The following is a 70,503-nucleotide window of genomic DNA, read 5'->3' on the forward strand; positions in this document are numbered from 1 at the left end:
GAACGGCCATTCCAGGACACATTCATTAATGAACCATAAAAATAAACACTGCAAATGGAAACTGGAAGTGCAAATTCAGTTGCCTATCAGGAATGTAATCAGTGACCATCACACTTTGCTCTATTGTCCATAGAAATGAGCAGAGGGAGGGCTGGACGGGTCTGGGGGCCTGGGTCCCAGGCAGGTAAGGATTATTTCTGCCCGAGGGCTGGACTGGAGCCGAGCCAGAGAGTGTGCCTTTGAACTGTTCCATTTGTTCACCCGGCTCTCGGAGAGACGTCACTGCCTTCGTTATGGGTCGCTCTGGGCTAGTAATGGGGGAGTTAGCAGCGTGGCCTGGAGTGGCTCTCAGCAGGCTGGTGCCAGCTGACACACGCCACTTAGGTTTCCAAGGAGCCAAGCTGTCCCCACTCACGCATGGCTGATGCACTTGTGGCTAAATGTGGTGCAGCCAGGGCCCCAGGCCAGATTCAGGGCAGGAAATAGAATGCCACCTCCATCACCAGGGAAACAATGGCCTGTGTGCATGATTTAAACCGAGGCCGAGAAAGCTCAAAGGCACGGTCAGCAGAGGAAGGGAGGAAGGGAGACCAGAGAGTGGTTTGCATGGATTTTGTCTTGGGTTATAACCGTTGACAAGCCACTTAGCTGCCCCTGTGTTTAAGTTTATCTGCGAATAAGATGGAGGTAACAATATTTACGCATCTCACTGGGGACTTATGAAAACAGCATTTCTGACAGACCACTCAGGATCCATGGATGAAAGGTGGTATGTAAGTGCAGATGGTAAACTTACTGCGTGTGGCTGTTTTCAGCACGTGCATTAGGGACGTGTAGACCTTCTGGAAAACACATTTATTTAGCGTCTGATTAAAAAAAAATGGTAATAAATAACTAACAATTTTAAGTGCATGGATTTGTCTTTGGTTTTGCACAGGTTTAGGGGAACTGCATGTATAATTCAGACTTCAGAACTGTTTTCAAACATTGCTGTGATTAGTAATCCTTATGAGTGCTTAAAATCATTTGAGAATGCCATAGGTGCTGATTGTTCCCAAATATTTGCCAACTTTGCTCTAAAATACTCCCAAATTAATTCTACCTCGTAGTTTATGAGTTGCACATGGAGTCTTGAAATTTGTTCCCAAGTTGAAAGGGGCAAAAATCTATTTAAAAAGCAAAGTGCAAAAAGGAATTGTTGCTCTGTCCCCCGGGGGTTTACTATCTGAGGAGTCCTCTGAGTTACATATACGTGTGTTCTGTTCACTTAAGGCTAAGCAGTTGGCCTCATACCTCCCTATAAGGTTGTTAAATGTTGTTTTCTGTCAGCTGGGTGCCTGAGGGAGTCTCTCTCTGTTCTTGGTTAATTAAACCTCTCTCTGGTGTATATTGTCTGTCTAGAATAATTCCTGTGGCTCCAGGTGAATTGTGACTATTATAGAAAAACAAACTTGTTTAATAACACAAATAACACACTTAAAATTAGAATAATTATATAAATGAAATACAGAAAATATAGATCATTTGCAATTCTCTCATGCAGAATTAGCCGTTACTAGTATATATGTATATTAGACGAAGGTGGGATTCTAATGTATGCACCTGCTGGTTTGCGACTTGCTCTGGGGTAGGTCTTCACCTCTTGGATCTGGGAGGAACATCACAGATACTCAGAGCCTGGCCCACAGAGGGAAGGGGTCCTGCTTCTGTGGCAGGCTTGCAGGGTGGTGGAATGAGGGCCTTGGAACCTCAGTCGCACTTGCAAAGGAACTTTCAAAGGCTTCTCTCGAATGTCACTCCACTTCCTTAGTGCTCCTGTGTTTTGACAACAGCATACATCCCAGAACTGGTAAACACTTGCTGATTTGAGCTTCTGTGGGGATGATGATCCCCTTCCCTCCCAATCCATTTGCACCCTGCTGTCAAGTCCATCCATTCCCCTTCGCCCTTTTTTCATACTAACAGAACTTGATTAAGGCATGGTTTACATGCAGCGCAATGCACAAATCTTCCAGCCTATTGAATTCAATGCTGCCAACCTGGATTATGAGTGTACCAATGTAACCACCAACCAGGGTACAAAATATCTCCAACATTCCAAAAGTGGCTTTGTGTTCCCTCTGCGTCAATCCCCTACCCCTAGGTAATCATTCCATCCATTCTTAGGTACTAATTTTATCATGTTATTTCCCACATTCCATAGGATTATTGTCTCTGTATCTTGCTGCTTCGAGTCTAAATGTCTCTTCCTGATTTTCCAGGTCCACTTTCTTAAGGGTCCTGCCGGCTGAATGATTTGGGCCTCCATTGACGCCTCCTGGCTGGAGGCCAGTCCTGCCAGCTCCACCTGGAGCTTTGTTCATGAGGGCACCCTCACTCAAACTCCTCACTCAAACTGCCCTTTCCTTGGCCTCCCGAATCTCACCATCCTTTAAGGCTCAGTTCAAGTCCTGTTCCCTCCAAGAAGTCCTCTCACTTTGGCAAAATTTTTTCCAGTTTCTTTACTTCCCTCTTACACCCTTAACATGTGTTAGCTGACATCATGTGACTGACCTGCTGCAAAGATGTGGAGCTGTGGAAGTGGAAGGCAGGCCACCACGCCATTCCTGCTTCTCATTTTGCTGATCGTTCACATACTGCATCCACAGTTTCCAAACCCTCCTTGCTTTTCTCACCTGTTCTTTTGCATCATGGGGCAGGTCTCCTGCTCCCCAACCCCAGACCCTGCTCCCTATCTCTTCCCCTCTTTCCTTCCCCACTCTTGGTGCTTTGCTACCCAGCTCACCAAATTCTCTCCTCCAGACCACAGGTTCTACCCATTCTACAGATTTGACACCCAAAATCCTGAGACCAGCCTCTCCTCAGAGGGTAGGGATTGAGGGGGAGAATTTGGGCAGATGAAGCTGGAATTCTTTCTATCAGATACAGGATGGCTGGAAACACTGCTGCATCATATAATTTTGCCCCATCCCGCCCACATCCTTCGTGCCCAGGAGTTAGTGACTGTCCCACTTTGTCTGATGTTCCAGTGTGTTAACCTTGCTCCCATCCAGACTTTCTGAGTCCCCCTGCCACAAACAGAGCTCTGAGCTCATAAGACTCAGCACAATCAAGGGGCTTAAATAAGACACTGCAACTAAAGCGCTTAGCGCAGGTCTGCCTGTGGTCAGGCTCAGAAAAGTGAGCTAATATCAAAAGCCCCTTCTCTGATTCCTGTCAGTCAGGCCAGGTGAGTGGAGGTCCCAGAGTGATTGTGATTGTGCACGCGCATGTGTGTGTGTGTGTCTGTGGTCAGAAACCCTACCTACTGCAGCGAACACAGGTCCTGGAGCCAAGGCCCAGCTCTGTGCTGACTCTCCTGGGGAGACCCAATCTCTTCATGAGTAAAATAGGAGTCAATCCATCCACCTCAGGTGACCGTACACGTGAGCACGTGTCAAAGCACTTTGCAGGCAGGGACGCAGTACCTGTGTGGGCTGGGACAAGGGCAGGCAACACAGGGTGTTGGCATGAAACTGGCTGGCCTAGTTCCAACCTGCAAATGTAATTGTGTTTCTGAATTGGCAGTTGGCAAATGCAGCCCCCCAGAGACAAAGTCGGGTTCTAGACAAGATGTTTCAGTTAGACTCCTTCCAGCTGTAAGCAGACTCAGGAGTCTGGCTGCTTACATTTTCATACGGTCTTGCACTGACTTTGGAAAATGGCTTCAGCATTCCAAGCCTCAGCTTACTGGTTTGTGAAATGGGGATGATGGTCTCTTCCTCTTAGAATTCTTGTGAGGGGCAAAGGTAATTTATGTAAAGATATAGCACACTGCCTGACACATAGAAGTGCTCGATAAATACTAGTGCTATAATTATTACCTAATAAGCGTTACTCTGAAATGTTGAATGACTGAATAGCTGCAGGGCTGGCTTTGGCTCCTGGAGGTGCTGTATGTTCCTCTCTGGTATTTTCAGGCTGATTCCATCTGACCTTGCTTGGCAGGGGACAATTTGGACTAGGTGTGCGGGAAAGGAATTGACAAATTAAAAAGACTTCAACCAGGGGTAGGAATGCTGACTGCAGAAGACGTGACGTCCTGGGAGCAAACCTGCCAGCCACCTGAGAGCTAGCAGGGGACTTCCCCAAGCCCAGGCCAGGTTTCCATGCAGCTGTCATTTCCCTCTGCTTCTTCAGAGAGGCCAACTTGACTTTGGTTATATTCCCAAGCACAGTTCCTGGATTCATCCTGGCAGGACTATGGCTATCTTTCTGGGTAGCCAGAGGAGACAAGCTGTCGATATTTTTCTATGAAAGAATAAGCAGCCAATGCAGTATCTGGGGGGGGTCCCTGATCTGTGGCCCCCTCCTCATCTCAGACAACTGTCAGAGCTGAGCCTGTGGGCAGAGGCCAGTTTCACTGTGCATATACTCATGCACACACACATACACACACACACACACACCCTTCTCAAGCCCACAGGGCAGGGTGGAGAGTTCCATGGCCACTCTGAAGGCAACCATTTTGCTATCTGGTCCTGTCTTTGTCTCTGACTTCCTATGTGACCTTCAGAAGGTCCCTTCCTCTCTCTGGGTCTCAGATTCTCCATCTACAAAATGAGGGAGTTGATCCTTATAGCCTCTGAGGTCCTTCCTGTCTCTAAAAGTAGCAGAATGGCCTGAGTGATCAACCTGGGTTAGAATTCTGGCTGTGTGGCCTTGGGTAAGCCATTTAAGTTCTCTAGATTAATTCCCTCTATAAAACAGGGATGATAAAGAGTCATCTACCCTAGAGGTTTATAGCAAGGTTTAAATAAGACATTTGCACCTAAAGTGCTTAGCACAGGGTCCGCCCATGGTCAAGTTCAGAAAAATAAGCTAATATCAAAAGTCTGCAGCTCCTTCTCTGGTTCCTGTCAGCCAGGCCAGGTGAGTTGGGGTCCTGGAGAGATAGGTGTGTGTATCTGTCTGTCTGTGGACAAGTGCCAGTGTGTGTGGAGGGCTTGGCCTCCTTCCTTGGGAAGACCTGTCCAGGGAGCCTCCCTGAGGGCAAGAGCTGAGTTGGAGCTGGCATCTCACTCGTTTGAAGCCGCAGGTCACCGTTGTTTCCCTCTTTGCAGCATGCCCCAGTCTTTAGTTGTTGCTTCCTGAGTGGTTTTACTTGAAGAGGCAATAGCTGGTCCCTTCCACCTGGAGATCAGTAACCAGGTTCCCAGCCAGGATGCCAGCAGCCCCAGTGAATAAGAATTCTGGGGCTGCTCAGGGCTTTGCTCTGTCCCGGAGGACTTCCTGAGGGCAAGGAGTCCCAGCTCATCTCCTGGGCCCCTGCTCCAGGATGCTGGGTTTGAGAATCTGTCAGCTCTGTCCTGGGACTCCCTCCCTTCTTTCCTCTCCCCTTGGACCACACGGTGTTTGTTTCACACTGGACACTCCGCTAAGTGATGCAGGAAGTAGGCCCCTGGGGAGGCAGATATGGCCCAGCAAAGCAGATAACCAAGCGAAGCCTCTGGATGCCTCTGGGGCCCAGGGAAGGCTCAGAGATAAGCGGAAATGCCAGGCTTATCGCTGAGGCCTGAGTTCTAGAGAAGCCATCCTGGCCGGCCAGCTCACCTCGTTCCCAGTGCTCCGGGCGGTCGGGCATCTCCAGGCAGAGCAAACACTGGGTTGGCACGGCCACAGCAGTGGGATGGGGACTCTGGGCCCCACTCCGGCACTTCACAGTCCCAGCGCCAGAGGCCAGCCGCGGGCGTCGGATTACACCCAGATATTTGCGGTAAGCAGGCCGGTCTGCTTTGAAGTAGGAGCCTGAGGAGCAATTGTTAGCATCACGGGACTAAGGGAGTCTTGGTGATAATTGTTCCCCAGACCTGGGTCCCCTGGCCCAAGAAACTCCGTCAGCAGGAAGCTTCGGTGGGTGGGCATAGCTGGGGACGGTCAGCGCAGGCCTTTCCTGACTAATGCAGGCAAGGCCGGGATGCAGATAACCCCAAAGTTGCCCGTGTTGAACCCTGCGAGACTTTCTGTGGTTCTGTTTCATCTCTAGTTCCCTTTTGGGAGTGAGCTCAGCTTAGTGGAAGACATGCTTGTACCTTCTGAGTGCACATCAGCTCAGGGTGCATGCAGAGGAGGTGGTCTGGGCTGGGCTCTGTGGCTGGGGGAGCTGATTTAGGATGGGGAAGACACCCGCTCTTCCTCCTGCCCCCACCCAACCATGAGGTGACTGAGTACATTGCAGTCCTTGTTGACTGACCGTCTAGGGTGTGATGCGCATGGGTGAGGAGTGGTGGCTTCCAGTCTCTGCTGTTTTCATGTACTTACCAGGTACCAGGGGCTGTGTTTCACTTACACGAATATGCAAACAGCCCTGCGGTTATTGCACCATTATGAGTCCCCTTTACAGATGAGGAAATCTATGTGCAGAGAGGTTAAGTTCCAGGCGTGCAGCTGGCCCATCGGAGCACTTAGGTGTGAAAGTAGGAAAGTACACCTTTCCTCTGTACATGGTCTCCATCTCAGAAAATGGTCATATTTGATTTTATGAGAACAAGACCCTTCATGGCCACGTGCTGTCACACCTGCTATAAGTCTACAAATCTACGAAGTCTCCCACACATTGGCCTCCCCCCAAATGTTGAGCCCTTGAGCTCTGCAAAATCTGCTTCTCATCCTGCTCCCCAGCTGCAAACACTCTGAAGTCTCTGGGCTGTTCCTCCTGGTACTTGCCTCCAGTTCTCTCCCCGTCAATTGTGTGTATTATCTATGGAATTCCTCTTATGAGAAATGAAGACTTAGCTCTCCCCATTTTCCTCCCCAATTCTTGCAATTTGAATATCACAGTTTTAACTTTAAAAAGTATTTACTTTATTAGGGCATAATATTATATACTGTATATAATAATATATAAATATTATTCACTGAAAATTCAATCATGTACTTTAATTTCATTCTTTCCTGTAAGAATTCAGATTTTCTTGGCGTCTCTGATTCCTTTTGTTCCCCTTCTGCACTATCTCTAACATCATACTGACGGCTAACGTTTTGAGCGCTCACTGTGTGCCAAACTCTGGTCCAGGTGCCTTGCAAGCATTCTCTTGTGACCCTCCTGACAAGTCCATGAAAATGTACGCATTGCTACTGTTACAGTCCAGGAAGTACAGACTCAGAGAGGTTAAATAAACTGGCCCACAATCCTGCCTATTAAGTGGCAAAGGCAGGTGTTAAATCCAGATAGTTTGACACCAGGCCCCCAGCTCTTAACATTTTACTGCATGTCTTTAATTACATTATGCTGTATACTGTTTTTTTCCCCTCTGAAGTCCTCCTTTTTGGGGACTTTCCATCCTCCTGCTTCAACTTTGGGTCTAGGCTGAAGCGTTGTTTCCTGGAGCTCTGTTTTTTTCATCTGTTTAGTCACTGGTTTTGCTGGGTTTTATCCTCAAAGCAGCTTCCTTAGAAAGGGTGCATAAATTTTTTACATCTTTGCAAGTCTTAAAACTCTTCATTCTAACCTCTTGCAGTGGTGCAATGTCTTCAAAATTATAAGGGAAAATGCTTTCTCATCTAGAATTTTACATCCGACCTGTCTTGCTGCGTCTCGTTGTGTTTGGGATAAGTCTGATGTCATTCTGATTCCAGTCCTTTGGTATGTGATTTCTTTCCTCTTAAATTTCAGGGAGATTTTATAATCTTCTCTTTATTCCTCTGTTCTAAAATTGCATGTCTGTAGTATTTCTTTGATAAATTCCTTCCCTCTTTCTTTCATTTCTCCTCCTGAAACTCCAGTTAATTAAACGTTGGACCAGCTGGATCCACTGTCTATGTTTCCTTTCCTAATGTACATATCTTCATCTTTCACTTTCATTTTCTGGGATGTTATCTTAACCTTATTTTCTAATCCCTCTGTTGGATTTTTAAATTTTAACATTCATATTTGTAATCCCAAGACCTCTCTTTTACTCTATGCTTGTTCTTTTTCCATAACACCCTCTTCTTTTTTAATGAATGGAACAGCCTTTCACACTTTTCTGTGGTCACTAATGAGAGCCTTTTCTGAAACTTTCTTCTGTTTCTTGTTTTCTCCATTTCCTCCCTAATTAGATTTCTGTTTGTTTTGGGCTCCCCTTTTCATCTTGCGGGCTTTCTTTGAGTACCTGGTAATCCCTTTTTATCTGTGCATATTTCAGAATAAGGCACAGAAACCTGGATGGTGGTTGAGGCTTGTTATCTGCTTGGCTTTGTTGAGGATCAGATGAGGTACTCCCAAAGGACCCCCCAAAGCCCGTACATAGGACTTTTGAATTGTGGACCATTGACTTTCTCCAGGAGCAGAACACTGCTCTGCAGGGAGGGTGGGGGAGGAGGTGCACCACTGCTTTGGATGGGCCCCTCAGCCTTCATTGCTGCTCCCCTCTTCCTCCACCTGGGGTCTCCGGGTCCACAGGCCTCTCTGGGCTTCTTCAGGGAAAGCTGGCTGTCACCAGAAAGATGAGGGATGAGTCTTAGGTTTGGTGGACACTGACCCCAGCCTACGGCAAACAGAGGTCAGCCTGTGTTTTTCTAGCAGTGGCTCACCTGCCCGTCATCACCCAGAAAAGATGAGACATCATTGGATTTGCTACTTGGGCTGCGTCTTCTCTGGTCTGCGTCCTCTTGACTCGGTGGGTGGAATGCCTCCCCTATCCTCTGGGAAGCGCCATTGCCCAGAAAGAATTGCCCATGGCTCTTGTTGTGTCTTGTAAATCTGGGAGAGTTGGAGAGAAGCCATGCATCAGCCCTCAGAGAACCCATGTGCTCATAAACTCATTTCTCCTGTAGGCCGAGAAATAAAAGGGGTTCAGATCTGGTCCTCTAGGCTGCTCCTTGTCATCAAAGAGGCCTAAGGACTTGTCTTGTTGGCATGTTCTGAGCTTTCTCCCAGAGGTTCCCAGAGCTTGCTTCTGGGAGTCGAGAGGGCTTCCTTCCCTGTACTCATCTGTCCTGGCAAACCCTAGCTGTGGCCCCCTCCTTCCACAATTCTCCCAGTGGTCGGCCCAGCATCCTGCTTCCTGCTGGAGCCTCCTTAGTTCATTGCTTCTGTTCAGCTGTTTTGAATATCCACGTGCCAGGCATGTTGGTGAGCACGGCAAGCTCACCAGAACGGGTGAGCACTGTTCTGGCCTCAAGGGGCTTCGAGGTGGTTCTGAAGAGTGGATGATGCAGCAGCCACATTTGGAATAAACTAGCTGCCCTGCCATCACTTGCTGCTTAAGGGAGACCTGGGGCAAATCCTTTTGTAATTTAAATAATTAGCTTTTGATTGTAAATATGTGTCTGGGACATTTATTTATGTCCTTTGTGTTCATCTGGACTTTCAAGATATCTTTCCAGGCTTTATTAGCCCAGGACTTGCCTGGATGCAGGTTGCCCTGACAATCTCTATAGCAGCGGTCACACTGAAGCAGCTTGTGCTCCATGTTGGTGGAACTCCCTCCCAGAGATGGCATCTGTCTCTTCAGACTGGTGGGGACTTCATTTCACAAAGATTATCAGCACCTTCTTTAGGCCAGATATGGTCTGGGTGTGAGACTTCCGGAGATTTCTCTAGGCAGCTACTTCCCAAAGTTTGATCCAGGGAACCCAAGTTCCCTAGAGAAGTATTAAGTATAAAGCAGGAAGTGACTCCCTAGTCAGATGCTGGTTTCTTCTTGCGGTGGATGAGATCCTGCACACTGTGAGTCCGCACGAGGGACAGGAGTCCAGTATGCCCCAAATTTCTTTTTCCAAGAAGAGTATCTGTGCGTTTTAAATCACAGTTAATGTAACAGACCAGTGCTCTTTTGAGCACGCTCTGGGCCATTCTGCCAATGACCCCCGACTGCTCCCAGAAATGGGTCTGGATTTCTACATGGGCTGCTTAAGGGCAGCTGTCCCCACAGAGGGTGGGCAGTGAGGGGCTTGAGGTCAAGCTGCACTTGCAGAGCCAGCACACCGTGTTTACTGCTCACCTACAGCTTAAAATAGCAAAATGATCTCAAGGTGCTTTAGATGGCAGAGTTCCAGGTCAAAGTTTATCCTCATAATTGCTTTTACTCAGAAGGAGGCAGCTTAGGGGGACATTAACGCCCCCTCCCTGCTGCTGGCCTTGACCACGGCTGAGCTAGCCCCGGGAGGCTGCATGCTGGGGTGACCCTGGGCAGAGTCCCCGTCTGGCCTTGCTTTCTCTCTGTGAGGGCCCCGGGTGCAGGTGGGTCAGGGGACTGCTCTGGGCAGCTGAGGCTCCGGGTGCCCCCTCGCACCCCACCTTGGTGTCAGCTTCAGTGTGTCCTTTTGTCTGTTGTATTTATTGCTACTTCAGTGAAAGTTTCATTGGGACCAAGGGTTTCTGGGGCTAAAACATTTGGAAACCACAGGAAACACAGGCTCCCTTGCTCTCTAGGGCCCCACCGCGTCTGTTTCAGTTTAGAGACTGGGTCCCTGATACCTGCGCAGTCATCCTTGAGGGAGCAGGGGGTCGCAGGCAAATGTTCCCCAGAGGGCTCTGCCAGGAACACAACCTGTGGGATGACACTTGGGGAGGAGCCGAGACCATTGCCCCTCACCTCTATTTTTAGGTACCAGTGATTAGAGACTGGGGGCCCTGTGTGGGGAGGAACCTACAGACTCACCCCACAGGCAGCCTGAACACGTTTGGGGCATCAGCACAGTAGGAGCATCAACATTTTGTTTTTAACTTGCAGAAGCATCAAATTTTTCATCATGGCAAAAATCAGGACGCTGCTGAATGGCCTCATGTTTCTTTCTGCTTTGGTCTTGCGTCTTATTGTGAATTAGATGGGTGTGTGCTGGGTGGGACCCTGGCTGCTCCTGAATGCTTTGGGCCTCTAAAGGTCTTACTCTGCCCTGGGATCCCTGAGGCCCCCTTGTAGAGTCCAGCTTTCAGGTCCGTGACCTAAAAGGATCCCTTTTCTTCTAACCTTTAGTTTCAGCTACCCGAACTCCTGCCTGCCCTGGGCAGATTCTTAGAATATTTGCCCATCAGCAGCCTCTCAGAGAGGAATGTTAAATGCTACCATGATGTCAAAGGGCCCCCAAGGAGAAGGGCCTGGGCCAAGCCCAGCCTGTCACTCGGGCCACGGCAGAGTGGGAGATAAGCAAAGGCAACGGCTCGGAGAGAGCCTGGTCCTCTGGGCTCCCTGAGCAGCCCAGGCGATCCTTAGCTAGAGAACAATGAACTTCCAGACGCCTCTGCCCAAGTGAAAACCAGAGGTCTGTGGCTCTTCCACTTCCTCACCCCTGCGAGCCTTCATCAGGATGTCAGGAGCCCCCAAGGAGAGTTTGGGGGCCCAAGGGCTGCCAGGGTTGGGCAAAGCCTGCTTAACCACCATGGACAGAAAGCTTAACGTGCTGAATGAGAAGGTTGACCAGCTCTTACATTTCCAAGAAGATGTCACGGAGAAACTGCAGTGTGTGTGCCAAGGCATGGGCCACCTGGAGCAGGGCCTGCATCGGCTGGAGGCCTCCCGGGTTATGGGCCCGGCTGGGGCCGACTCCTCTCCCTCAGCTGACGCGCAGGCCGGGTGGCCAGAGGTCCTGGAGCTGGTGAGGGCGGTGCGGCAGGAGGGTGCCCAGCACGGTGCCCGGCTCGAAGCCCTCTTCCGGATGGTGGTGGCTGTGGACAAGGCCATAGCTTTGGTGGGGGCCGTGTTCCAGAACTCAAAGGTGGTGGATTTCCTCATGCACGGGAGTGTCCCCTGGAGGAAGGGAAGCCTGGTCGACAGCCCTGCGGAGGTTGGTTCCTGCCTCCCTGCCCCTGGCTGGAAGGGAGGCTCAGGGGCGCTGGTGGGGAGACCCATCAGGAAGCTAGTCCTAGGAGAGCTGCAGGGCTGTTGTCCCCTCTTGTGCCTCCCGTGTGACCTGTTGACAGGAAAAAGGAGAGGTGGAAACTTAAAGGCTGTAGGTGGACTTCCAGAAATGACAGGATAGGTAGATTTCTCCTAGGGAAAGGGAGAGGCAGTGCCCTGGTGAGGACTGTGGGCCTGGGCAGTGCAGTGCACTGAGAAAGAGGCAGGGGACAGATGAGCCATTAGGGAGACGAGGGCTGTTACTCTGACATCCCAAGCCCTCTCGTCTCCTTTCTGTTCCTCTACACCTGGGGTGGGGGAGAAGCGGGCAGTGGTCTGTCTACCCTGACAGAGCCCCCGTCAGAAACCCGACCCCCCTCCCTTCCTGTCCCCAACCTTGTGCTTTGTCCCAGAGTGGGCGGAGTGTGCAGCTGCCTGTGGGGAGATGAGTGTTGACAGTGACCCGTGGGGGACACCGGCCAGGCAGGAGCCGGAGCCTGGGGGTGGAGTGTGGCATTTCTGGGAGTGCCTGTTCCCAAATGTTGCATAACCAAACCCACTGGCTAATGGAAGCTTGGCTGACATGGGGGTGTCTGTGTGTGTGTGCGTGTGTGTGTGTGTGTGTGTAGTGTGTAGAGGCCACACTGTTTGGGAACAGCTGAGGGTCAGCCACCTAGCAACACTCATGTGGCCTGGAGCCCCCCCTTTCAGATCTCTGCAGTCACCCCCCTGGTAAGAGAGAAGCTAGGGTCCACAGATTCTGCGCTTAACTCTGTGTCAGCTACTGAGGCCCAGGAGCAAGGCTGCCGGAGCTTGCCTTCTCTCCCGCCCCAGCCAGGCCAGAACTCACTCTGAGAACCCCCCCCCCCGCAGCTTCCCCAGGGCTGGCCCCTTACACCCAGTTTCCAGCTTTCTGCAGCCCACCCTCCCCTGTGAGCCAGGTCTGCAGGGGAGATGTGGCCTTCTGCTCTAGACACTGATAGCCAACCACAGCTTGAAAGAAAATAAATCTAACATCGCACATGGTGAAAAGCATTCTCCCTCCTCCTCCACCCCCCAACCCCCAGGACAACCTCCCCCCAGCAACCACAGGAGGCAGTTTCCCGTGAAGCCTTCCAGATACAGTCTGTTTATCTATAAGCGTACTGGTCTACACACCACCCTCTTTGTTTTGTTTTAACTCAGATATTATTCATATTGTAGTGGGCTTGATTTTTTTAACTGTAATTTTTAATATAGTTAGCATAGTTTCATATTTAGGGCTAGAAAACTTCCTCGTTCTTGTTCTTAAAGTTGCAGAGAGTTCTGTTTTTGAGGATGTGTCTTAATTTGTTAATCAATTATCTAAAATATAAGGGCTCTTAAAAAAACATTAACCTGATACTGTTATCATATCTAAAAGGTAAATAACTTGATATTACCAGGCAGTGTTCAAATGTCCCTGATCAGCTTATGCCTTACTTATTTATTTTTACAATTTGTTTATTTGAGTTAAGACCCCAATAAGGCAACTGATTATATGCCTCTTAAATCTCGTGCTTTTTTTAATTCACAAAATTAAAAAAAAACCTTTTTGTTATGAAAAACTTCAAACTAAAAGTAGAATGATAGATCTCATTCTGGTTTTAATTTGCTCCTGTCTTTTTCTCTCTTTTCTATTTCATTTTTTTGCCTTTTTTCTTGATTTGTAAGAATTTTCACACATTAGTGAAATTAGCTCTCCCACGTGTTAGGATATTTGGGCATTTCTGGATAGGGTGAAGTCAAAGAACTCTCCGTTTTCTGAGTTCCTGCCATAGTTCTTGTCTGCAACTGATCTGGCATGTGACTGATCTTTCTTCTGTGTTTAATACACACATTGGGTAGCTAGCGGAGGGCTGGATCTTGCCTCCCAGTCTGGCTGTCAGCTCCTCATCAGCACCTGAAGCTTCTGCTTCCCTCTGTGTGTGTGACCAGGGCGGGGCTGGTCTCAGGGGGTGTCGGAGAGTGGGCTGGACCGAGCCCCAGCTACTTAGCACACTGTTGATGCTGAAAGCAGTGCATCATGGAGACTTTGTGGAGACCCTCCTTGTATTTCCCAAGGGAGTAGGGACAAAGAGGTCATTTGTGCATTTGAATTTGATCCCAGCACTGGCTGCCAGGACTTCGTGAAGCTCCTCTTCCTTCTGGAGTGCCCAATGGTGCTTCATTTGGTTGTAACAACGTGGAGGACAGGTTCAGACCTCGCCAGGGTGGCCCGAATCAGTCCAACTGCTCAGGAGGCATCAGTCCTAGATGCCTAAGTGTCTGGGGTCTCTTCTCCATCTTCTGGATGCACTGGACAAGGCAGAGACCAAAAGCCTGAGCCCTGAAGACAAAACCCAGCTCTGCATATGTGTGTGTATGTGTGTGTGCGCATGCACGCACATGCCTCCTGCCACCAAGACAGAGGGAGGGAGAGGACAGTCTGAACCCAACAAGGTCTGCCAAAGGACAGTCTGTTCAAGTCCCTCCCTACTGGTGGATGAAACAGGAGGCAGCCGTGATAATGCTTCCAGTTCCTCCAACTACGGGGGTGGCAAGACAGAGTCTGTAGAAAGAGACGAAGGCAGAAGTCTCTGCTAGCAGGGAACCTGGGTCACATTGACAATGCTGGTGATAATCATGATGACAGCAGCCAGCATTTACTTACTAAGTGCCTGCCACATGCCAGGCCCTGGGTTATGTGTTCACATGTGTTATGTTGTTACTGTTGAGGGCAAAGCTGGGGGAGGTGCCAAGAAGGCAGAGTGGAGAGACAGCTCACCCTCTCCCACAGATACACCAAGAATTACATCTACAAGCCCACTGAATTGCACAGAACACCTACTGAACTCTAGCATGGTGTCTGTCACTTCGAAATATAGAAGGATTCTCAAAATCCAATAAACAACAAGTTTATATTGTGTAGCACAGGGAACTATATTCAATATCTTGTAGCAACTTATGATGAAAGAGAATATGAACGAATATATGTATATTCATGTATCACTGAAGTACCATGCTGTACACCAGAAATTGACACATTGTTAAGCGACTATACTTCAATAAAAATATATATATTAAGAAAAAAAGAGGGCAAAGCTTACTGCCCTGGAATCCCAAAGGCATAAGCAGGAAACAGGACTGGGAGAAGCGGGGGCAATATAGGAAAAACAGTGGAACCGACCTTCATCCTTAGTGTCAGGGAGACATTCAAGAGACGTGAGGACTGTGGTGGCCCAGTTAGAGGGAATTGCTCCAGCCAATTTTTGCCATGTGGGCATAGAGCTGCCAGATTGTCAGAATATTTTCAAGACAAGCTAGGAACCTAGAATTTTTTCTAATCAGTTTTAGTAAGGTATAATTTCCATACAATAAACTGCACATACACACACTACATATGCACATTTTAAGTATATGGGTCAGCAAATGTATACAGCTAAATAATCAACACCATTAGCAAAATACAGAACAATTCTATAACCCCAAATGGGAACTTGGATTTTTTAATGTAAAAATCTTCTAGATTTAAAATGATCATAACAAATTTAAAATTTTTAAATGTTATGAAAGCCAAACAAAATGTGAGCTCTTTTTGGACCCTGGGCTCCTAATTGGGGCCTCTGTGGCCAAGGCAGGAGAAAGGCCCTCCAGTCTCTGGGATGAGACGAGACCTGCTTCCGTGACAAGCGCCAGGAGGGATCTTAGGGCCCGCACCAGTCAAAGGCTCAGAAGCACCGGGGAACCCAGCAAGGGTCAGGCCACCTAAAAATATTTGCACTTGGAAATGCTCAGTGCTCTAGATGATTTTAGGAGCACATGCACTGGCCTGGCGTGGACCATTCTGAGTTAAGGAAGAACCCCCGAGAGCCTCTGAGTAGGCTCAGCATGCTTATATGATCCACCCTCAGGAAGGACACAGTCACCAAAACTACTGAGCACTGACCACGTGCTGAGCACACTTCTCAGGAAATTAACTACCCCAATCTTCCCACTAGCTCTACAAGTAGATAATATTCTTCCCATTTCTCAGATGAGGAAAGTGAGATGCAGAGAAACTAAGGATCTTGGCCAAGTGGTGAAGGTGGGCTTTAAACCCAGTAGCTCTGGCTCAAGTGTCTGTGAAGCCACGCTCCTGGCCACACTGCTGTGCTGTAAAGGGGCGACCATGGGATCCACCCACCCAGCTTCCAAGCAGACATTATTCATTGACTGTGGCACTCTCCTCCCGAAAGCATGATTTATCTGACTTCAGTATACAACCCAGGCCAACACTATAAGAGCCATGAATGATTGATTGACACTTTAAGATTAAATTTCTTTCCCATGCCTGGTATAAGTATTTTGAGGTTGGGTTTATTTAGATTGCCCTGCCAGGGGCTGGTCTGCCCCTTACCTGCAATGTGGTGACCCATTTGAAAGGACTTGTGACCTTGGAAAAGCCTGTGTGCTTATCTCTAAAATGACAAGAGTGACAATAGTAATATGTGTCCTCTAGTGTTACTGTGAGACTATGTGAAGAAACCTAAGTGCTTCTATCTCAAGCCCATGGCAGGTGCTCAACAAACGTTTGTGGCCTGAATGATGATATTGATGATGACGATCATTTTTATGATTGTTCTTTAAGAACAGAGAGCGAGTGGAAGAGAAAGGAGCCAAACCAAAGCACACGCTGAGCACCAGAGGTGTACAAGCTGAGCTCAGGGCGCCTTGGGAAGGTGAGTGGGGCCCCATTTGCTTTATTCCACGTGCATACCTGATGGTTTCAGAATAAAAACACCACCACCACCACCAGTGTGATTGCTGAACTACTGTTAAAGCTGCTGCTGCTACTTCTTTTTTTTTTTTTTTTTTTGCAGTTCTTTTTGTCATTTATGTCTATCCCACTGTGTAATGCTATGTTTTAAAGTCACTTGGAATAATTCCTTCCTATTATAAGTTTGGTGTAAGCTATGCCACCAAGTTAATACTCAGGTTTATTTCACTCAACTTTAAAATTTTACGGATTTTTTTTTTAAAAGTTTAATTGTCTTTTATAATTTTGCATAATAGGTACACGTTTCCAAAGTCAAACTGACAAAACAAGGTACATTAAGAGAAGCCTTGCTTCTGTGTGTTTTCCTGACATCCTGCTTTCTCCCCCACATATGTAACCATTTAAAAAAGCTTTTGTCTTATCTTTCCTTTGAGGTCCAGTCTCTTTAGACCACATTAGAAGTATTTACACACACACACACACACACACACACACCCTCCCTTCTTAGACAAGCAGAAGCACACCGCACACACTTTTCGTCACCTTGCTTTTCTCCCTGACAGGACGTCCTGAGATCACTCCATAGCTGCATATGGAGGTACTGGTTTCTCCTTTTCTATGCCTGGGCGGCACTCCTTGTGTGATGTGCCCTGGTTTAGTCAACCAGCCCCATCCGGATGGTCATTTGGGTTGTTTGCAGTCTGCCTATTATAAACACGATGCACTGAATTTTGGCCCTGTGTTTTCACAATATCTTTGGAACAGGTTCCTCTAAATGGGAGTCATTTATATCCTGTTTATTTTCCCATAGAGACCCAGAAGGTGGGCCTGCCAGAGGGGACAGTGGAGAGGCTGCCCCCCATCAATGCTTCGGGGATAGGACCTGACCTCCTCACCCAGGCAGAATCCTCACTGGGGCAGGGAGAAGGAGTTCCTGGCCCAGCACAGGTGCTCCCAGCGGTGGAAGCCAGAGCTCCTGGGGCATCCTGCGAGAAGTCCGGGACTGGCCTGGAATTATCTGCAGTACCTGACAGGGTCAGTGAGGCCCCCACCAGCCAGAAGGCTGCACCGGGTGCAGGACAAGGAATATCGTCCAGTAGGCCTGACCCTCGGCCCTCAGAGGAGGGCATGAGGCTGACTCCAGGGCCACCAGCCCAGGCCAAGGCAGCTCACAGTGGTGGAGAAGCACCTCCAAGGTAAGGGGTGCTCCTCTAGGGTGGCAAGGGAAGGAATTAACTTGCAGCCCCTTGCCTGGAACATGGCCAGGGGCCCAGCTGCTCTGGTGGTGTCTGCTGTGTGCACAGCATTGGCTGGCCTCATGAGGGGAAGACAGAAGGCCTAGACTCTGCTTCCAGGAGCTCAGAGAATCTGGAATAGTTTCAGAAGACAGGCACCAGTATTTTATATGTTTGGTAGAATTACCCTGTGAAGCTGTCCGAGCCTGGACTTTTGTTTGTTGGGAGTTTTAAAAGTTACTATTATTATTACAAATTCTATTTCACTACTAGTGATTGTCCTGTTCAAATTGTTCATGATTTGATCTTGGCAGGTTTTATGTTTCTAGAAACTTGTCCATTTCTTCTAGATTGTCCAATTTGTTTGCGTATAAGTGTTCATAGTATTCTTAGGATTTTTTGTATTTCTGTGGTATTGGTTGTTATTTCTCCTCTTTCATTTCTCATTTTGTTTATTTGAATCCTCTCTCCTTTTTTCTTGGTGAGCCTGGTTAAAGGTTTATCAATTTTGTTTATCTTTTCAAAAAACCAACTCTTGGTTTCATTGATCTTCTCTGCTGTTCTTTCATCTCTGTTTTATTTATTTCCTCTCTGATCTTTATTTTTTTCCTTCCTTCTGCTGACTTTGGGCTTTGTCTGTTCTTCTCATTCCTTTAGGTGGTAGGTTAGGTTATTTATTTGAGATTTTTATTGTTTTTTTGTATTGCTATGAACTTCCCCCTTAGAACAACTTTTACTGCATCCTGTAGATTTTGAAGTGTTGTGTTTCCATTTTCATTTGTCTTGAGGTATTTTCCGATTTCCTCATTGACCCACTGGCTTTTTAGTAGCATGTTGTTTAGTCTCCACGTGTTTGCTCTTTTCTCATTTTTCTCTCTGTAGTTGCTATCTAATTTCATACCATTGTTGTTGGGAAAATTGCTTGATCTAAGAATACATATTCTTTTCAAATGCACATGGCATGTTCTCCGGGATAGATCACATGTTAGGCCACAAAACAAGTCTCAAGAAATTTAAGATGGATCTAGGTGTTTGGACTCCAGAATCTGTGCCCTTAACCACTGCATTATCCTGCTTCTTCAGGTCAGCATTTCATTAAGTCCTAAATACTATGGTGGGGAGAGAAGAATGGGCACTCAGAGGTGGGAGGTTGGTGTAGGCTGAATCAATCCAGGGGGCTTTCAAGAGGATTATGCTTGGAGTCCTGGAGGTGGGGCTGTGTCCTGACCCTCAGGACTTGGCCTCAGGACCTGCCCTCAGCAGACGTGGTGCGGGAGAATGGAGAACCAGACCCTCTGACTGTCGGTCCCTAGCACTGTGCTCTCCAGCCCCGGGGGCAGTGTGTCCTGGCCCTCAGGCAGCCCACTTGTGGGCACTGTGCTTTCTGGGCTTCTCATTCTTCTGATGCCATTCTGTGGCTGCCATGGGCTATCTTGGCCTGAAACCATGCTCCCTGAGGCCTGGTGCAGGGAGGGGAGCTAATGTCTGTGTGTGCTGTGGCAGCTCGCAGGGAAGCCCAGATCCTTTGTCTGCCTTTGTTCTGGAAGGAAATGTGAGTCCCCAGGAGACCCAGCCAGCCAGAGGGAGGGATTCCTGGCAGGCATCCCTGGATCCTGGCCAGGACTCTCCATGTGGAATCTGGGGTGAGTGTGAACTTTCCATGAACCTGTTAGGGGCCCCAAAATGATTCTAGGTGAGGGGGAAGGTCTGTATGTCAGTTTCAACCCTGAGCTGAATTTCAGACAGGGCTCAGGAAGTAGGGAGATCACTGCCTGTCTTCTCTCACCTAGCACATGGGTATATCTTGAGGAAAATGGATTTGAACTCAGCATTGGTTCTGCTTAGCAGTGGCTGCCTGTGTAGAGGATCCTGGGGCCCTCACTGGATTTGGTGGGACAGAGGGCCGCAACTGATTAGCAGTGCCCGCCCTGGGTGAGCTGCGCAAGAGGTGGGAAGCCTTGGGTACTCAGAGTGGTGTGGGAACACATGGCTGTTCCTTGGGGTCATCCCATGGCTCCAGGTGCAAAGACTAAGGGGAACACAGTGACCGTTGGCCTTCTCAGCTGGCCACTGACCACCTGGATACTCTTCCATCATCTGGTTTCCTGTGTCCCTCAGTCAAGATGAGAACTGAGCTGGGCTTAGATGTCACCTTTCCCATCCGATCCTGTCATCACTAACTCAGACTTCCTCCTGAGGGAGTGTTGGGGGAATTTTACTGCCTCCCGCCCAAGGCTTGGCTGTGAACAGTGCATTCAGGAACAGGCACTGCTCTCAGAGGACGTGCAACAGCTCAGAGAGGGGGCCCCAGCCTCCAGCTGCTGGGGAAAGCCCTTGCTTAAAAAAAATTGTGGTAAAAAAACACATAACATAAAATTTACCATCTTAACCATTTTAAAGTGTACAGTTCAATAGTGTTAAGTATATTCATGTTGTTGTGACACAGATCTCCAGAACTTTTTCATCTTGCAAATCTGAATCTTTGTAACCATCAAACAAGTCCCATTTCCCCTCCTCCCAGATCATGATAACCACCATTCTGCTTTTTGTCTTTATGACTTTGTCCCTCATATAATTCATTCATTCATATATGTGGAATCAGTCTTTCTGTTTCTGGCTTTTTCACTTAGCATAATGTCCTCGAGGTTCATCCAGGTAATAGCATGAGTCAGAACCTCCTTCCTTTTTAAGGCCAAAGAATACTCCATTGTATGTGTTGACTGAAATAAATGCACAATCTAAAAGTTGAGAGTTATGTTTTACTCGGTGGACAATTCTGAGGACTCAGCCCAGGATGACAGCCTCTCAGTTCTCTCTGAGGGACTGCTCTGAAGAGGTAGGGGAGGAGCTAAGATATACATGAGTTTTACAACAAAGCCCAGGTAGTTGGAACATTAAAAGATTACTTGTTATCTAAAGAAAACCAGGCATCTCAAGTTAAAGAATTTAGCACTTTTCTATGTATGGAAGGAAGCAAACATTTGGGCTCACTGAATTCATTCCTTTGACAAGCACCTAGCTATCTAGGGCCAGTATCCTGTCCTTTCTTGTTCTGAGTCCCCTCAGAGGGCACCATTGTGAGTGGCTGCAGAGGCTGGGCTGCAGGCTTGCCTTCACTGAGGGGTGGTGGCAGCCACTGATGATTTGATGGCTTTAGCGTTCTTTGTTTACTGATATGGCTTGCAGTATTTTTCATTCACATATGTATATGCTATTTTTTGTTTATTCCTTCATCTGTCAATGACACTTGGTTTCTTCCACATTTGGCTGTTATAAACAATGCTGCTATGCACATGGGTATACTAATATCTCTTTGAGACTCTGCTTTCAGTTCTTTCGGATATTTTTCCAGAAGTGGGACTGCTGGATCTTATGATAGTTCTATTTTTCCATTTCTGAGGAACCACCATACTGATTTCCACAGTGGCTGCGCCATTTTAGGCTTCACAGCTAGAGCTCTCCTGCATTTTTGTTTTCCTTTCTTAGTCACTCTCAGCACATCTGTGAGGTGTTACCATCCCTGTTTGACAGAAGACTTGACCAAACCCAGCCCCATCCTGCAACCTGGTGGCAGAGCTAAGAAGACCAGGAAGGAGGCCATCGGGCTCCCTTCTGAGACCCAGTCCATGCCAGACACCCCCCCCGCCGCCACTCCAACACACATAGACCCTGGCAGTGGGGCAGTCAGAGTCGGGGCAACTCTGAGAGGGAGGGTCTGAAGCTGCCAGGGTCAGGGCCCTTCCCTCTGAACGTCAGGGCTTAGAGGGCCTTCCCAACCTCCAGCTGGGGGCCCAAACCATAATGCTGCTTGGTCTGGGTAACAAAAATGGATGAAGTGGGCCCAGTGGGGCCTGTGGGGTCGCAGAGAGTTCCCTCAGCTATATAAGCACACAGGCCCAGCAGAGCCAGGGCTATTTATTCAAGAGAAATGGGAAGTCCAGACTCTAATGAGCAATTGCCTGATTTTTAAAATATTTTATTTATTTATTTTGTTTTTTGGGGGGAGATAATTAAGCTTATTTATTTATTTAATGGAGGTACTGGGGATTGAACCCAGGACCTCATGCATGCTAGGCATGCGCTCTACTACTTGAGCTATACCCTCCCCCCTGAGAAATTGCCTGATTTTAGTAAATTATGTCTACTTTGGGGATTCCAGTGTGATGTTTGACTTGGTTCAGCTTTCTCTTCATTTAATGGAAGGACAAATTGAGGCCCAGAGAAGGGAGAGAAGAGTCCAGGTCCCCTGCCTCCAGGCCACAACCCTCCTGAGGCAGAAGCAGATTTCCAAGGGGCCTCAGAAGTACCTGGTGCCCACCCCTGTCCACCACAACCCTTGCTTCAAGCCTTCCTTGGATGCTGATCCAGTGGAATCCTGAGAGCTGATAACACCATACGCCACTGAAGCCAGTCTCTCCCCTGGTGTCCTGTCTGGGCAGAGAGGGGTAGGGGTTGGAATCTGTGCTGATATCAACCACAAGCTAACTCTTACTACTATCACAACCCAAAAGGCCCTTTTTACAGATGAGAAAACTGAGGCTAAGAGGCCCTGGTCAGTGAATGTCAGAAGCAGGCATTTGAACCCAGATCTGTTGTGACTCGAGTCCTTGCTTTTAACCTCAGGGCCATATATCTCTCTGCTCCAGGATCTCCATCCACGTGCAGGAGACAGATACTCCTGGGGAACTGCTTGTGACACGAGGGGGCAGCCTCAGATACCCCCCCTCTACAGAGCCTCTAGGAGCTGCCCATCCAGGTGAGAAAGACCCACCTGGGCCCAGGTGCTGTCCCCAGGCCCCTGGGACTGAGTCGGGAGAACATATCCCCAAAGGAGCCAGTGCATTTTCCCCACTGCGGAGGCGGAGCAGTGGCGGGGGAGCAAAGGCCAAGGAGAAGCAGGGGCCTGGGGCTGCTCCCTCTGCTGTGGCACTGAGCAGTCCCAGGAAGGGCAAGGGTGCCGATGCCGGGGCCCCAGGCCCGCCGCAGGACACAGACCCAGGAACAGCAAACCCTGAGCCTGGGAAGGACTGCACAGCCGGCGACACAGGCGGAACAGAAGCAGGAAGGAGGACGCCCCCGGGAGCAGAGGCTGGCAGCCTGGTTCTGGGTAAGTGAGGCCGCTGCTGTGCCCCGAGGGGAGTGAGATTGAAGGGCCTACTGCTGGGCATCCTCCCTGAAGCTTTCAGGGAGAGAGAATGTGGGTTTGGGCGAGTCTAAGACTTGGAACAGTTTGCGGCATTTCCCCGGGCTGGAGACGGAGGCACGGAGAGTCAGGTTGGCTGTAGCCTTTGGAGAGGCAGGAACCTCTGGGTGGATTTCTCAAAGCCACCTGCCTGCTGATACTATTGGAATCATTCTGGATTGAGACAAGGAAGGCTCCTATTAGAAAGCAAATCCACTAACTGGTGTATTTAACCTACCATCAGCCATTTGCACCGAATGGCCTCTCATTCAAGATCGGGAAGGGGCTGCTGACCTGTTTTCTGTCCCAGTGGTGCTGACAGGCTTCCCTGTGCTCCTGTGACCCAAAGGGCCTCAAGTCCTCCAGCCCTTAAGGTCACACCCTCATTGGTCGGAGCCCTCATCCCACATGGCAGCAGGAAGTCCACCCTTTGCTGATTCCCTGCCCCAGAATTTCTGGAAGTCCCTGAGGATGGGCTGAGTGTTCTGCAGGTCATCCTGTGCCTCCTGACACTTCCAGGCCCCACCGCTGCCCTGTCATGCTGACCTCTCTGGCTGCTTCCTCTCCCCTTGCATGACTTGGTCCCAGTGTGGACACAGGCATCCCTTAGTTCCTGAAACACAGTGGAGAGCAGGCTGTGGCTTTTGAGTCTTTTCTGAGACTTGGGATGGTGATAAAGCCAACACCAGCAAGGCTTCAGTGTGTGCTGAGACCCGGGCATCGGTGGTGGCATCGGTCCTCACAGGCCTCTGGTGTGGAGATGTGTGGAAACACAGGAGAGGCTGAGAAACACGCTTAAGGCCACAGAGGCAGCGCTGACGGGGCCAGGATCTGACTGTTGGGCTCCAAACCTTGTGGCTACACAGCCACTGAGGACAGAAGGCAGTTACTTTGCAGCAAAGGAAACTTCAGATGGGAACTCTAGATGTGGAATCCCTGTGACACAGCCAGAATCCAGGCTTTCCTAAACTTTCTAGGGGCTCAGAAAACAACAAAACCACCAATGTTACCCACTTGTAGTCTAGGGCTCGGGCTCACCTTTGCAGAAACAAAACGGATACACAATATGCTCTCAAAGCAAACTGCATCTTCTACTTTTGGGAGCAGAAAGTTGCTTATCAAACAAAGAGAAAATAGCAGTATTTCCTCTGCTCTGGATACACGGCTGTGGAGGTAATGGAGTTGTCCCTGGAATATTTGGAGTGCTCCTGTGACCAGGCTCTGAACAAGTGGGTCTGGGATGGGGGTAGGGGGTGTGGGGGTGTGGGTGGGGAGCTGAGAGGTGGAGGCTGCACAATGGAGGCTCACAGGCTGCCGTCTCCTGAACAGATGACAGTCCGGCCCCGCCAGCCCCTTTCGAACACCGGGTGGTGAGTGTCAAGGAGACCTCGACCTCAGCAGGCTACGCAGTGTGCCAGCACGAAGTCCTGGGAGGGTAAGCGGGCCCTCTGATTGATGGGGAGTGGGGCAGGGACACGGACAACTGAGCTGGGTGCTGCTGGGTGGTTCCTGGGAACTGACTGAAGGAGCCACGGCCAGGAGTGGGATGTCTGAGGGTTGGGGGAGGGCTCACAAAGAATGGGTGAAGAGACACCTGAAGAGTGCAGGGGAGCCCGCATGGTACGAGTGAGAAGAGGCGGAGCGTGCAGGGGGACCCACATGGTGTGGGCGTGGGACCCGTGTCCTGGAGGTGGCAGGAGAGCCAACGTGGGGTGGGGTAAGAGGGATGTCCTTTAGGGTGCGGGACTGCCCAGGGGTGGGGGGGAGGGGGACACCCCTAGAATGCAGGACGGCCCACATGAATAGGGTGAAGAAGATCTTCTCCAGGTTCAAGTAGCCTGCGTGATGTGGGGGTGATGACTGTGGTACCTCAGGGGTGCAGGGTGATCCCCAGGGTGTGTGGGGGACAGAGGTAGGACCGGAAAAGCCCCAGGGCCAGGATGGGGATGGTCCACCACGTGGGGGGTGCACCTCTGTGGCTCTGAGCCTGCTGAGTCCTCGTGTCTCTGCAGGGGCCGATTTGGCCAGGTCCACAGATGCACAGAGAAGGCCACAGGCCTCTCGCTGGCGGCCAAGATCATCAAAGTGAAGAGCACCAAGGACCGGGTGAGGTGTTTGCCCTGGGCCAGGCTCAGGACTCCTTCCTTTCCTTCTGGGCTGCCCAGGCCCTGCACAGCCCTGGGCCCCTCCATGCTGAGAAGGAAACCCGGCCACCTTTCCCTCTTCTTTTCCATGACCCCCACCTTCCAGTCAGCGGTCACCTTGCACCCTGGGCAATGGGGCCCTCCGGGACCTCCAGGTTTCCTTCTTGGGCCTCAGGCTTCCTCTCTGGGAAAAGGGTGGGTTAGATTAAGGTCCCTTCTGTTCTGAGAAGCTGGTGTGGGTGGTGAGTTGAGAAAACCTGGGGTAATGAGAGCAGGAACAAGGATGTGGGTGGGCGGGCGTGTGTCTCGGGAGGCGCAGCTGGCTTCTCTTCCTGACCGGTTTCTTGGAAACGCCTCTCCCCTCTGGCTCCACAAGGAGGATGTGAAGAACGAGATCAGCATCATGAACCAGCTCAGCCACGTGAACCTGATCCAGCTCTACGACGCCTTTGAGAGCAAGAACAGCTTCACCCTCGTCATGGAGTAGTGAGTGCGGGAGTCGGGCTGGGGCACAGGGCAGGGCTGGGAGCTGCGGTTCCAAGCAGAGCCCTCCCTGCCCCTCCCCTCACTGTGACTCCCAGGGACCGCAGTCCTCTGATCTTCTTGACACTCCAGTACGGAACGTGGAGGACAAAGCCATGTGTCACAAACCAGCAGCCAGTGAACCTGGTCTGACCTGCAAATCTTGGTTTGGCCTACACAATTTTTAGTAATTTTGATTTAGTTGTTAACAGTTGGAAATTGGGAAATTCCACATTAAAACCTAGATGTCTGGCTTTTCTTGAAAATATAAGGGCTCTAGTCATGCTGGATCCGCGTTTCCAGCTGGAAACGGCATGCTGGAGCTCATAGTAACTCACCTTTGCAGACAGGGCAGCCAGTCTCCCATTTGCTACAGTCCCCACCGCTTCCAACGACCCGTGACACGGAGGCCGAGGGCTCAGGGGACATTTATTATTGTGCTTGTGTTGCTCTTTCCTTCTGGTAGGACTGAGGAGAGGGAAACATTTGTCATGTCATTTCTCTATCAGAAATGGAAAAACAAAAGTTGGATTAAGGGCTGTGAGTTTCAGGAAAACTTTTGTCTCATATCTGGTCTGATCTGTCCACTTAGGGTTCTTGCCATGTAGGTACTGACTGTTTCCTGTAGGCCAATGAGTTACAACCTTGGCCTAGGGTCTCTGGAGTGAGAACTGGGAGTGAGCCTGGATGATCAACCCTGCAGACAAGCCCCAGCCTCCCTCCCATTTGGCCCACCTCTTCCTTTCTACCACCCACACTCTGAACTGGGGATGGGGCAGAGCAAAGGCCCCCATAAAACCCCAAATGGCAGTGGTGCCCGTGGGCTCACGTGGCGATAAGAGTGGACGAGCCCTCTGAGAGTCTTGCTCAGCCGGCGCCTGCCTCTCCCTTTGCCCTGGCAGTGTGAATGGGGGTGAACTCTTCGACCGGATCACGGAAGAGAAATACAACCTGACGGAACTGGATGTGGTCTTGTTCACCAAGCAGATCTGCGAGGGCGTGCATTACCTCCATCAGCACTACGTCCTGCACTTGGACCTCAAGGTCAGGGTCCGCCCTGGGCATATGGCGGGTGGGCCCCAGGTTCCCAGCCTCTGCTGCTCCCTCATCTTTGAGATCTCTGTCAGCAGATAGTCCTGGCTTCCTTTCCCGGCCCTGCCATTTCCTCACTCTGGGGTCTTGGGCCGGCAAGTCTCAGCCTCAGTTCTTCAATCTGTAAAATGTGGATAATATGTACCTCGTTAAGTGTTATTTGAAAATCAAATGATACAATGACCTTTTTTTCTATAAAAATATCTTTAAGATTAGTTTTTTAAAAATTAAAATAGGAAGATATGCATGTGGCAACAAATACAGATAATGAAGAAATGTATAAAATGCATGGTGAAAGTTCTTCCCCCTCAGTCTCTATGCTGAGAGGTCTTCTGTACTAACAATTTGACATGACACACGGTCAGTTACACACAAAGGGGATTGTACTGTGCATCTTGTTTTTAAATTTGCCTTTTTTAGTTAATGCTACATTGTAGACACTTTTTCTTATTCTCTTTAAGGGCCATATGATATTCTATTGACTGAATGCAATACACCTTCTTTTGTCTACTTGACAAAAAGTAAACACTTGATATGTGGTGGCCATTCTTTTTCTTTTTTTTTCCACATGTGTTAATTTCTGGAATATCTATTCTGTTCCATTGATCTGTGTGTCTGTTTTTATGCCAATACCATCCTATTTTAATGACTATGATGCCTCCAGCTTTATTCTTCTTTCTTAAGATTGCTTTGGTTATTTGGGTTCTTTTGTGGTTCCATACAAATTTTAGATGGCTTGTTCTGTTTTGTTGAAAAATGCCATTGGAATTTTGATAGGGATTGCATTAAATCAGTACATTGCTTTGGGTAGTAAGACATTTTAACAATATCAATTCTTCCAATCCATGGGCAAGGACTATCTTTCCATTTGTTTATGTCTTCTTTAATTTCTTTCATCAATGTCTTAGTTTTCAGTGTATTGATCTTTCATCAGCTTGGTTAAATTTTCTCCTAAGTATTTTTTTTTGATCAATTATAAATTTCTCTTTCTGAGAATTTCTTGTTAGTGTATAGAAATGGAATTGATTTTGCATGTTGCTTTTGTATTCTGAAAAATCTACTGAATTTATAAGTTCTAACAGCTTTTTGGTGGAGTCTTTAGAGTTTTCTACATATATCATGTCATCTACAAACAGTGACAGTTTTACTTCTTTCTTTCTGATTCGGATGGCTTTTACTTCTTTATTTTGCCTAATTACTCTGGCTAGGATTTCCAATACTATTTTGAATAAAAGTGGCAAGAGTGGGCATCCTTGTCTTATTCCTTCTCTTAGAGGAAAAGCTCCCAGTTTTTCACTATTGAGTATGTTATCTGTCGACTTGTCATATATAACCTTTATTATGTTAAGGTACATTCTCTCTATAACCAGTTTGTTGACAGTTTTTATTATGAAATAGGTGTTGAACTTTGTTAAGTGCCTTGTCTGCATCTACTGAGGTGATCATGATTTTTATTTTCATTTTATTAATGTGGTGTGTCACACTGATTGATTTGCATATGTTGAACCATCTTTTCATCCTTAGAATAAATCCCATTTGATCATGGTGTATAATCTATTTTATATATTGTTTAATTTGGTTTGTTAATACTTTGTTGAGGATTTTTACATCTATGTTTGTCAGGGATATTGGCTTATAATTTTCCTTTCTTATAATGTCCTTGTCTGGTTTTGGTTATCAGGGTAATGCTGGCCTTGTAAAATGAGTTTGGAAGTGTTCCCTTCCCTTCTACTTTTTGGAAGAGTTTAAGAAGGATTGGTACTAATTCCTCTTTAAATGATTGATAGAATTCACTAGTGAAGCCAATATAGTAGCCACTAGCCACATGTGACAATTAAGCTTGTCACTTGAAATAAGGTTAGTGAGGAAATTAATTTCAAATTTTATTACTTTTAATTAATTTAAATTTAAAAACTTAAACTCGATTATTAGAAAACATTTAAGTACATTTGGAACAAATTCAAAATGTGAATTTACTTTTCAAATCTATACATTTCATGAAATGTAAATACAATTATTCATGAAATCTAAATACATCTAAAATGTTTCTGATGAAAATTTTGTATCTGAATTGAGGTGTGCTATAAATGTAAAATTCACACTGGCCTTCAAAGACAGTATGATAAAAATAATGAAAAATATCTCATTGATATTTGTTATTTTGATAACCTACGGAAATGATGCTATTTTTTATATATTGGGTTAAATAAAATTATTATAAAAATTAAGTTAAACATTGTACTTGGGTTCTAACCAGGGCAATTAGGCAAGAAACAGAATAAAAAGCATCCAGATTGAAAAGGAAGAAGTAAAACTCTATTCACAGGTGATGTGATTTTGTGTATAGAAATTCCTAAGGAGGGTGGGGAGGAAACAGAACTAATAAATGAGTTCAGCAAGGTTGCAGGATGTAAGACAAATATATAAAAATCAATTGCATTTCTATACACTCACAATCAACAATCTGTAAATAAAATTAAGAAGCAGTTTCATTTACAATAGCTTCAAAAGGAATGAATTTAACCAAAGATTTGTAAACCTTATACTCTGAAAACTATAAAACATTGTTGCAAGAAATGTTCTAAAATTAGTCAGTGGTAAACTTTCTACTGAAAACCACTGAGATGTATACTTCAAAATAGTGAATTTTATTATTTCATTATTATTTATGTTTATTATTTATATTTCAATAATGTTATAAACATTAAGTTCACCTATAATGTGGCTCACATCATATTTCTACTGGACAGTGGTATTCTAGCCCTTGTAAAGAAGACATGGAGATTTTTAATCATCATTCTCCTGTATCTATCTGAGAAATTTCATAATCCCACTGTAGATAGCAATAAAACCCTCTTTTGGGAGAAACCGTACCTGACATTTTCTTCCAGCTGTAAAGTTTTTAATGCATGTTATGTCATTTGGTCCTTATACCTTCCCAGGAGGAAGGCAGGAAGAGGTTATTATTCCCATTTTACAGATGGAGACACTAAGATTTCAGGGATGGAAAAGTACTCACCCTCAGTAATCGACTCTTGGAACTCAGACACTGGACTCAGGTCTCCAGATCCTTTATACCATAAGCTCTCCATCTGCCCTCAACCCTTACCCATCCAAATTTGTTTGACACAAGTGACAAGAGTCATTCCAGTCTCCCTCAGGACCTCAGAGCTGATCTGAAAGATTTAAGAGAAGCATGTCAAGACTACCACCTCTATCCCATGGGTCACAGCTGTCACCACAAAATGGCAGGTTGGGACATTTGGCAGTTTTGATCTCCTTGACCAAACTACTGGAGGTTTGGTCCCACCCCTGAGATTCTGATGTCAGGGTCGGGGCCTGGGCACTGAGACTTTTGAGAGCTCCCCTGATGATTCTTGTGTGTAGCCAGGGTTTGGAACCATCACCACAAGTCCGTGGTTTCAAATCTGCATCCCAGAAGGTGTCATGTTTGACTCACACATGATGAATGTATGTTTAAATTGGATTTATTGTCAATATTTAAAAGCATGGAATTTTTACTTAAACCTGGATATCCAGCTTCTTTGGAGGACTGAGGAACTCTGGCGACTGGGCCTGTGTCCCTGTGTGGTGCCAAATGGCTGGGGCTGAGAAGTGGCTACCCCTTTACACGGCGGGGTGGGGGGTCCCCCATGTCCCCCCAGTTCACACCACTCTTTATTGCTGCCCGGTAGGGCTTTCTGTTAGAGGCTGGGAAACAGGCCTATTGACAAATAAGTGTGGGAGCTCAGACCTTCTTAGCTGTTGACTGAGCTAAGCAAACATCTCTTTCTTTCCCAGCCAGAGAACATACTGTGTGTCAATCAGACAGGACACCAAATCAAGATCATTGACTTCGGGCTGGCCAGAAGGTAAGGGCGTTATATTTTGGCACATTGACAGAACTCCTTGGGGACTCCTGGTGGCTCTCTTGGGCATGGTCACCTTAAAGGTCAGCCAAGTTTTAGTTATGGGACTGACATGAGAAAGCTCTCTCATGAAGACTGTGTAGACAGTCCTTGTTACTACTGTGGGGGCAGGGCTGGCTTTGTGCTGGAGGTCCTGCTTCTCCTTCAAAGGTTGTGGGACTGACTGCACTTCAAACCACCCGTGAGAGCAGAGAGAAGAGTGATAGTTAAGTGGGGGTCACTGAATGGGGGTGCTGAACAGCTCATTCTGTTAATTCCCCAGGCCTCCTGGGGCCAGGATGTAGTGAGCTGTGTGACGCATCATGACCAACCCTGCCCCCTAGAAAGTGACTAGGTAAAACAGGGAAGAGCGTTTGTGACAGTTTAGGGTGATGCCTTGGGTAAGTGGTCCTGGGCACTCACGACTGGGTTAGAGCTTGGTAAAATGACCACAAAATGACCACAAAGTTTATATAAGATAATGCATCAACAGTGCAGACCTGTGAGGTGGTTAGGTTATCAAGTTTCAATGCATAAACTGAACATCATATGTAATTTTAGAAACATTAAAGTTCCGTAAAGTGTCTAAAGCCTTGTGAAGTATAGGTAGTTTTACTCTTTGATCCTGTCCAGTCTCATATGTGGTAAACACAGGGCCTCTATGGGGCTCTTGCCTGTGGCGTGCACACCCAGAGGCCATAGCAGACCCTTGGCATTGGGGAGGGCTGTCCTGCAAACCTTCAGGCATCCACATCTATAAATATGGCAATAAAGATATGTCCATTCTCCAGGATTCCTCCAGAATCTTATTTCTACCAAGAATGACATTTCCCTGAGGATCACATATTTTCTAGGTAGGTCTTCACACCACAGCTACATTTCCAAGTCTTCAACTCTTCTCTTACTCTAATGGTCATTTCCCACAAAGAAGTTGTTTTGGACACTTTTTGAGCCTTGCAGCTCTTCCACTCCACCCACAAGGGGAAGAAAGGACAGTCTTGTCTCTGTGGACACAGAGCTGCTTGCCTGAGCTCAGCCTCTGGTGTCCAGCGCCTGCCTCCCGGAGGTGGCATCAAACCACAATGGTGGTCTTCCTAAGTCTCGCCTCTTTGAGGTGTAAAGATGCATTTTCAGAGCCCCACTTGATGGATGGGAGGCCAAATGTGATGTCATTAGAGTAACAGCACAAGGAAGTTCATATTATCCCACTGTACCTGCAGGATCCCATTAACACAGTGTATCAGATTTCATGAACACTGCCAAATCCCCCCGACTCAGATGCTTAAAAATCACCTTCAATACATAATGTAAAAAAATTGCTTAATAGTTTCCCAAATATTAGCTAAAATTGGGATGCATCCTATACACTTGCATGTCTTATACCCTACAGCCCTGTTTTTCAACCTGTTTTTTATGTCACTGCCTGCCTTCCAAAGAGCCTTTTTAACCATCTTTCCTAATCTCCTGGCCCCTTCCTCATGGAATTTAATACACAGATGTACTGAGTATCTGTTTAAGTACTGTGGCCTTTTGGAGAGCCACACACCATTGTAATAGCTAAGATTTTTTTGTCCTCTCCCCAAGAATCACTTCACCCACTGTGGGGCAATATTGTGTTCATTGAGAATGCACACACCAGTGTATGCAGTATCCTCTCAAATGCCAGGTGACCAGTTGCCAGATGAGTATTTACAGTGACACACTATGAATTCAAAGCAAGAAGTAAACTGAGGCTCCTGGAGTCTGGGAAGGCTTCTCTGAGCAGCCAGAAGAGATGGATGGACAGGGTTTTGTTACCTGCAGGCAGCAGTATGTGGTAAATGTTTAGCAACCAGCTGCGGCAGGGTGTGAGAGGAGGTGTGGTTGATATGTAACCTTTGCTAAGATGGGTCAACTTCAAGCTACTAACTTGATGTCACTGAATGCTGAGTTGGGAGGAGATGCACGATTGGCTTTCGTGCACCTGCCAGAACCGGCTTCAGCGCGGAGGGGAGGCAGGAGGGAGAGTGTGAGTTACAGGCTGGCACCAGGATGCGCACTGCACGTGAGCAGGCTGGTCTGGGGGAAGGAGGGAGCTGTGGGTGAGGAGTCCTGAAGAGGGAGGCTCAGAGGTCGGAACGTTATCCTGTAGGCTACTGAGCCTTAGCTGGTGGGGAGGTGAAAAGGGCTTTAGGCCAATTCACCAAAAATCAGTTACCAGAATCTACGCCCAAACTCTCAGACAATCCATCCAAGACTCAGACAAACTTGTTCATCTGGTCAAGGGCATTGAGGACAGTATTTCTGCCAGCAGGACCAGAGGTAGAGAGAGGGCAAGTTCAAGAAAATAAACACAGGAAACTATGCTTAAGAGAAAGCCACCCATGAGAAACTGCTGGGCACTGGAGAAGTGCAGGTGTCTGAAAATGTGACAACTTGGGAAACTTCCCTCAGTGGGCCTGGGCTGGCAGACTCGCAAGTTCCAGCTGTAAAATGAAAGGAAAACATCAAAAAACATCCTCAGTGGTCTGGCAAACTGGTCATTCAGCAGAAGGATTGTTTGGAAAATTGACTTTTGCCAAATTGCCTGGGAAGTGTGCCCTTCTAAGAGGCAGGATCTGTGTGGGGAACATGCAGGTTGAGAGAGCATATTTTATACTTCAGAATAATCAAATGTTTGTAAAGAGGGAGAAAATGACAAATTATCCCCATAATACAATCTATAGAAAGCACAGTTGTATTTCTGGGTGAGGCTATGAGAAGGTGCTGAGACGTTCAGGAGAGCAGGGGCTATAACGAATCTTCAGAGGCTCTGACATCCAGCAAGAGGGACCAGTGTTACACCAGGCTGGGTGGTGAGAGCCACCAATGGGTCTCACTAGGGACATGTCAAGGGGTCGAGGGTGGTGACAGGATGGGAAGTATCTTGTGTTGGCTTGATCTCCGAAATGTTTGGTGCAAGGATGAGCCTCCTGCCTCCCAGTCCAGTGCTCAGATTGGAATCCAAGCCCATTTCATCAGATCTTTTAGCAGAGCAAGGAGGTGCCTACCCCAAACCCTATGAGGCTCCAACTTCACATGTGACTTTATGATCACAGAGGGCCTTGTGCTAGGAATCTGGAGAGGGAGTCTGGTGGGTATTTTGACAACAGCTTTGGGATGGGTGTATTAGTTAACAATTTCCACAACTGTATAACAGATCACCCCAAAATGTGACTTAAAACTATAATTATTTATTCTCATCCACACGTTTTTGAGTCAACTGGGGAAGCAGCCTGCTGGACCCAACTCATATTAGCTCATAATAAGGAATCTTGTAAGCCAGTTGTTAAACATGGCCATTATTAAAAACTAAATTGTATTAGCTCACAATTTAAAAAATTATGTTAAAAACAATTCATCACATTTAAACAATATCACTTCCTAATTATTTTACATTTCACTATTACTTATGCTCTTGAGGTTATTTATACCTATTGTTATCTGTATGGTGGGAAGACTAGAATGGTGTGCCAATCTCTTCCCAACTCTTCATCCAGTGACATCATGATACTTTGAAATCAGACACGGTGAGATCAGTACTTATACCACAGACATTAGCAAATGCTACAAATCAGGAGTTTTAAAGAAATCAGACAGCTGATTGTTAAACTTTTACCTACACATTTCTGGTTGGGAGTCACTGATCTAGGCTGAGTTGAGCTGGGCTGGGATCCAAGATGCAGGGCAGTGAAGACAGGTGTGCTCCAGGTGTGTGTCATCCTCCTCTCATGGTGATAGCAGAGGAGCAGGAGGGCATACCTAGCTTGGAGTTGGCCCATTGTCACTTCCACTCACATTCCACTGGCCAAAGCATCTCACATGGCTAAGCCCAGCATTGTGGGATGGGGCAATATATGCCATCTCTAGTGGAAGGAACTACAGAGTCACATGACACAGGATGTGGATACAGAGCAGATGAAGCTGGGGAAACAAGAATGCACCCTGGGAAAGGATGTCCAGGGGCTGAGAGCCTGGGTTTTTCTCCTCAAGGGGAAGGCTCTTCCTCTCTGTTTGGCTCCTTGACCTTGAGACTTGGGGCAGCTGCCAGTGCAGGGGAGAAGCAGGCTGCCAGAGGAAGATTCTCACTCTCCTCCTCTCCCTGTTTTCCTGCCACAACATGGCCCTAAGGTGATCTTTGTTACTCTCTCGCTGAATGGATGTAGGCTGTGTTGGCTTGAGATCTGCACTTGCCCGACTCTCAGCAAATTTGGAAGAGAGGAGATATACTTTGAAAACTCACTTCCCTGATTTAAGAGAATCAGAGCACATTGGCAGAATACTTATTTTATTCTCCTCTATTTCTCAATTGCCTCATCTGTAAAATGGGGACAGTGATCTCACCAACTTCATGGGGCTGTTGTGAGGATGGAGTTTACATAAATAAAACTTTTAGCATGATATCTGGCAAATAGAACATGCCAATTAATTTTAAAATGAAAACCTTATTTTTTTAGAACAGTTTTAGGTGCACATCAAAACTGGGGAGGAAGGAACAGAGATTTCCCACTTATCTCCTGTCCTCATACATGCAAAGCCTCCCCATTATCAACACTGATAAGCCTACATTGACACATCAGAGTCACCCAAAGTCCATAGTTTACATTAAGGTTCACTCTTGGTGGTGTACATTTCTGTCGGTTTGGACAGATGTGTAACGACTGTATTCATCATTATATTGTCACACAGAGTATCTTCACTGCCCTAAACATCCTCTGTGGTTCACCCTTTATCTCTCCCTCCTCTCTAACCCTTGGCAACCACCAATCTTTTCAGTCTCTCCATAGTTTTGCCTTTTCCAGAAGATCATATACTTGGAATCACAGTATGTAGCCTTTTCAGACTGGATTATTTCAGTTAACAATATGCTTTTAAAGTTGTTTTTCCATGTCTTTTCATGGCTTGATAGTTCATTTATTTTTAGTGTTGAATACTGTTCCACTGTCGGGCTGTCCCACAGTTTATTTATCCACTCACCCAGTGTTGCTGAGCGTTAAATTTTAGTGAGAAATTTTCTTCTTTTTCAAGAGTGAGTCTAAAAATTAACTTTCGCCAACCCTCTTCCCATTCAGCCATGAGCTCTCTTTCTAGCTGTCCTTAAACTTCATGTCCAGGATGCTTTCTCTAGTTCTTTTTCTTTTTGTAATTATACATAAGACACGTAACATAAAATTTACCATCTAGCAATTTTTAAAATTAGTTCAGCAGAGTTTAAGTACACATTGTTCACGTTGTTGTGCAACCAATCTCCAGAGCTCTTTTCAGCTTGTAAAACTGAAATTCCACACCCACTAAACAAGTACTCCTCAATTTCCTCCTGCCTCCAGCCCCGGGAAGGCATCATCCTACTTTCTGTCTCTGAATTGACTACTCTGGGAACCTCATATAAGTGGAACCCTACAGTATTTTTCCTTCTGTGACTGGCTCATTTCTCTTATCTTGATGTCCTCGAGATTCATCCATATTGTAGCAGGTGTCAGAATTTCCTTCTTTTTAAGGCGGAATGATATTCCATTGCATGTATATTCCATATTTTGTTTATCCATTAATCTGTGGATGGATACTTGGGTTGCTTCCACCTTTTTGCTCTTATGAGTAATGCTGCTTTGAACATGGGTGTATAAATGTCTCTTCAAGACTTGGCTTTCAATTCTTTTGGATATATATCCAGAAGTAGGGTTGCTGGATCATATGGTAGTTCTTTTAAAATTTTTATGAAGACCTGTCATATTGTTTTCTGTAGCAGCTGCACCATTTTACATTCCCAACAAAAAGGGTTCCAGTTTTTTCACATCCTAGCCAACACTTGTTATTTTTTGTTTTTTTTTTTTCTGATGGTGTGAGGTGATCTCTCATTTGTGGTTTTGATTTGCATGTCCCTGATGCTCAGTGATGTTGAGCATTTTGCCTTTCTGTAACTCATAACGTCTTCCCTCTAACCACGCTGTATGATAGAGCAGTCCTCCACACACGGTTTGTCTGTGCTCATTTGTGTGGCTGCAGGCCAAATAAAATAGATTGATATTCCCTCCTTTTCAGATTGTAAATACCTAGAGGAGGAGGAGGATTGTCATTTTCTTGTTCTCCCCAGTGACTTAGTCTGCATTTAGGGTCTGGGGGGCGTGATGCTTTCCCAGTAAGCCACGTGTGGTAAGATACGAGCTCCAGACAACAAGGCTGACAGGAAGAGTTGGGGAGGAATTAGCCTGGCAGCCACATCTTCTCCCAGGACTCACTCCCACTATCCTCTGCACCCCCTCCTCACAGATACAAGCCTCGGGAGAAGCTGAAGGTGAACTTCGGCACTCCTGAGTTCCTGGCCCCGGAAGTCGTCAATTATGAGTTTGTCTCATTCCCCACAGACATGTGGAGCGTGGGAGTCATCACCTACATGCTGTGAGTGCCTGGGGGCCTGGCTCCCCAGTGGGGATGGGGGCCATGTGTCTTGGTCTGGGTATCCTTAGGTGCAGCAAAAATTTGAGTGCATGAAGTTTATTGGCGAGGTGTTCCTGGGAAACCCCAGAGGACTGGGGAAGTGAAATGGGGAAGGCAGGCAGCCAGTAAAGTGTGTGTTGTAGAGCCAGTAACCACTGTGGGCATGTGGAGCTTAATTCTGCGTGGAATCTGGGGTCCGCTGAGGGACACCCCCTCAGGGGTTATTTTAGCTGAGGGGTGAGGGAGCTGAGGCACTTATACTGACTCTAATCAGTTGTTGCCAGTGGGCTGGTCCCAGGGGTATTAATTTCCTGAAACTTCTGGGTGTATAAATCAGCTTCCACTGGAAAAAAAAAGCCCTTCAGCAAAGAAATGCAGATGCTGCGATGCATGTGGGGCTGGAGTGCTGTGAAGCGGTAAGGAGGGGGGCGTGAGGGCAGGGGACCCGCTGCTGCCCTCTAACCTTGTCCCTCCCTGTTTTCTGTGTGTGAGGAGGCAGAGTTAGGACGGGCTGAGAGGTGATCTGTGCATAGACTAAAAGTCCTCCCCTTCCTCTCCAACTGTGGACTTCCCTCAGCTACTTCATCGGAGGCCCAACAAAACCATGCTTTACTCCCAGTCTTACCATCACGGTGTCACTGTTTCCCCACGCTCTGTAGGTGTGCTGCACCAGGCGGGGAAATTTGTGACCTGAGTCTAGCCAGTTAAGTTGTCCTGTCTCTCCACCCTCCTCTAGAGGAGCCTAATAAAGCCAGTTTTCCTTTGGGCCCTGAGGCCTGGGTCGTATCTAAAGGAGCCTGGATAATCTCAGGGACATGCCAAGCTATTTTTAGAATAAGTCAAATGTACCTGATAAATGGACTTACTGGGTTGGGCCCCAATTTCCTCTTATGTCACAGTAAGGGGAGAATACAGTGACCATGACAGGGGATTTATTCCAACACTCTCCCTGCCTTCAGTTTTTGGGTCCTTCCACTTCCTCCCCTTACTGAGCACACTGGACTGTCTCCTATGGAGAAGCAATGAGGATGCTTTTCTTTCGAACCCTCTAGGTTCTGGTTAGTTCTGCTCGACCTTGTCAATGTGTGTCGACAGGTGTGGCTTCCACACACTGACGGTCCTTTCTCTCCTCTGTAGACTCAGTGGTTTGTCCCCGTTTCTAGGGGAAACAGATGCCGAGACCATGAATTTCATCGTGAACTGTAGCTGGGATTTTGATGCCGACACCTTTGAAGGGCTGTCGGAGGAGGCCAAGGACTTTGTCTCCCGGTTGCTGGTCAAAGAGAAGAGGTACCCTTTATTGCTTGTCACCCATGATCTGTGTTGATCTGGGTGCAGGCCGCTGTGGGCAGCGCTGCTGAAGATAATGGTCTTTTCTTCCTGTGGACAGGTTCTGTCCAGGATTTCTCAGTCTGCTACTTCTTTGGGGGAAAACAACATAATGAGGGAAAGGGACAAAGGAAATCAATTAAAAAACAGCGAGGAGCATAAAATCTGGACAGAGTTTTAGAAAGGACCATATGTGCAAATTAGGCCTATTTCCAAGTCATCACTCTTAACAGACTAATGTTGAAAAAGAGTTGAGATATGCAGCTGTTACTCCCTAGAAAAAAGGGCAGAAAACCCTATTTCTTGGCAATGAGGACCTACTTAGTTTTCAGCAGCTGTACCAAGGTCATGGGTGGGGCTGTTGAGTTTTCCTATATTCAGACATTTGGGAGTGACTGGGCCCTGACGCAGCTCTGGGTTCCTTGGCCTTGACTGTTTTGTTTCTTCTTGATTGTGAAAAGTTAAATGAAAGGAGAAATACTTCTAATTCAGATGAACAGGTTGACATTATTCTCTGGAAGGAGATACAAGCGTCTTTCAAAGCTCATGTTCTTTTATTTCTTAAGAGCGATTCCAGGCACAGCTGGCCTGCCCCACTCCCAGCTCTCCCTGGGAGGTGATGATTAATCACTGGGATCCATCCGTCCCTCTATAGAGGGCAGGCAACGTTTGGCTGACGGCCTTCTTCCACTTGTAAGGATGGGCATTTTAGATAGGAGGAGGTCTTTTTTTAGTACGGCGCGTGAATCTGCCTAAATGATGAATCTGTTCCACTGACTCAGCTTCCTACCCAATTGAACAAATTTTGGGGAAACCAGAAAAGGCAACCCCAACTAAAAGTCTTAACTGCTGTTTGATCTTGCAGCTGCAGAATGAGTGCCACACAGTGCCTGAAACACGAGTGGTTGAATAATTTGCCTGCCAAAGCTTCAAAATCGAAAGTTCGCCTCAAATCCCAACTATTGCTGCAGAAATACATGGCTCAAAGGAAGTGGAAGGTATTTGTTTTTCTTTTAGTAATGTCCTTTGAAAGAAGGACATTTGTCTTCTTAAAATTTACTTTGAAAAAAGTGTACTAAGTTTTTACTTACATTTTGATTCTAAATCGAAAAATTATTTAGGGGGAAAATTTTCTCATGTCAAACCCTGTTACCTTGATTTAAAAATGCCACAAACTAAAATGATGGGCATAAAAGTAGCATTTAATTCGTACTCCTGTGGACACTTGAAGGGACAGAATGAAGTTAGAGCATCTGTTCTCAGTGACCACAGCAGGGAAGTGCTCAGAATTAACTGCGTGGAGCTTGACGCCAATTCCTCCACATTTCAGAAATAGGGCCTAGGAAAGCACCTATTAGGCTTTAAAAGCTTAATTTTGTTTACAACAGAACTCTTTGGTACCAAGGACATAAACCGTATCTTAAAAACAGCTGTCCTCCAGGGAGGTGGCTTTCCAATATTTTGATACTGACTCAGATCCTCAATAAAAAAACAAAACCAAATGCTTTACCCAGAGAGCCCATGCACGTGTGAAATAAAAATACCGCGACGTTTGCTCCACGGAGTGTGAGGCGCTCTGGTGTTTTCTAATCTATGATATTTGGTCTATGGTTTTTGTAAAATGCTGGTCATGACCCACTGGTGAGTTGTGAATCACAATTTTGAAAACATCCTTCTAGGGTTCTTCATTTTTCACCTGAAAAGGGCAGGGTAACATATTTTCTCATTTCATACTTGCTCCAAACATGCCCCCGAAAGTTATCTGACTGTTCTATTAGAAATTTGCTAGAATCTTTTTTTCCCCTTTAGGTTATCAATTTAAAAAAAAGTCAAGTGGTGAAACTTGCTTAAGTCCTTTTTTAATTTCTTCTTAAAGCAATTGGTCTAAAATATGCTCCCCCCCTCACCCTTTTTTTCTCTCCTTACCTTAAGAAACACTTCTACGTGGTGACTGCTGCCAACAGGTTAAGGAAATTTCCAACTTGTCCCTAATCCTCAACTCTGCTGCTCCTGTGAGCCCAGAAATTATTGAGACTGGTGGTGAAGTCACGACTGAAGATTTTTACTAATACTGATTCCACTTAAATTTTTTGTTAAAAAAGAAGAAAGGTTATGGCTGTTGCCTTTCTTGTGGCTGGAAAGTGGCTGTAAAGAAAGTGACTTAACTTTTTTCTGCCTTATGAGATCACTAAGTTGAAATGCTGTGATTACTTTTCCAGTGTGCCTACTTTTGGTGATACGTGTAGGCATGTTTTAAGCAGGTAGGACAGCTTCTATGTCAAAGCTTGTATGTCAAATTTAAAATCTAAGCTTACTCTGTTTAAAGAACCCAGTGGACTGTCACACAGGGCATGTTATTCAGTGTTACCTCCTCTAGTGCAGAGAATTCCTAGCATTTTGATTTGTTCAAGCGTGAGCTGACATCTTCTACTGCATTTATTATCATTCTGGTATGAAGTAACATGGATTTAGGGCAGTGATCCTCAACCTGGTTTTAACTTGTGCTTCCTTTTGAGAATCAAAACACACATTCTTTAGTATTCTTTAAAATTTCAAAATACACTGACCGTCACTGCTAAATCAGAGCAAGGATAGTCGTGAATATGCTTTTTAAATCTGTGCACACCTCTACTGTCTCCTAATTCGGCCCTGTCGTGGCATTAGCCTTCTCCCTCCTGATCTCCCTTCTTCAGTTATGAATCTGTGGTTGAGTGAGTCTGGAATCTGACATGCAACATGTGAAAGAGAGAAAGAATGTAATGATGTTCAGCTTTCTGAGAGAAACAGAAACGACGCATCATGACAAAATAAATGAAAACTGCTCTTCTGATTAACAAGTACTTGATTATTCAAAAGCAAGCAGTCCCTTTAATATCCTCATTTTTTGTGCTATTCCCATCACCTTGGGTCAGCAGTTTTAGTTACTTTTAGTTTTTAATTAGCCATGCTACAGTTTCATGGCCTTTCAGGATTTCTGCCCAAAAGAAAGACATTTTTTTTTTTTTTTTGGTAAAGAACAGAGGGGTGGGGAGGGAGGCAGAGGATGGAGAGATTAATCCTACTGCTGCATTTCTTCAGTAGTAACTTTCCTCTGGAATGCTAACCATTGTTGGGAAGCTAAGGTTTTCAGTACCAGCACATCTAGGCGTGCTCAAGCTGGCCAGCTAATGGATGAACATCAGAAAAGGTGGCTGCTGGAAACCTCCCTTTTACAGGAGAGTAACAGCAATTTGGTAAAACGCTGTCTTTTTAAGGTATTTTGAAGGCAGCCTCCAGAAGGAGCCAGAGAGGATATCTTATAGTTCTATCTATAGTGGAGTGATTCTTCCTTTCCATAGGACTCGACATTCTTCGGAAAAGCTATGAAACTTCTCCCCAGAAAAATGTACAGTTAGCCTGATCTAGAGCACTGATGCCTAACAGGAATATAATATGAGACATAGTTAAAAAATTTCTGATAGTGCCTCTTAAAAATAACCTGGTAAAATTAATTTTAATAATTGATTTAACATGAGGTATCAAAACCTATTTCAATATGTAATAATATAAAATTATTAATGAGGTGTTATATATATATTTTCATACTGTCTCCAAAATCTGGTGTGTATTTTATACTTAAAATAGACATCAATTCAGACTCTAGGTTTAATTTGTATTTAGATTTCATAAAATTTACTGTGGAAGAATATACTCACATACTCAAGTTGTTTAAAGCATCTTAAATGTTTTCTAATGATTGAATTAAGCATTTTTAACTAAAATGAAATAAAATTAGAAATTCATTCCTGCCATTTCATTAGTCACATTTTAAGTGCTTAATAGCCACATAAGGCTTATATATAGGACAGGGCAGATCCAGAGAAAGTCCTGTATCTATCAAATTCTAATTTTTCTCCTTATATGCTATTATTTTCTATCTAGAGAAACAAATTCTCTCCAGAGTCCCTTTGAGGGGGTTTAGGCCAGGCCCACACAAGTGACAGGCAATGCAGAAGTTTGTCCTCCTGTTCTGAAATGCAAGGGAGCTTTTATGAAGCTTTACTTTTTTGGATATTTTTAGTGCTCTACGTTGCTGGTGTGTAAGCAGCTCAAAAGTTCTTTAGATTGCAACTTTGCTAGTCTCAAATATTTCTAATGGGACTTTTGAGTCTGAATGAACAATCTTTGGAAACTGCTGTGCAGAGAAACTAAAAGGTAGTCAGGACCCACTTTTTTTACTTGTCAGATTTGGTGAGGATGGGGAAAATGGAATTCTTCATTTTTGATGACTATGCATCCAAATGAAAGTCATGCTCACACTTTGACCTAGCAATTCCGTCTCTAGAAATTTATGCCCCAGCAATACTTGAACAAGTGGGCAGAGATTATTGCAAAATTACTTACTGTAGCAAAATGGCCCAATGGAAACAATCTACACGTGTCTATCAGTATGAGTTTAGTTGAACTGTACCACATCCATACAGGGGAATACCTTGTAGCTGTTAAAGATAGATCTTGATGTACTGATTCTTATTACAAAAAAAAAAAAAAAAATAGAACATATATATGGTATCATCCCATTTGTGGTGAGATATGCTTTTTATACATGTTAAAATTTTCTAGGATATGCAAGAAACTTAACAATGGAGTATGGAAAGTGGGTGATGGGGAGAGAAGAAATTCCACTTTTCACATTATAATTTTATGAATCATTTAAATTTTTTTAACAATGAGCATGTATTGCTTTTATAATTAAAAACTGGCAACCCACTGTCAAGTGTGGATCTTGTTTTGACCCTGATTTGAGCAAATAAACAATAAAAAGACATTTTAGAGACATGCAAAAGAATTTAATTCTAAATTGCATAGTTGATGATAGAATTTCTATTAATTTTGTGAGGTCTGATAATGACAATGTGGTTATAAATGTAGGTTAAATGACTTCAGGAAAAGGGGAGCTATAGTTAAGCGAGTGTGGCAAAATCTTAACTGCTGGGTCTTGGAATTTAGTATGGGGTTTCATTATACTGCCCTTTAGTAAAGAGGCCCTTTATGTTTCAGGTTTCAAATTTTGTATAAATTTGAAAACTTTTCATGGTAAAACATTTTTTTAATCAGTTGAATAAACCAAGAAGATCTGTTAAAGAAATGAGCCTCCAAAAAGTCTTTACAATAGTACTGAAGTATAAGGACTCACTAAGTAGTAAGCCTCCATCACTGGGATTATGTGTTGGAAAATTGTAGAAAGGATTCCTGCCCCAGGAGGGCATTTGGACAAGGCTGCTTTAGGGCAATTCCCCAACCCTGCAACTAATTTAAGAAATAACCTACTACATACCCATGTTTATAGCAGCATTATTCACAACAGCCAAGATGTGAAAGCAACCTAAATGTTCATGGACAGATGAATGGATAGGCAAAGTATAGTATATCCACACAATGGAAAATTATTCAGGCTTAAAAAGGAGAGAAATTCTGACACTGTGCCACAATATGGATGAACCTCAAGGACATTATGCTAAGTAGAATAAGCAAGGTACAAAGGAAAATACTGTATGGTTCCACTTAGATGAGGCAGCAGTCAAATTCAGAGGCAGTGGAAGAATGGTGGTTGCCAGGGGCTGGGGGAGGGAGGAGTGGAAGTTGTTCAACGGGTTTCATGGGTAGAGGTAGCTTTGGGAGATGAAGAGTTCTGGAGATCACATAACGTGAATGTACTTAACACTACCGTACAATACACCTAAAAATTGTTAAGATGGTAAATTTTATTTTACCACAATAAAAAAAAAAGTGAATGTGCTTTAATTTTACCTGATGATGAATACATTGCTTTTGATCCAAAGCTAGAATTTAAATCCTGGCACCAAAATCAAATTATATACCTTCTTAAAATAATTGAGGAAAAGACTCACTTATCCATTTTAGATCAAAGTAATCACAGAAGCTCTATTTAGTGATTGCCTTCTAAGTGTCATACACTTTACAAATATTACCTTTAATTCTCACAAGGTAGCTAATATTTCTGTTTTATAAACAAGGAAATTGAGGCTCGTTAATGTGAAATTTCCTTAGGGTATAAGTGGCAGAGCCAGAATTTAAATGCAAGTATGTGTGGTTCCAAACCTCGTATATTCATTCCCCTCTACCACAGGGCTGCAGGATGTTATGTCTGTGGCAGGATCATTTGATTATGGCAGTTCTCCAGCCTCAGTGTCCAGAATTAAATGGGGCAGGGAAAGAAATCACTCTTTTACTTACTCCCATTCTATGAAGCAGGTCATACGCCTTATTTATAGCAGATAGGAGGAAACCACTATTACTATTGATACTACTATGGATAGGTTTTGAAACGTTGGATGCAATCACTTTATTGCATTTTTCATGGAAACATTTAATTAGATCATGTATTCTTAATTTTAATTAAAATCATGTCTGGCCTTATGCCTCAGACTCCCTAGCAAGTTATCTTCCCAGGCCCTTTCCTATAGTTTTAAAGTTAAGTAGTATTTAATAAGGTTACATTTTTCAGTATGTGGATATCAAAGAAAATAAACCTGGGCCTCTTTTTTTTTTTTTTTTTTTAAGGTATAATTGACTTACAGTGTTGTATGTTTCAGGTTACAATATAGTGATTCGATATTTCTATACATTATGAAATGATCACAATAAGTCTAGTTACAGTCTGTCATCATACAAAGTTATTAGCACAGTATTGACTACATTCCCTATGCTGTACATCACATCTCCACGACCTATTTATTTTATAGCTGGCAGTCTGTACCTCTTAATCTTCCTTACCTATTTCATTCATCCCCCCTACACCACTACCCTCTGGCAACCATCCATTCGTTCCCTGTATCTATGAGTCTGTTTCTGTTTTATGTCTGTTCAGCTGTTTGGTTCTTTTAGATTCCACATGTAGTGATTTGCCTTTCTCTGACTTACTTAACTTAGCATAAGATCCTCTAGGTCCATGCATGTTGTCCCACTTTGGCCTGTTTCTTAATTTTTTAATGTGATGCTAATATATAATTCATTATATGAGATCTCTATATGTATTTCTCTCTATATTTTAATATTTACTAAAAACTTATACCAGGAACTAGGCTAAATGCTTTACGTGTATGAGCTCAGATACTCTTCCTCATTATTCTGAGGGAGACATCATTTTTATTTCTACTTATAGATGAGACATAAAGAAGGTAATTTGCTCAAGGTTTCACAGGTGGTATGTAGCTGAGCAGGGTTTTAAACCCAGATAGTCTGATTCAAGAGTTTGTGCTCTGGTGAGGAATACAGACCACTTTTTTTTTCCTGCGAGAGTAGATGGCTTTCGGCATAGCAAGGATTCGCCCACACTGATAACAAGTGCACCTTGAATGCATATAAACGTAACATTTATTAACTTAGGTTGTGTCATATATTGATTTAGTCAAACCAAGAGATTTATACAAAAACTTAAATAAAATCTTTAATAATCCATTCAGCCTGAATTTCATACTCTGGGTAGGACAGGACATTGTCTTTTGCTCAAAAGAAAACAAAAAAGAAAAATGGCTCCAGTTCCATTTTGTAGGAGCGTGCAGACCTGTGGGGAGCCAAGGCTAAGCTGACTAGGCACTGTGGCTGATCTAATGAATTTCCTGCCCATGTCAGGGGGCCGGCCTGCTGCCCATAACTCAGCCCCATTGCTGGCTTCTATGCTATTAAAGCAATCTAGTCTTAAGATCCTTGTTATAATAGTTCAAACAAAATTCCAAAGTGCTCACATCTCCCTTGAGGCGGCAGGTGCACTGTTGGTTTGCAGTACCAGGTAGTCCGGAAGCTGAAATCACTCTGAGGTAGCCTTTTGTGCTTTGGCAGCATTTTCCAAAATTCTCCTTTTCCACTCTTCATAATCCTGTGTCAGATCGTCGTCATTTTGCGGTTTATGTGGGGTCTCTACTACAGCCTCTATTTCTATGAGAGAAAAAAATTTTTTTAACGTTTCAAAATCCCTATGTTTATAAATGAGTAAAAAAAAAAGGAAGCTTGTTCACTTTAAAATGTCTACTTTAATTAAGGTAAAATGGGGAATAAGATACCAAAATGGTAAGTGAAAGCAGAAGCAAACACATTGATTTTTCACTGTCCCTTCCACTCTGAGCATTCCAAGACATCCTGAAGACAGCTAACACTTCAAGCACTGAACCAAGCACTTTAATAGTATTATCTCATTCAGTCCTCACCACAATTCTATGAAATGGGTGCTAACATTAATCACATTTTATAGATTAGGAAATTGAGGCTCTCAGAAATTGTTACTTTCCTAAAATCACAAACGGTATGTAGTAAAGCAGGATTTGAACCTAAGCACTTTGGCTTCAGATGTATTCTTAATTACACAATACTTCTATAAATAACTGCTTGGAAAACTGGTCTTATCAAATGGTGAACTGCCAAGATTTAGTTCAAATCCTACTCTTGCCAAGGCAAGCTGCTAAAGCAGCTCAGGACTGTTCACTGCATTAAACCCACTGTACACTGATCCCACTGCACTAATTTCAACGTTCATCTGGTGTCCGTATGCCTCACCCTCTGCTGGAGGTTCAAGCACAGTCTTTTTCTTCTTCCGTGATGGAGGAGCTGAATCACCAGGCTCTTCTTTAGGGGAATAAAAAGTATCATCAGGGTTAATTTTTCCCTTATTCTCAATTTTAGTTTTGGTGTATATTTTAGATCACAAATAAAAATTAGATACCTTGACTGACCAAATATCAGGATAAGGAGAAGGCAAATAATCTTGCCCTTCTCTTGAATTTGGCTTTCCTTGTCAGACTTGAGAATCATTTCTATTCCAGCATACGTATATGGAGGCTGGTATTTAACACTGGAGCACATTAACAGAGAATCTATTTTCTAGGCATGAATTAATGGAATTACAGGGTTTTTAAAAAGTAAGCTATTTGATTTGAAAATTAGAAAAAAAAATTTCTCACTAAAAACTTTTTAGATCTACATTAAATATAATCAGAAAGCAGCTAGTTTGCAAGTTTGAAAATATATGACTTTTACCAGCAGGTTTTACATTTTCAAATGACATGTTCTTAAAACATGGAATGAATACTCACTGTCGATCTGCTGCCCAATCTTCTCTAATTGTTTACAGAGTCGGTCAAATATGGCTTTTTTTACACCAGATGTGGCTGCCATTTTACTTTTGTCCACCTTTAGCCTTAGAATCCTACAAAAGAATTTGATATATTACTGCTCTTAAGGCCAGTACATTCATCTTCTCTGGCCAACCAGATTATCAGTGAATTTCCTTTCCACCCATCCTTTATGATGAGCTGTCTAGTTCTCCCTTTATTCTAAACAATTATCATTAGCCATAACCATGCAAATTTGTATTTTAAAGCTATTATTTAGTTATTTATTGGACTACTAGAGTTAAAAGGCACATGGGATCTGTTATGGAACAAATGGGGCATAGGAAAGACATCTGCTACAGTGCTTCATGTCTGATAGAACTCTTTCTAGTAAATCTCAGATGTCACCAGTTTGCTGAATGACATTACAGCATTTTTAAGTGTTCAATTCACTTTAACCCATGATGCTTATATTTACTACTACAAGAATATAAACCATCCTCCCCTCCAAAAAAACTTCCCTAGTAACACTCCACAACAGTCACTAACGAAAAATACAAAACAAACGAACTTTTGAATCTGGTCACTTGGCTACTATTCCTAATGTTATTAAGGAAAATATGCTTGGAGTTGAAATCAACTAAATTAGAAGTATTCTTTGGAAATGAGAAATCTATTTATAAATTATGGACTTTTCTGAATGTTACAAGGCACACTTACTTGCACGCTGTCAGTAGTGCAGCAGTGGTGAAGAGCGGCCTGGATAAGTCAAGATCCACTTGTGGTGTTTGTGGAAGACTGGACTCATAGCTAAGGGAAAGCAGTGTTTGTAGAATTATTTGTTAGAAAATATTATTTCAAAGGGACCGAAAATGCATATCAGAACTTATAAGCTATTTAAATGCATAAGATATGCATTCTGACACATCAGCCTATTAGTTAGTTTTAAGACTGAAAATTAACAGAACACTGAATACTTCTACTTTATGTACCAGTACAGATTTTCAGTTACATGCTTCATACCTTTGTAGTATCTTTGAAGCCATATTCACTGCTTCTGTGCAGCTAAACTGTACAGCTAGGTCTCTTATTCCAATATTCGAGTTCAGGCCCAGTAAACACTCAAAAGATTTCAGACAGCTCTGATACATCTTCTTGTTCAAACCAGAAAGTTTAATTAAATAAGCCTTTGAAAGGAAAAATACATGAATCATAAAAATCCTAAGTGCTCCATATTACTGCCTTTAAAGATTTGTTTAATAAGTCAACTTTTCAAAATAAATTAATTCTGTGGCAAGTCACTGCACCTAAAGGTTTAGCTTCATTTAGTCAAAAATCAGTAATCATGTCAGGCAAGTTAAGTCCTGCTGACAAGAAGCTTATAGAAAGGCAGTCGTGCATGTGCACAGATACTTTAAAATACAACACAGTGTTTCTACAGCCAAGCTGTGAATGAAAAAACATAGGAGACGCATATATGATCACTTGTTTTAACAAAGGTGCCAATGTGCAATTTTTTTTTGAAAAGGAAGGAGGGAAGCAGTGGGAGTAGAGTTGGGAGGGTGAGTGTGTGAAGGAAGGAAAGGGAGAGGAGAGGGAAACTGGGAGAGAAACAGGAGGATCAACAACTGAGGGACACCAACTCTGCTCAGGAAAGGAAAGCTTAATAAAGGATGTAACAGCAAGGCAGGGTCATTTTAAGACAAACAGCTTGCCAGAAGAGCATTCCAGGTTTTAAAAAAAAGAGGTGTTGCATTTACAAAGTCACAAGGTGCAAGGTCTGTTAAGTGAATAGTGTAGCTTGAGGTTAGGGTTCAAGAGAGGCCAGAGAGTTTGATGGTAATGGGGAGCCAACACATTGGGAGCTAATGGTTTCTTTAATGCCACCATTTAATCTATGTACCACTGTGTGACAGGTACTGTGGTATTCTGTTACATACAGTACACTGTCTCATCCTTACAATAATCCAGTGAAATGGATATTCTTATCCCCACTTTATGGCTGAGGAAACTAGAGACTCAGAGTAACGGTGGTGTTGAAATTTGGTCTCAACATGTGACTCTTCTGACTCCACAGCTTGTGCTCTTAACCACTATGTCACTGGCAGATAAACACACATAGGTTTTAAAGTATCTGCTTTAGGACAGCGATGCTGGTGGCAGTGTGGAAGACGGCCTTGAGTGAAGAAAGAGGTGCCAGGGAAACTAGACAGTAAAGAGACAGTAAAGAAAAAAAAAAAATTTTTCCCTCCAACTCAACAAAGTGGTTCTAAAGTTCATCTAGAAGAAGATATGAGAATAGCCAGGAAAATTCTAAAATACAAGATTTTGGCAGGGTCTAACGCAACCAGAGACTAAAAAGTATGATTAAATTTCAGCGTCGCACTAGAATATTCAGACATTCAGTGGGACCTACTTACCCTGTCCAAGGGGCACTTCGTGCAGGAAGCTGCAAGGTCCAGGCACATGACCGCATTGCTGGTTTCTGTGGTTCGTGCAGACAGGCCCATACACTTCACATGAGACAGTCGCAGGTACTCCTCTGCTTTCCTGAGCAACATATTCAGTAAAACTCTTTTCCAGGAGTTTGCCCAACACTTTGATAAACAATGAATTCAGCCTGGTGGACTTCATTCTAAGCCTATGCAAGTTTCTTTGTGGCCGGGAATGAAAGTCACATCCTTTGGGGGAGGAAGGGATTCTACAAGGCAGAACAAGCCCTCTGACTCCAGACACCAATGTGCTCAAGAGCTTTCAGGCAAAAATAAGTTCCTGAAATCCTCCACAAAAAACCCCTTCTTTCGGCCTTCCATTACTGGACCAAGCATAAACTGTCACAAAGGCAGGTAGGTGAGACCAGGGTTCCTTCTTCTTCTAAGTCAGTGGTTCTCAAACTTTAGTGTACATGGCAGTCACCTTAGGGCTTGTGAAAACAAATTGCTGGGTCCCAGCCCAGAGTTTCTGCTCAGTAAGGCCTAGAGAGGGGCCCAGGTATGTGCATATCCACCAAATGCCAAGATGATACGGATGCTGCTGGTCCAGGGACCACATTTTGAGAATCGCTGTTTTAAACGGTTACACGCTACAGAGGTCGTACGTCAAACCTTTCAAGATGTGCTCCTTTCCTTTCCTTCCCTTCCCTTCCCTCACCTAATCGATAGCTCAGGCACCTGGCCTAGTCCTGCCCTCCACAGTTTAGCTACAGTACTTTATTTCTAACCCTAGAACATGCAAAGGTCCTTCCTATCCCAGGGATTTTGCACAGGCTGTTGTCTCTGCTTGGGCCCTCTTCCCACATCTTTCCGTGGCTGGCACCCTCTATCAGCGCAAATAGCACCCCCTCCGAGGCTTTCTCTCAAGTTTTTTTAAATTAAAGGCAGCCGCCAGGTCGCGCTCCGCCCCGCCCCCAGTGGGTCCGCACACCACCCCTACCCGGTTTCGTTCTCTACGTAGTTGTCACCACAGACAGGGTCCTCCACGGGGTCTGTACCCCGTCCATTTGCTTCAGTGCCATAAACAGGCCCTCAATTAAGTATCTGCGGAACCACCCAAGTTCTCCGACTCTTTTCCTACCACCGTGCAACCCTCACAGCTGGTTGTTCCCGGGGACGTCTACACTCGGCCCTCTGACCACCTCACATAAGCCCACTGCCCGGAAGCTTTTCTCGAGGTGGGCCTAAATCCCGCCGTCGCGCGGGAAAGGCACGGGCCCCGTATCAGGAGGGCGCCGGGCTGCTGGGGCGTGCGCGGCCGGACTCACCTCAGCACCTCCGGCTCGGCGATGCCCAGGCGCGAAGCTAAACGCCGGACTAGACCAGATTCCATGGCGGGGACAAGGATAACTCGCGCAAACAGCTGCTACGCGACGAAACCCGCGCGCAGACGCGACACTCGCCAATGAGGGCCGGGTCCTACCCACTGCGGCATATGGATTGGTTGGGACGAGATGTTGAGCCCGCCCCACAAGCCAATCCTGGTCTTCCTTCTGCGCATGCGCTCTACGAGTGTACCTTCCAAGGAAGAAAGCGAACATGGTCAGGCGGCTCCCACTCCTTCCATTCCTCCCTTCTTGACAGACTCAAACGTTGCCCTTCCCTCCTGCAGTCTCCTTCCTCCTGTCGAGAGATTCACAGCTACTCTGCACCGCCCCGCCCTTTCGCACACTGTGGAAGGATTGGCTGGCGCCTAGGTCCGTCAGCCCAGCGTGAAGTGACAAGGGCCAATAACTACACGAGACTTGAGGTTCCTAGAAGCGGGCCAATCGGGGAGCCGCCTGGAGGGTCCGAAGGCGGGGCTAGAGGGGGCGGGGCTTGGAGGGGCCGCAGAGTCACCTGACCGCGGGAGGCTCCGCGCGGGGTGGGTGCTGCTTGCTGCAGGCTCTGGGGAGTCGCCATGGTGAGTGCTGAGGGGCGTCGGGCTCCCGGCCTACCCTTCTGCCAGCCCCTGCTCACTCCCACCGCTTTTGAGTCCTGCGGGCTGAGTTGGGGCCCGGCAGCCCGATCGGGGCTAATACGGACCCAGCTTGGCCTGCGGGATGCGGGACAGGCCGGGGAAGGCCGCAGGCGGGCCGATCGGGGCCAGGGTGGGCGGTGGCGCCTGGCTTTGGCCGTTGCTCTTTGAGGGGGAGTATCCTCTTGTTAATTCTAGGGGTCGCAGAGTCTTGCAGCCCCGCTGCGTGGAGTCGGCCACCACCCCGTTTTGCGGAGATCCCAAGTGCCGGGTCTGGGCATCTGGCTGGAACGGGGGCGTGCGGAGGGCCTGAGGCTCAGAGGTGGCATTGGGACCCGCCCAGAGGTTGCTCCCTTGCTGGCGTTTCCACCTTCGTCCCTGGTAGTGCTTTCTTGTCCCTTTCTTGTGCAAGAAGTACCTTCCGGAGGGAACGTAATGGTACCCGGGCCTTTCTCGGCCTCTTAATCTCTTTTGATGAAATGTGTGTAGGATAATTCTAGGGACTCACTTAACGTGAATTTCCTGGAAGGTTTCATGCAATCTGATATCCATTAATTCTGAGACACGGAAGGGAGCCTGCTTGTTTCCTTAACATTTGTTCGTTGGGCGCCTTGGCTCTCTTACTGATCTCCCCATCGATGAAATCCAAGTATTTTACTTACTGGAGGTAGGCATCCTTCTTAGCGCCTCTCCCTGCCTCTCCCTGATGGCAGCAAATCGTGGTGTGGCTCTTGGCCGGTGAACTTGAACTTCCTCAAAATGTGAATCCATGTATCTAGTTTACCAAAGGCAAGTTGTTGCTTGCATTTTATTAGCGGTTGACATAGTCTGCACTGTATAAATAATGTTTTTGGATTTTGGAACATTATCTCACTGTTCACTTTATGTAGACCGGCTTCTGAGAGCCTGTAAACCTGGAAACAGACTTCACTTTAAATGTGTTAATGCCAGAAAGCAGGATTAAATTTTTGACATATATTACTTTCATATAACATGATGCCATACAATTTTGCTTATTTCTCAGTATTTTTAGTTGGAAATTAATATAAGAACGGTGCAGAGATTAAACTAGGATTTGTCTGTTTTCTCAAAACTTAGGGATTAACGTTTATAGTGTTTTACAATCAAAGCTTTAATTGAGGGTCCAGTATATATATATCTCTGTTCTGTACTGGATGAACCAGTTTGGAGCAGGAAGCCAAACACACAGTCCTGTCCTCATGAACTGTATTGGGAAAGAAAACTTTGAGTAGCAGTCTTGTCACATCCACTGTCTTTGTGACTTGGGCAAGTCACTCAGTCTTCTTTGAGTCTCACTTTTGCAGCTGAAAACAAATGTTGGCCTCTTTGGCCCTTCCCAATACAAAAATTTTAGGATCCAATGCAATTCGTCATGCATCATATGTGTCTTCTATATCATGGACTATGCTGAACACTGGAAACATAGCTCTTGCTCTCAAAGAACTTGAAAGAGTCTAGCATGTGGAACTTGTTCTTTAAATTCAAGTATAGTTGATTTACAATGTGTTAGTTTCAGGTGTATAGCAAAGTTATATTCTATACATATATACATAAATATTCTTTTTCAGATTCTTTTCTATTATAGATTATTGTAAGATACTGAATATAGTCCCATGTGCTATACAGTAGGTCCTTGTTGTTCATCTATTTTATATATAGTAGTGTATATATGTTAACCCCAAACTCCTAACTTATCCCTCTCCCCACCTCCCTTCCCACTTGGGTAATCATAGTTTGTTTTCTATGTCTGTGAGTCTATTTCTGTTTTGTAAATAAATTCATTTGTATCATTTTTTTTGAAAGATTCCCCATATAAGTGATATTCGTGTTTCTCTGACTTACTTCACTTACTATGATAATCTCTGGGTCCATCCATATTGCTGCAAATGGCATTATTTCATTCTTTTTTATGGCTGAGTAATATTCCATATATATATGGAATATGTATATATGTGTGTGTGTGTGTATATGTGTATCTGTCTATCTATCTATCTATCTATCTATCTATCTCACAACTTCTTTATCCATTCATCTGTTGATGGACACTTAGGTAGCTTCCATGTCTTGGCTATTGTATATAGTGCTGCTGTGAACACTGGGGTGCATGCATCTTTTTGAATTATAGATTTCTCTGGATATATGCCTAGAGTGGGATTGCTGAATCATATGGTAACTCTATTTTTAGTTTTTTAAGGAACCTCCATTCTGTTCTCCACAGTGGCTGCACCAGTTTACATTCCCACAAGCAGAGCAGGAGGTTCCTTTTTCCCCACACCCCCTTATTATTTGTAGACTTTTTAAAGATGGCCATTCTCACTGGTTTGAGAAGGTTTGATTTGCATTTCTCTAATAGCGATATTGAGCTTCTTTTCATTTACCTTTTGGCCATCTGGATGTCTTCTTTGGAGAAATACCTATTTAGATCTTCTGCTCATTTTTAAATTGGGTTTTTTATTTTTATTAAAATTAAGCTGTATGAGCTGTTTGTATATTTTGAAAATTAATCCCTTGTTGGTCTCATCATTTGTAAATATTTTCTCCCATTCTGTAGGTTGTCTTTTCATTTTGTTTATGGTTTTCTTTGTTGTGCAGATGCTTTTAAGTTTATTTAGGTCCCATTAGTTTATTTTTGCTTCTATTTCTGTTACTCGAGAGACGAGTCCAAAAAATATTGCTGTAATTTATATTAAAGAATGTTCTGCCCAAGTTTTCCTCTAGGAGTTTCAGAGTGTCCGGTCTTACATTTAGTCTTTAATCCATTTCGAGTTTATTTTTGTATATGGTGTTAGAGAATGTTCTAATTTCATTCTTTTACATATAGCTGTCCAGTTTTCCCAGCACTACTTATAGAAAAGACTGTCTTTTTTCCATTGTATTATTCTTACTTCCTTTATTGTAGATTAATTGACCCTAAGTGTGTGGGTTTATTTCTGAGCTTTTTATCCTGTTCCATTGATCTATGTGTCTGTTTTTTTGTGCCAGTACCATACTGTTTTGATTACTGTAGCTTTGTAATAGAGTCTGAAGTCAGGGGCATGATTCTTCCAGCTCTGTTCTTCATTCTCAAGACTGTTTGGCAGTTCGGAGTCTTTTGTGTTTACATACAAATTTAACAGTTTTTTGTTCTGGTTTTGTGAAAAATGCCATTGGTAGTTTCATAGGGATTGAGTTGAGCCTGTACGTTGCCTTGGATAGTACGGCCATTTTGACAATATAGATTCTTCCAAGCCACGAATACAGTATATCTTTCCACCTGTTTGTGTCATCTTCAATTTCTTTCATCCATGTCTTAACACTTTTTGAGTACAAGTCTTTTGCTTCCTTAGGTAGGTATTTTATTCTTTTTGATGTGGTGGTAAATGGATTGTTTCCTTAATTTCTTTTTCTGATATTTCATTGTTAGTGTATAGAAATGCAGCAGATTTCTGTATATTAATTTTGTATCCTGCAATTTTACTGAACTCATTCATGAGCTCTTGTAGTTTTTTGGTGGCTTCTTTAGGATTTTCTACACACTCTTGTGGAACTTAATGTAATACAGTCTGAGGATTGCTTTAGCACTGTCAACTCAGTGTTGTGGCATGGAGGGAGAGATAGCTCTGCCTGGGGAGCTTGGGAAAGACCATGGGAAGTGACATGTGAACTGAGACTCTGAGAAAGGTGTGTGCTATCATAAGGTTCCTGAGGAAATTATTGATAAATGAAGTTGGAGACACTTTGGTACTAAAATTATGTTTGGTTGTTCCCATCCCTTGGTCATCCTTAGTTCTCCCTACTTCAGTTGCTATTTTGTGCTTTATCATTTTAAAAACATTACTTTCATTAACATAATGAAATTTTGTATCTTTGTGAGACTGGGTATTTTCATTTTACATTTGATTTGCATTGTGTTGTTAGATTACATCTACAGTGTATGAGTGGAGAGACTGACGAACAAGTAAAGTTTCTAGAATGGGTGGAGATAATTGCTGGCTCTAAGAGGGATATAATAATAATGGTAACACTTATGTGAAGTGCTAATTCCTAAGTGCTAAGCATTTTTCAAGCTTTATCTGTCACTTCATTTATTACTCATAGCAGTGATATAACTACTCTTATTAGCCGTTTTTGATACAAGAAGAAACGAAAGCACATTGTTTGAATGGTGAATAGTTTTTTAAGTGATAATTTCATGGTGACCTTTGTTTTCTCTGCATCTTTTAACTGTGTAGACTTGGGAGAGCTGTTTAGCTTGGGCCTCTAGTTAAAGTGGACCTAGTCACAATTGTTAATTTAATCTTGAGTCTATAATGTTTCCAGTTTTTCCTAATGTATGTAGCTGCTACATGCGGAGTCATTTGTAAATGGAGGAGCACTTCCATGAGTGAGGAGTCATTGGTTACCTGGCTTGTGTTTAATGAGAGCACGTTCATGTTATAATGCTCTACATGACGTTTCCCAAGAAGGGCATCTAGATGCTTCTTTAGAATAGCCATGTGTGTAATAACTGCATTGTCTTATAAGTAATGTGTAAAAATGCATTTCTTTCTTTCTTTTTTTTAATTTAAGTATAGTCAGTTTACAATGTTGTGTCAGTTTCTGGTGTACAGCGCAATACTTCAGTCATATAGGAACATACATATATTAGTTTTCATGTTCTTTTTCATTATAGGTTACTACAAGATATTGAATATAGTTCTCTGTGCTATGCAGAAGAAACTTGTTTATCTATTTTATATATAGTAGTTAGTATCTGCAAATCTCGAACTCCCAATTATCCCTTCCCACTCCCTTCTCCTCCTGGTAACCATAAGCTTGTTTTCTATGTCTGTGAGTCTCTTTCTGTTTTATAAATAAGTTCATTTTGTCTTTTTTTTTTTGAGATCCCACATATGAGTAATATGTGGTATCTTTCTTTTTCTTTCTGGCTTACTTCACTTAGAATGACAGTCTCCAGGTCCATCCATGTTGCTGCAAATGGCTTTATTTTATTCTTTTTTATGGCTGAGTAGTATTCCATTGTATAAATATACCACGATTTCTTTATCCAGTCATCTGTCAATGGACATTTAGGTTGTTTCCATGTAAAAATACATTTCTTTATTATAGCTTTATCTCTTCATTTGTAGCCTACTAATAAGTCTGTAATTTTCTTCATTTTGTATTTATATGTTTCTATTAATTTTAAACACAGTTGATACAAAATAGAAAACTTTTGCTAAAATTTTTATTTATTTGTTTGCAGAGTACTGAATCTAGTCAATTCTATACAAATATTTTTGTAATTGTTTGTATTCTCTTTATAAACAGTGTCTTTTGTTGTTGCTGTTGTTGTCATTTTTTTGTTTTTGTTTTTTTTGCTGTAGAATTATTATGCACAATAGCCAAAAGGTGGAAGCAACCCAAATGTCCATCAACAGGTGACTGGATAAACAAAATGGTTTATATACACAATGAAATTTTATTTAGCCTTAAAAAGGAAGAAAATTTTGACATAATGCTACAACACAGATGAGCCTCGAAGATAATAGGCCGAGTGAACTAAGCCAGACACAAAAGGACAGATATTGTATGATTCCATTTATATGAGTTCCTAGAGAAGTAAAACTCTAGAGAAAGAAAGTAAAATGGTGGTTGGACGGAGTGGGGTTGGGGGGATAGGGAGTTACTGTTTAACAGGTACAGAGTTCCCTTTTAGACAGGAGAGAAAGTTCTGGAGATGGATGGTGGTGATGACTGTAAACAATGTGAATGTACTTAACGTATTGAACTGTACACTTTAAAATGGTTAAAGTGGCAACTATTATGTTATATATATTTTACCACAATAAAAATTATAAAAATTTCTTGATGTATCTTTATTTATCTCTGAGTTGGCCATCTGAACTTAATAAGATCTATTGATTCTAATAATTGTTAAATCTATTGCATCTAGAGGTAAAGAGCAAAAAAAAAAAAAAAAAAAATCAAACTATAACTTGGTCTCCCAGAAGTTCTCAGAGGGCTGACCCATGATGAATAGTGAATTTCATTAAGTCAGAACTCTTAAATGCTCGTGTTCTCCTTGCTTCTGAGACTAGCATTTTATACTGAGTTCTGTTGTATAAATTAATGTTCCCTTTAGACACATAATTTTTTCTTTGAAATTTATTTATGCTTATGAAGAAGTGTGGTCACAGGGAAACAGTTTGCTAGAGTTTGCCATAGAAAGAAATAAAGAGATGCTTGGCCTTGCTTATTATTCAATTGATTTTTTTCCCCAAAAAATTATACCAAGAAAGTATTCAATTTTTATAAACGATGCTAGGTCAGAAGTGGGTTTCTGTGGTTTTCGTTAATCTCGAAATTAAGTGTTGTTTTGATTGTCTTCGATAATAGAGCAGACCAGATTTAACTTTCATGTTTATACGTATGTCCTTGCCTTCTAGTATTCTACATTGTGTAAGAGGCATTCTATCTTTAGTCTTTTTTATTATTAAGGTGGAATGCACATAACTTACCAAGTTAACCATTTTAAAGTGAACAATTCAGTGGCATGTTGTACATTCACATACATTCATATGACCACTCCTCAATTTAGTTTGAAGACATTTTTATCACCTCTAAAGGGAACCCTGTACTCATTAAGCAGTTATTCATCCACTCTCCCTCCAGTCTGCTTTGTGTTTCTGTGGATGATTTACCTATTCCAGACACAAGCATACTTTGTTTTATTGTACTTCGCTTTATTGCCTTTTTTTTTTCTTTAACAAATCGAAGGTTTGTGGCAACCCTGAATCCAGCAAGTCTGTTGGTGCCATTTTTCTAACAGCATTTGCTTACTTTATGTCTTTGTGTCACATTTTGGTAATTCTTGCAATATTTCAGACTTTTTCATTATTATTTTGTTGATCAGTGATCTTTGATATTACTGTTGTAATTGTTTGCGGGAGCCACAAACTGCGCCTGTTAAAGTCAGTGAACTTAATTGATAAATGTGTGTATTCTGACTGCTCCACTGGCCAGCTGTTCCTGTTCCTCTCTCCTTGAGCCTCCCTGTTCTCTGAGACACAGCAATATTGAGATTACATCAATGAATAGCCCTGCAGTGGCCTCTGAGTGCTCAGGTGGAAGGAAGAGTCACATGTTCTCACTTAAAATCAAAAACTAGAAATGATTAAGCCCAGTGAGGAAGGCATGTCAAGTCGAGGTCAGTCTAAAACTCGACCTCTTGCATAAAACAGTCAAGTTGTGAATGCAAAGGAAGAGTTCTTGAAGGAAATTAAAAGTGTTACTTCAGGGAACACATGAATGGTAAGAAGGTGAAACTGCCTTGTGGCTGATGCGGAGAAAGTTTGAGTGGTCTGTATAGAAGATCAAACCAGCTGCAACATTTCCTTAAGCCAAAGCCTAATCCAGAGCAAGGCCCTAACTCTCTTCAGTTCTGTGAAGGCTGAGAGAGGTAAGAAAAGTGTGAAGCTGGCAGAAGTTGGTTCATGAGGTTTAAGGAAAGAAACTGTCTCCATAACATCAAAGTGCAAGATGGAACAGCAAGTGCTAATGTGGGAGCTATAACAAGTTACCCAGAAGGTCGAGATAAGAGAGTCAATGAAGGTGGTTACACTAAACAGCAAGTTTTCAATGTAGACAAAACAGCCTTATATTGGAAGAAGATGCCATCTTGGACTTTCATAGCTGGAGAGGAGAAGTCAGTGCCTGTCTTCAGAGCTTCAAAGGACAGGCTGGTTCTCTTGTCAGGGTTTAATGCAGCTGATGACTAAGTTGAAGCCAGTACTTGTCTACCATTCCGAAAACCCTAGGGCTCTGAAGAATTATGCCAAATCTACTCTACCTGTGCTCTGTAAATGGAAAAACAAATCCTGAGTGACAACAAATCTGTTTACGACATTGTTTACTGAATGTTTTAAGCTCACTGTTGAGATCTATTGCTCAGAAAAAAATATTCCTTTCAAAATATTACTGCTCATGACAATGCATCTGGTCACTCAAGAGCACTTATGGAGATATACAGTGAGATTGTTTTCACGCCAGCTAACAGCATCCATTCTGTAGCCCACCAATCAAGGAGTATTTTGAACTTCAAGTCTTATTTAAGAAATACATTTCATAAGACTGCAACTGCCATAGACAGTGACTCCTCCGATGGATCTGGGTAAAGTAAATTGAAACCTTCTGGGAAGGATTCACCACTCTAGACACTGCTAAGAACATTTGTGGTTCATGGGAGGGGCCCAAAATATCAGCATGCACAGGAGTTTGGAAGAAGTTGACTGCAGCCCTCATGGATGACTTTGAGGGGTTCAAGACTTCGGTGGAGGAAGTAACTGCACATGTGGTAGAGATAGCAGGAGAGCTAGAATTAGAAGTAGAGCCTGAAGATGTGACAGAACTGCTGCAATCACATGCTCATACTTTACCAGATGAGGATTTGCTTCTTATGGATGAGCAAAGAAAGTGGTTTCTTGAGATGGAATCTACTCCGGGTGAAGATGCTGTGAAAACTCTTGAAATGACAACAAAGGATTTAGAATATTATATAAAAGTTGGTAAAGCAGAGCAGGGTTTGAGAGGGCTGACTCCAATTTTGAAAGAAGTTTTACTGTGGGTAAAATGGTATCAAATAAGCATCACCTGCTACAAAGAAATCGTTCATGAAAGAAAGAGTCACTCCATGTGGCCGACTTCATTGTTGTCTTATTTTAAGAAATTGCCACAGCCTCCCAACCTTCAGCAACCACTATCCTCGACCAGAAAAAAGATAACATACTACTCACCGAGAGCTCAGATGATAGTAGTTTTTAGCAATAAATTATATTTATATTAAAGTGTGTACATTGTTTATTTAGACATAATGCTTTTGCATACCTAATAGACTACAGTACAGTATAAATAAAACTTCTGTACATGCTGGGAAACCAAAAAATTTGTGTTACTCACTTAATTGCAATATTTGCTCTGTTGAGGTGATCTGGAACCAAACCTACAGTATCTCTGAGGTATGCCTGTATTTCTTATCAATGGAATTATACAGCGTGTGGTCTTTTGTGTCTGGTTTCTTTCACACAGCATAATGTTTTCTAAGTTAGTTCAGGTAGCATGTATTGACACTTCACTTTTTATGATTGAATAATATTCCATTATATATATGTACCACAATTTGTTTATCCATTCATCTATTGATTCTATAGCCATTTTTTAAAGTAAATACATAATCAAAAACCAGCCTGTTCATTCATACCATGAACCTTTATGAAGCACCCATTATATATCAGGCAATGTGTGGGGCCCCAAAGATATGAAATTGGCCATCATTTATGATTAATAATGTAATACGTGCTGAAGTAGAGGTATAAACACAGTGCTTATACAACATAAAGGATGGAGTGGTTAAATCTGCTTGACAGGTAGATCTAATTCCTTTTGCAAGCAGAGTTTTCTAATGGCAAAGAGAAGACTGCCTAGATACGTTTTATCCATGGTGACTGTAGATCGCTCCACTTGAAGTGGTAAGCTAGGCCCCTGAGGAGACTGAGTGCTCTTGGTGGTGCTCTGCTGCAAGTCAGTAACAGCAGTGTCAGCTATTTTACTTCTAGCCTGCTTAGTCCCTTGTTATATATTGCCTAAGGGGGTTGGTGTTCTGATAAACTAGTTCTTGGTATGTCTAAGAATAAACTAAAATGCAAACGAGAAGAAGGTTAGAGAAAATGGGGATTTTAGAGGTTTGGGTTAGACTATACCTGTCACAGTAGACTGGTGATGTTCTGGTTGCATCCAGAGGGTATTAGCAGAACATAGGCAGCCGTAAACTACCACCTTATATTTCTTTGAGGCCAACCTGCGACAAGAACATTGAGTCAGTTTCTAAGAGAAAAGATATTCCCTGTACATGTTTCTTTTCTCCTTCAGCAGTCTTACGCTATTAATTTCAGTGGCTGGGCACAGCTCTGTTCAGTTGTTAAAAATTGAGAAATGAGTTGGAAATGTAGAACTAGAATAAGCCTTATACGAAAAGCTTGGAAATATTGCTGGGACTATAGAAACAACAGATTTGCTAGAAGAGAATGTAAATGAGACATTAACGGGAGTTGTTCCACCCCCCACCCCCCAGCCTACAACACAGCAGTCACCTCAGGATGAGCAGGAAAAGCTCTTGGATGAAGCCATACAGGCTGTGAAGGTGCAGTCATTCCAGATGAAGAGATGCCTGGTAAGAATCACGATGTGGGAGGCACAGTTGCAGTCTGCTTGTTCCTAAGAACCCATATGCAATATTTTCTAAAGTCACCTAGTACCACTGCTTCTGGTAAATCTCACCTTCAGTCCCACCTCTGTCAAGCACTGCATGGGGACAGTTTCAACAGATAGCCCTGTGGAAATATTTACTTACCGTTATATTTATGGTTTATATTTATGGTTTGGGATTGTCTGTCTTCCCTACCAGAATGTAAGCTCCATGAGGATGGGAGACGCTGCTTTCTGTTTACACAGCACTGGTTAATCACCATACTGATATCTGACTTGAAATACTAGCCTCAAACCTGAGGAGTACCTGACATAAAATGGATGTTTAGTAAATATTGATTGAACAAATGGATTTAAATGCTTTCAATTTGAATTACTCAGCTTTTTCCCCCCTACCCTCTGTCCAGAATAGATACAATTTTTGTAGGGACTATCTTAAAAATTATACTTACACTTATTTATATATTTTCATATTCTGAAAGATAGGAGAAAATCTGTTTAGAAACTATAGATTCTCTGGATTAAAATTTAAGAAGTAGACACTTCAATAAAAAAAAAATTAAAACAAAATTTAAGGAATGGGACCAAATAGACTGGTACTTCAATTTATGAGGTGCTGTGTTGAGGATGATAATAATACCTTGCCTTTGTAGTGTCTCAAAGTTTCTAAAGCTTAGTAATATGCTGGGGTTTTTTTATTTTTATTTTTTTTTTTACCTATTGTATTGCTTTTCTTGTAAACAGATTTGCAAAAACAAAAGTCTTGGAATGGAGAAAATGGGTGGGCATAGAGCTTGCTTTTGCTTCCTTCCGTCTCTTTATGTACGTGAATAGTGTTTCCTGTATCTAAAGGAACTGTCTGCATTTATGTGTTAAGTGGAACACATGAGTGTTGTGAAGAGGAAAGCATGCTTATAGGAATAGTCATACTAGGCATCTCTGAAGAGTATTTAACCTATGACCAAGCCATTGTCTGAATAGTATTTTGCTTCAGAAGAATCAGTATACCAGCTTTCTTGATTGCGGGTAAAATATTTCATAGATGTGAGGGTTTGTAGAGACTGGAGTTACGCCAGGAAGCTTGCAGTGCTAGATATATAAGATTTGCTAAGCTTTGTAGCCCTGGTGAGGAATCATGTATCTTCTTTCTTTTCAGTAAAGAGAAGACAGGTGAAACTAAACTTGATTTTTATGTGATTAAAATAATTTAGGTGCTGTATACTTTTAAAATTGTGTAACGGAGCCTTGATGAAAGAGTTTACAGAACAGAGAAATGTTTATTTACGTTAAGCATTCTCACCAATTCTCTTGGTTATTTCTGTAGGACAAAAACAAGCTTATGGATGCTCTGAAACATGCTTCTAATATGCTTGGTGAACTCCGGACTTCTATGTTATCACCAAAGAGCTACTATGAACTTTGTATCTTTTGAATGTTGAAGACTGAACATTTTGATCATACTTTTTTCTTGCTGAGGCCATATTTTGTTTGTTCCTTATTAAGTTTTTCTGAAGTTATGTTATTCTTCATTGCCTTAACGAAATAGTACTCCTCTCCATGTAGATTTGCTAAGTGAGAAAAAGAAAAACTTAGTATCAGAAACCCTTCTTCTTTGGTTAAACTTCTTAAAGTGGGTTGTTGTTATATCTCAATTTTCAGATCTTTCATGAAGGGTATTGAAGGTGTAAGGCAGTTGGTTCTTTAATGCTTAGATTTTGTCATGCAGGACTCTGAAATGGAAAGGAATACAATGATTTCCCATCTCGAAACCCTTTAGTAGTCTGACAAGCAATCTTATTTTTATTATTTTGCTTCGCCACACATCTTTTAAAACCCTTATTTTAAGGTAAGGAAAGTCTGACTGAAATTCTGTCTTCACTTAAACATGCTGTCTTACAGGAATAACATTTGAGAAATTTGCCAGTAATTTAATCACTCTGGCAAGTTGCAGGTATTGCTTAGGTTGGCTTAGCTTTGAATCCTTAATGATAGTTAACAGATATGGCTATTTCCGATGAACTGCACTACCTGGAAGTCTACCTGACAGATGAGTTTGCTAAAGGAAGAAAAGTGGCAGATCTCTATGAACTTGTACAGTATGCTGGAAACATTATCCCCAGGCTGTAAGTTTTTAAGACTCTGAGGGCTTTTATATCTGCATTTCCTGCTTTATATTATATCCTTTAAAATCAGCAGCTTTTTAAAATCAGCAGCTTTTTAAAACCAATTTTCAGGTTATTTAATTTAACAAATAGATATATTTTGATGATTTTTTTAAGGTTTTAGAGTATAATTAATTTTACTTTTTATATAGATTATTGAGAAATTTTGGAAATAGAAAAAAATGAAGATATTTAATTTAAAAAACTTTTATTGAAGTATAGTCAGTTTACAATATTGTGTCAATTTCTGGTGTACAGCACAATGCTTCAGTCATACATGAACATACGCATATTTATTTTCATATTCTTTTTCGCCATAAGTCACTAAAAGATATTGAATATAGTTCCCTGTGCCATACAGTATAAACTTGTTGTTTATCTATTTTATATATACCTGTCAGTATCTGCCAATGTTGAACTCCCAGTTTATCCCTTCCCACCTCCTTCCCCCCTGGTAACCTTAAGTTTGTTTTCTATGTCTGTGGGTCTGTTTCTACTTTGTAAATAAGTTTGTTTGTCTTTTTTTCTCTTTCTGGCTTAATTTCTTAACTGCTAGAAAAATTAATGTCATGACAGTTATAAGAGACCTAATATATTTAAAGGTGATGATGATATATATCATCATACATGTATAAATAAATTGGGGGGGTCCATAAACAGTTATATTTTCAATCAGGTGATATTTTCTTCATTGTATGGTAGAAAACCTGGTCCCTGTCTTGTCTGTTTAATGTTTGTGTACAGTATGTTTGGACATAGTCAGATTCTTGACTTGAATATTTTATTTCTAATCAACTGTTTCCTCACAATTCTCCTAGTTATCTGTTGATCACAGTTGGAGTTGTGTATGTCAAGTCATTTCCTCAGTCCAGGAAAGATATTTTGAAAGATTTGGTGGAAATGTGCCGTGGTGTGCAGCATCCCTTGAGAGGTCTGTTTCTTCGAAATTATCTTCTTCAGTGTACCAGAAACATCTTACCTGATGAAGGAGAGCCAACAGAGTAAGTGCTTTTCTTCCTTGATATAGTTGTAGTTTTTTGTTGTTGTTGCAAAATATATAAAACGTATATAGAAGAAAATAAGTACCAGTAATTCTCCTACCCAGAGTGAGTCACTGGTACCATTTCATGTATAGATTTCCTTTGTGACATAGAACTCAGTATATGTGGGGTGATACAAAATATACTCTTATGAAAATTATGTCTGTGGAATATTAGACCCTACTTTTTTCACTTAACATAATTGAAAGCATTTTTCCATTCCATTAAACATTCTTTGAAAATGTGACTTTTTAAGTGTTTAAGTGAGTTAACATTTTGAAAATTGTATTTGTGAGAAAACAATGAAGTATGCTTAACTTTTTCCATGAGCTTGCCAATTTTCATATTGTTCTTGAATATCTGTCAGCTTTTATAATTTATCAACTTCTGGTTACCCTAGAGTATAAGTGATTTTAATGATCTGTGCACATAAATTAAATATTAACTCCAAAACAGAAAAAAAATAAAAGCCATTCAGAGAGATTCCTGTCTCTTATGTGACCAGCTTTCCAACATCCAAGTCCATTGTGCTTTTATCCCACAAAAATGACAGATGGTCAGCCTGCTGTGGTCTTCACCCAGCTGGGTGAATTATTCATGTGACAGATTCCCTAGACTGAGGAACCTAATTCCATTTTTACAGTTCATTTGCTCATTTATTTCTAAGATTTATAATTTAGTGGGTTTTATTCTATCTGCATCATTTCCTTTTTAAAAGCTGTAATAAAAGTTTTACCATGCATGTGACAAAAAATTTATACAGTGTAGAGAAGATAGTGAGGTTATTTGGTTTATTATGATTTGACTCTCAGTTTTGCACGTTTAATTAGACAATCAGTAAAAACTTTTGAAAACAACTAAGTTCCCCATCTTAGGAGATGTAAAAATAAGCAGGAAATACTTGGTCTCTTCCTTCACAAAGCTCACATTCCAATTAAAAACATACATAATTCAACAATAAAATGATGAGTTAACAGTACATTATAAGTCAGATTTTTTTAGGCTTTATGAATTAATGGTGTGCAACTCCAGGAATAAGTCTAGTTGGCCCAGTGAAGAGAGTGGGGGAAAGTGTTTTGTCTCTTTAAACTTGAACTGTATCCTTCTCCGTAGCACTTTTTTCTCTTGAGTCTGTTCCCCTTGAAATTGAGCACTAAGCCAGTGAAGCTGAAAGTGTCTTTCCTAAGCATTGGTGTATTGAAGAGATAAGAAGGAAATGCACAAAGGAGAGGACTAGTAGTACGTTGTTCCTATAATTTAAATGCTGTATTTAAAGACTTTTTTCCAACTGTTTCTTTTCAGTGAAGAAACAACTGGTGACATCAGTGATTCCATGGATTTTGTACTGCTCAACTTTGCAGAAATGAACAAGCTCTGGGTTCGAATGCAGCATCAGGGGCACAGCCGAGACAGAGAAAAAAGAGAACGGGAAAGACAAGAACTGAGAATTTTAGTGGGAACAAATTTGGTGCGCCTCAGCCAGTTGGAAGGTGTAAATGTGGAACGTTACAAACAGGTTTATATCTTTTTACTTGTCATCCTTTCTTATGTCATGAGATATAAATTGAAGTCTGATTTTTATAAATGAAATATTTGTGTTAAGTAATATTGCATTGAAAACCAATGACAATCAAAGAAGACTTAAATAAACCAAAAGATATATTTTGAGTTTGTGTTTGTGGATTGGTAGCCTCATCATCAAGATACCAATTTTCCTTATATTGAGATTTAGTATATTTTACTATAGATTTACCCTAAAGCTACACTAAGATAATGTGGTATTGGTGAAAGGAATAATAACCAGTGGAGAATAAATCAGGAATTAGTAAACTTTTTTGTAAAGGACAGTATAATAAATATTTTTTGGTCTTACAAGCCATCTAGTCTGCAGCTACTAAACTCTGCTGATATAGTGCAGAAGCAGCCACAGACAGTATGGAAACCATTTATAAAAAGAGACATTAAACTAGATTTGATGACCCCTGAAATAGCCCAGAATAGACCCACAGTTATATAATCAATTATTTTTGATAAAGGTGCAAAGGCAACCTTTCTCAACAAGTGGTTGTGGGACAATTGGACACCTATGCGCAGTCAAAGCCCCTGAACTGTGACCTATCACCGTACTCTAGAGAAACTCAAAAAACGGGATCAAAGTCATAAATGTGAAAATTACAACTATGAAACTTTTAGAAGAAAACACAAAGGGAATGTTTATAATCTTGGATAAGACAAAGCTTTCCTGGGACACAAAAAGCACAAACCATCACAAAGAGAAAAAAAATTGGTGAAACGGACTTCATCACAAATGACATTTATGAAATAGAAACCCAGAAATTTTTATTTAAAAATTCTTCTATAACAACTTAAAGTTTAATCTAGAAATGAAGTATGGGTCAGAAAAATCTAAAATACGATTTTTAAATTAATAGTTCAAATGTGTTATTAGAGGAGTGTCTTAGGATTTTGAAAGTAATCTTTCACTCTTAAATTTTCTTTCTCTTTTAGATTGTTTTGACTGGTATATTGGAGCAAGTTGTGAATTGCAGGGATGCTTTGGCTCAAGAATATCTCATGGAGTGTATTATTCAGGTAGGGGAGAGCATTTCATTATTTTAAAGAACTCATTTTATAGTTCATTAATTTTTATTGTTTTGGAAAAAATCCTGATAGACCAGAAAGTAAGCTTTCCTGAATAAATTCCTTTCTCCTGTTACTGTAATAACTTGGTCTTTGTATCGATGTATTTTTCCCCCCAAAATGCAGGAAGGAGTAACCTCCAAGTTTTCTAGGTATCATTAGTTTTATTTTAATTGTAGGTATATTTTGGTTGGTGGAATATTTCTTTCTGGGCTTCTGTTTAGAGAGGCTTTAAAGTGATGTATTTGAATTTAGTTGTGTAAGATTAAAGTGATTTTTTCCCACAAATATGAACTTTAAATACTAAGTCCAAAATATAATGTGAAATGCTTTTATTTATGTCAATTGATGATCATTTGATTTTCAGGTTTTCCCTGATGAATTCCACCTTCAAACTTTGAATCCTTTTCTTCGGGCCTGTGCTGAATTACACCAAAATGTAAATGTGAAAAACATAATCATTGCTTTAATTGATAGGTAAGAACGTTCACCACTGGAGGGCATATGTTCTGACTTGCGAATAATGAATTTAAAACATTTTCATGAATTTTTTTTTCTGTTACATCTTTATTATATTAACCATTTTGATGTAATTACACCATTTAATTCTGTAAGTATGAGTATCTACTAAGTGCTTGTCTAGCTTAGGCATGAAAAAAGTTTAGCTTTTCATTGTGCAGGAGGCTTTGAGATTATATTTTTAATCTGTGCATTTAATTGACATATAAAGACATTATACAGACCCAACATTTAAATTTTATAAATCCAAAAATATCACCAAAGAACAAAACTTGTTTTTACCATGGTGGAAGTTATCTTTCAATGGGAATCAGTTTGATTTGGAATCTTTATCAAGTAGCCATGAATACAGATGATTAAGAATGTTCAAGTAATCACTCTGTCATCACATTTTTTTAAAGAAAAATTTTCAAGTATTAAAAATGTTAGTAAATCCCCTTTAGGTTTATGTTTTACTTCTTTAGCCCTTGTCTTGGTTAGTAGTAAGTGTCTTGCTTGTGAACATACACATCATTGACATTATGAAACCAGAAACCCAAGTGAGGATTTCTTTCTGCAAATACTTTTCATTATATTTTAAACATCTAAGTCATTAGTTTTAAAGTCTGAGAATTTATTTATCAGAGTTTTCCAAATTATCAGCTCAGTCCTGGGCATTAAGAATTATTAGTTAATTGGGCTGCCCCTAATAGAAGCTAATAACTAGGTTTTCCTGTGTTGGGTGTAACATCACTTAACCATTTCTATCAGTAGTGATTCTTCTATGCGTAACAGAATGTGGATCCGGTTGTAATTGTGACGAACAGTGATAATAGAACAGACATTATTTTGAATAGTTTAAGATGTGGGAAATAGAATAGTTAGGATTTTTTGTGTTTTAAACTTTACAGTAGTAAAAATGCAGTGTCTTAAAATAATAGCCTATGTACTTTTTTATTTTTTAAAGATTAACTTTGTAATCATGACTGTTGAATACATTTGTCACTTTCAGTGCATTTCTATCCATATCTACATAATTAAGCTTCAAAGAATTTGGCAAAATTGGCCTGTTGAAAATCTGTTTGTGTTTAGTATGAAGTAAGAATACAGGGAAATAAGGCATCGTTGGTAAAACTGGTTAACAATGAATTGAGGGAATGATCATTTTTTAAAACCTTTTTTCACTGTAAATTTAGGTTTTTTAAAGAAAAGTAATAGCTTTTTCGAGATAATGATTCATATAACACAAAGCTAACCCTTTTAAAGTGTACAATTCAGTGAAAATTTTATTTTACTGTTCAGAAAATACAGAAAAGCATAAAGAATAGAATGTCATCCATGATCCCACTACCCAGATCCCTGTATCTTTTTAAATGTTTTCTTTTTTAGATTAGCTTTATTTGCTCACCGTGAAGATGGACCTGGAATCCCAGCAGATATTAAACTTTTTGACATATTTTCACAGCAGGTGGCTACAGTCATACAGGTTTGAATGGCTTTTCTCCTAAGTTTTCAAAACTTTGAAACTTCTCAGCTGGTAGATCCTTGTGTAATTGTTTAACATAAATTCCATGGTTTTCTAAACATTCCAGTCTAGACAAGACATGCCTTCGGAGGATGTTGTATCTTTACAAGTCTCTCTCATCAATCTCGCTATGAAGTGTTATCCTGATCGTGTGGACTATGTTGATAAAGTTCTAGAAACGACAGTGGAGATATTTAACAAGCTCAACCTTGAACAGTAAGTCACACACTTTTGTAAAATCCCTTGTAAAGCACCTTTTTTGTCGCAGATTTGTTTTTCTTTCTCAGTTCGTTTTGAAATGTTATTAGCATTCATCTTGTTTTAAGCATTCATTAGGTCGACATGCTTGGCACTAATTGGGGCCGAAACTGGCAGCCAGTTACTTGGTTGTATACGTCGATCAAGTAGTGGCACTCAC

General features: G+C 42.9%; 3 protein-coding genes across 7 annotated transcripts in view; 2 read left to right on the plus strand and 1 right to left on the minus strand.

Annotated features, from left to right (window-relative positions):
• The first annotated feature begins 545 nt into the window (after positions 1-545).
• MYLK3 (myosin light chain kinase 3) lies at positions 546-43,238 on the plus strand. Of its 3 annotated transcripts, none has more exons than XM_074370816.1 (13): positions 546-773; positions 16,429-16,519; positions 17,369-17,753; positions 22,439-22,899; positions 24,304-24,409; positions 24,987-25,080; positions 25,495-25,604; positions 26,543-26,684; positions 30,534-30,604; positions 36,926-37,054; positions 38,231-38,383; positions 39,288-39,420; positions 40,355-43,238. In XM_074370816.1, the coding sequence occupies exons 1-13, from the start codon at positions 720-722 to the stop codon at positions 40,412-40,414; spliced, it is 1,989 nt and encodes a 662-aa protein (XP_074226917.1). In that variant the 5' UTR covers positions 546-719; the 3' UTR covers positions 40,415-43,238. The 3 variants fall into 3 exon arrangements, with proteins under 3 accessions (XP_074226917.1, XP_074226916.1, XP_074226915.1); XM_074370815.1 differs by lacking the exon at positions 546-773 and adding an exon at positions 5,609-5,755; XM_074370814.1 differs by lacking the exon at positions 546-773 and adding an exon at positions 10,978-11,748.
• A 2,543-nt stretch (positions 43,239-45,781) lies between these two features.
• ORC6 (origin recognition complex subunit 6) lies at positions 45,782-51,695 on the minus strand. Of its 3 annotated transcripts, none has more exons than XM_045512990.2 (7): positions 51,540-51,695; positions 49,950-50,079; positions 48,553-48,716; positions 48,250-48,339; positions 47,512-47,624; positions 46,976-47,044; positions 45,782-46,360 (listed from the first exon to the last, which is right to left on the minus strand). In XM_045512990.2, exons 1-7 carry the CDS (start codon positions 51,560-51,562, stop codon positions 46,233-46,235), a joined length of 717 nt encoding a protein of 238 aa, XP_045368946.1. In that variant the 5' UTR covers positions 51,563-51,695; the 3' UTR covers positions 45,782-46,232. The 3 variants fall into 3 exon arrangements, with proteins under 3 accessions (XP_045368946.1, XP_045368945.1, XP_010948485.1); XM_045512989.1 differs by lacking the exon at positions 51,540-51,695 and adding an exon at positions 51,290-51,515 and having other exon boundaries at positions 46,976-47,041; XM_010950183.3 differs by lacking the exon at positions 51,540-51,695 and adding an exon at positions 51,290-51,511.
• A 136-nt stretch (positions 51,696-51,831) lies between these two features.
• The window catches only part of VPS35 (VPS35 retromer complex component), a 27,731-nt gene continuing 9,059 nt past the window's right edge, over positions 51,832-70,503 (plus strand). The window contains exons 1-10 of the mRNA XM_010950182.3: positions 51,832-51,924; positions 62,087-62,185; positions 63,545-63,641; positions 64,220-64,343; positions 65,201-65,383; positions 66,725-66,938; positions 67,931-68,014; positions 68,430-68,539; positions 69,950-70,046; positions 70,153-70,301. Of these exons, the coding sequence (XP_010948484.1) occupies positions 51,922-51,924; positions 62,087-62,185; positions 63,545-63,641; positions 64,220-64,343; positions 65,201-65,383; positions 66,725-66,938; positions 67,931-68,014; positions 68,430-68,539; positions 69,950-70,046; positions 70,153-70,301 (1,160 nt within the window). The 5' untranslated portion in view covers positions 51,832-51,921. The remainder of the gene's footprint in view (positions 51,925-62,086; positions 62,186-63,544; positions 63,642-64,219; positions 64,344-65,200; positions 65,384-66,724; positions 66,939-67,930; positions 68,015-68,429; positions 68,540-69,949; positions 70,047-70,152; positions 70,302-70,503) is intronic.

The sequence above is a fragment of the Camelus bactrianus genome, chromosome 9 (assembly GCF_048773025.1).
Source record: "Camelus bactrianus isolate YW-2024 breed Bactrian camel chromosome 9, ASM4877302v1, whole genome shotgun sequence".
Taxonomy (NCBI): Eukaryota; Metazoa; Chordata; class Mammalia; order Artiodactyla; family Camelidae; genus Camelus; species Camelus bactrianus.

Excerpts from the sequence above, each read along its gene's own strand:
- MYLK3 (XM_074370814.1), top strand. The coding sequence starts at position 11,272 with ATGTCAGGAGCCCCCAAGGAGAGTTTGGGGGCCCAAGGGCTGCCAGGG. Across the intron at positions 22,900-24,303 it reads GGCTGGCAGCCTGGTTCTGG|ATGACAGTCCGGCCCCGCCA; the intron begins GTAAGTGAGGCC and ends TCTCCTGAACAG. Across the intron at positions 26,685-30,533 it reads TCCTGCACTTGGACCTCAAG|CCAGAGAACATACTGTGTGT; the intron begins GTCAGGGTCCGC and ends TTTCTTTCCCAG.
- ORC6 (XM_010950183.3), bottom strand. The coding sequence starts at position 51,354 with ATGGAATCTGGTCTAGTCCGGCGTTTAGCTTCGCGCCTGGGCATCGCC. Across the intron at positions 48,340-48,552 it reads GCTTCAAAGATACTACAAAG|CTATGAGTCCAGTCTTCCAC; the intron begins GTATGAAGCATG and ends GCTTTCCCTTAG. Across the intron at positions 47,625-48,249 it reads GCACTACTGACAGCGTGCAA|GATTCTAAGGCTAAAGGTGG; the intron begins GTAAGTGTGCCT and ends ATTCTTTTGTAG.